Here is a 72,089-nt window from a genome sequence, read left to right as displayed (position 1 = left end):
GACATAAGAGTTGAGAAGTCCACAGTTTCTTGAACAGTTGAATGGTAAAGAATAGTAAAGAGGTTACTCTGAAGATAATTGATCAATGCACTGATCTATGAATAGAGTAGCAAAAAGCCATTAACCTAATTTCAGTTCTATGTCCATTCAGCAGAATAGCATTAGAGTCTCCCCTAGTGCCTGCAACCTGTCTAGCCTCAGAATTTTGCCCCCATTCACAATGCCAAGTATGGATTCCACCATATAAAACTGATCTCAGATCTAATCAGACAGTGTTTGGTTACACCCACAACATTAATATTACTATTGCAGCCATGTGCCTACTTGGTGAGGACAGACATCATTATCTTTCAGGGCTCACAGATGGGTGAGAATAACTTTTCTCTCTTCTGGTAGCCTGTATAGCACCTTCCAGCGTTATGAAAGCTAACCAGTAGAAATGAAGCTTCCATGTTAGGACCAGCTTGATTTCTCCAAGTCCGTTGATCAAGTACGTGTTATTTTCAGAGATAGGGTCTCACCACCAAGTTCTGGAAAGTAGCTAAGAACAACCACAATATTATTCAAGGGTTTATGTAACTCCAAATATTCAAAAACTGTAACCCATTTCTGGTCCTGGTGTTTTTAGTTGTTAGCCTGTGGTATCTTGTTAAGGTGTCGTCATCTCATTACAGGGGAACGCTATTAAAATTCTTTTTGTATATGTGTATATTTAGGAAGCTTCTACAGTAGGAGGCTTCCATATTGTTGTTTTTAAAAAGCCTTTGGAGTTAACTTTCCTTCCCCATAGCTTCTCTTATCCTGCTTTCTCATCTTCCACCTCATCTCCTCCTTTCTGTTCCATAATTTCCTTTCCCCTCATTATATCACTGTATTCTATGACCCATCACCTAAAAAAAATCCCTTCTCCCATACTATGCCTTTATAGTTTTTTCCATCTTTATTAAATTTACATTTCAAATGTTATTCCCTTTCCTGGTTTCCATGCCAATATCCCCCTCACCCCTACCCCTCCCATTCTATATAAGTGTTCCCCTCCCAATCCTCCCCCCATTACTGCTATTCCCACAAGAATCTCGTTCACTGGGGATCCAGCATTGGCAGGACCAAGGGCTTCCCCTACCACTGATGCCCTTACTAGGCTATTCATTGCTACCTATGCAGTTGGAGCCCAGGGTCAGTCCATGTATAGTCTTTGGGTAGTGGCTTAGTCCCTGAAAGCTCTGGTTGGTTGGCATTGTTGTTCATATGGGGTCTCAAGCCCCTTCAGCTCTTTCAGTCCTTTCTAATATTCCTTCAACGGGGGTCCCGATTCTCAGTTCAGTGGTTTGCTGCTGGCATTTGCCTATATATTTGCCATATTCTGGCTGTGTCTCTCAGGAGAGATCTATATCCGGTTCCTGTCAGCCTGCACTTCTTTGCCTCATCCATTTTATCTAGTTTGGTGGCTGTATATGTATGGGCCACATGTGGGGCAGGCTCTGAATGGGCATTCCTTCAGCCTCTGTTCTAAACTTTGCTTCCCAATCCCCTCCTAAGTGTATTCTTGTTATTCTTGTTATTCTTGCTATTGAAGGCCAGATTTAGCCCATGGTGGTCTGATAGGACGCATGGGATTATTTCTATCTTTCTGTATCTGTTGAGGCCTGTTTTGTGACCGATTATATGGTCGATTTTGGAGAAAGTACCATGAGGAGCTGAGAAGAAGGTATATCCTTTTGTTTTAGGATAGAATGTTCTACAAATATCTGTAAAGTGCATTTGGGTCGTGACTTCTGTTAGTCTGTCTATATCTATGTTTAATTTCTATTTCCATGATCTGTCCATTGATGAGAATTGGATGTTGAAATCTCCTACTATTATTGTGTGAGGCGCAAGGTGTGCTTTGATTAGTAAGGTTTCTTTTATGTATGTAGGTGCCCTTGTATTTGGAGCATAGATATTTAGGATTGAGAGTTCATCTTAGTATATTTTTCCTTTGATGAATATGAAATGTCCTTCCTTATCTTTTTTGATGTCTTTTGGTTGAAAATTGATTTTATTCGATATTAGAATGGCTACTCCAGCTTGCTTCTTCAGACCATTTGCTTGGAAAGTTGTTTTCCAGCCTTTTACTCTAAGGTAGTGTCTGTCTTTGTCACTGTAGGCAGCTGCTGGGTCCTCATTATGTATCCAGTTTGTTAATCTGTGTCTTTTTAATGGGGAATTGAGTCCATTGATGTTGACAGATAAAAGGAATAGTGATTGTTGTTTCCTGTTATCTTCGTATTTGAAGGTGAGATTATGTTTATGGGCTTGTCTTCTCTTTGTTTTGCAAAACCATTAATTTCTTGCTTTTTCTAGGGTGTAGCTTGCCTCCTTATGTTGGGCTTTACCATTTATTATCCTTTGTAGGGCTGGATTTGTAGAAAGATATTGTATAAATTTGGTTTTGTCATGGAATATCTTGGTTTCTCCATCTATGTTAGTTGAGAGTTTTGCTGGATACAGTAACCTGGGCTGGCATTTGTGTTCTCTTAGGGTCTGTATGACATCTGTCCAGGATCTTCTGGCTTTTATAGTCTCTGGTGAGAAGTCTGGTGTAATTCTGATAGGTCTGCCTTTATATGTTACTTGACCTTTTTCCCTTACTGCTTTTAATATTCTTTCTTTGTTTTGTGCATTTGGTGTTTTGACTATTATGTGACAGGAGTTTCTTTTCTGGTCCAATCAATTTGGAGTTCTGTAGGCTTCTTGTATGTTTATGGGTATCTCTTTCTTTAGGTTAGGGAAGTTTTCTTCTATGATTTTGTTGAAGACATTTAGTGGTCCTTTGATTTGGGAGTCTTCACTCTCTTCTATACCTATTATCCTTAGGTTTGATCTTCTCATTGTGTCCTGGATTTCCTGTATGTTTTGGACCAGTAGCTTTTTCCGTTTTACATTATCTTTGACTGTTGTGTCGATGATTTCTATGGAATCTTCTGCTCCTGAGATTCTCTCTTCTATCTCTTGTATTCTGTTGGTGATGCTTGTATCTATGGCTCCTTGTCTCTTCCTTTGGTTTTCTATATCCAGGGTTGTCTCCCTTTGTGCTTTCTTTATTGTTTCTATTTCCATTTTCAATTCCTTCACCTTCTTGATTGTGTTTTCCTGTAATTCTTTCAAGGATTTTTGTGTTTCCTCTCTAAGGGCTTCTGCTTGTTTACTTGTGTTTTCCTGCATTTCTCTAAGGGAGTTCTTTATGTCTTTCTTAAAGTCCTCCATCATCATGGTCAAATGTGATTTTAAATCTAGATCTTGCTTTCCTGGTGTGTTTTGATATTCAGTGTTTGCTTTTGTGGGAGAATTGGTCTCTGATGATGCCATGTAGTCTTGGTTTCTGTTGCTTGGGTTCCTGTGCTTGCCTCTAGCCGTTAGGTTGTCTCTGGCGTTACTTGTTTTGCTATTTCTGACAGTGGCTTGACCTTCCTATAGGCCTGTGTAGCAGGAGTGCTGTAGACCTGTTTTCCTTCAACCAGTTATGGGAACAGAGTGTTTTCAGGCTTTCAGGCATTTCATGTTTTTCATGCTTTCAGGCATGTGGTCGTTCCTGTCTACTACTTTCAGCTGTTCCTGTGGGCATGTGTCCTGAGTCCACCAGGCAGGTTACTTGAAGCAGAAAAGTTGGTCTTACCTCTGGTCTTGGGCCTGAAGTTGCTCCTCGGGCCTAGGTTTCAGCTCTCCGTGAGGGCAGCAACCAGAATGGCCTGCCCCTAGTTCTGGGTCCGTGTGAGCAGTGGGCCCAGATGGCACTAGGTGTTTTCCTCTAGAGTCAGAAATGTGGGCAGAGAGTAGTCTCCTCTGGTTCCCCAGTCATGTCTGCCCCTCTGAAGGCCTAGCTCTCCCTCCCACGGGATTTGGGTTCAGGGAGCTGTTTCACCAGGTCCCTTCAGATCCGGGCGCAGTCTGGACCAGAAGGCTCGTAAAGCTTGACTGCCCCTATCTTCCTGTGCCCAGAGGCCCTATACAGTTTCCTCTTGGGCCAGGGATGTGGGCAAAGGTGGGCAGGAATGGCGGTCCCTCCTGCCCTGCAGTCTCAGGAGTGCCCACATGTCTGGGCAATGAGCTCTCTCTCCCATGGGGTTTGGGAGCAGGAAGCTGTGGGCCAGGATCAGTGAGGTTCAGATGCCAGCTAGAAACCGTGCCTTTATAGTTTCTTAATCATCATAGTACTGCAAGTAAAATACACATATCTAAGAATTCCAAACTAACATTTGTGTTTCTCTTTTATGTCCTGAGTTAACTTGCTCAGAATGAGTGGGTTTTTTCCCCAGTTATTTAATAATTTCCATTTGATAGCTAAATAACAACCAATATTCTATTCTATAAATTTACCACATTTTCATTCCCATTTTTCAGTTGTCAGACATCTAGGCTGTTTCCGTTGTCAAGCTACTGTGACTAGAGCAGCAGTGAGCATGAAGGTGCATGTATCTTTGCAGTAAGATATGACATCCTCTGGATGTACACCAAAGAATGCCATAGCTACATCTGTTTCCAGCTTTGTAAGGAGTGGCCACACTGACTTCCATAGTGGTTTCACCTGTTTGTACTCCCGTCAGCATCCACCCCTTTCCCACAGCTGTACCAATGTTTGCTATCCTTGTTTGTAAATGTTGTCCATTCTGAATGGAATAAGTTGAAATCTCAAACTAGTTTTGATTGGCATATCCCTGGTAGCTAAGAAAATTTTTACAAAATATTTCCCAGTCATATGTATTTCACCTTTTGAGAACTTTAGTTTTGGTTCCATGCCCCAGTTTTAAACTGGATTATTTGATGTTTAACATTTTAGTACTTTGTATATTCCAAAACCTAAAGACCTGGTAAAAAAAATTTTTACCATTCTGTAGGCTGCCTCTTCAGTGGAAAACTGGGTGGGTTTTTTTTTTTGTTTATTTGTTTAGATTTTTTTCTTTTTTTGCTGTACATAAGCTTTTCCATGGGTACCATTTAGCAATGGTTAGTCTTAATCACTGCCATACTGGGCTCCATCAGAAAGTCCTTTCCCATACCCTTAAGTTCAACCATGTTTCTTACATTGTGCTCTATAAGATTCAAGGCATCATGTCTTATGTGGATGCCTTGATCTGTTTGTAGTTCAGTTTTGTGCAGGGTGAGAGATAAGGATCTAGTTTCATTCTTCCACATTCAGCTATGCAGCACCCCTTGTTGATAATGTATGTATTTATGGCATTTCTGTAAGAAAAAATAGGCATCTGTAGGTACGTGGATACATATTTGTATCTTGTCTGTCAGTTGCATTGTGCAGTGTGTGGAATCCACAGCCCAGTAACACTGCTGAAGCCTCCCTCCCTCCTCCCTTCCTCCTTCCCTCCCTTTTTTCTCTCCTCCCTTCCTCCTCTCCTCCCTCCTCCTCTCTTCTTCTCTTCTCTTCCTTTTCTTCCCTCCTCCCCAACAGTTCACTTATATCTCCTGGCACTGTGAAAGCTAGAAAGCAAGACATAGTCTTTTAGCTCAGTTCATTTGGTTTCTCTACGTCCTATAGCCAAAGCATGAAGCATCTTTGGCAATAGAATCTTACCATCTGGTTCTGGTGGGCAACCAATAGCAGCGGTAATAGGCAGTATAGTTATGGAAACCTCAGAGACCAGCAACTCCTACTAGGTACCCCATTTCTGGCAATAGGATTTTCACTGAATAACCTACGGCTTCTGGGATCACCATTATCCACTCACAGAGGGCACTTACTTTCCAATTCTTTTGTACTATGTATTTATAATCAGTTTACTAAGTTGTAGGTTTCATATGGATTCTTCATATGTCCTTAAGTTTGACTAACTCTTCCCCCCACTCTTCCTCTTCCCTATCCTTCTGCCCCCACCCCTACTTAAGGTTTTCTGTCTCCAGTATCCCCCCTGCCACTCTTATATATCACATGTGTTCTAATATCTCTCCTTCACCTTAATTCCTATAGCTCCCATATGGTCCTTCTCTGGGTTCCTGGCCTCTACAGACATTCCTTCCAGCTTAAATTCACAAATCTAAACATAAAACTTCCGTTGTGTATATATACATCCTTCACGCACCCATAGACTGTTCACCGTCATCTACATTGATATGACTTAGGTCTTCTAACCACCGACACTGATGAGTTAAGAACTCATGCAAAAGCTAATTAAGGGCTGAAGAGGTATTTACAGTTGAAGTAACTTGCAAATAAATGCAGATGCATTTGCTCTGCATCTATATCCATGGTGAAAAACATTGTAATCCTTAGCCTGGATTAACTTGATCACAAAGCAATTGAATTTCATGAAGCATCCATAAATGTGTTCCTATACAACTGAGATTAAATTATTTTATTTCAATAACTGTATTTATAGAACTTAGAATTACAGAATGTAAGGGAGTGTTTACTGTTCTTGGTACATGGGAAAGCACCACTGTGGATCCTACTTTTTAGCATGTTTCATGTGGTTTTTAAAAGTCCTCTATGCAAGCAGTTTTGTTTACCCATAAATAAACAAAAGGCATTCAGCTACAGCGCCTCTCATAATAGTTTAAGGTATAACTTCAACTACATAAAACTGAAAGTTTCAACTGATAAACTTTGGGGCCACACATAGATTGGTAGAATAAGGTCCCTGCATGCTTGCAGCTTCAATCATAGACTAAAGGGGAGATATGTAACAAAGGCATTAACCCGAGGGTTCAATTCACATGGATGCCTACTGTACTGAGAGCTAACTTTTATAATAGTCCTTATAGAAGAGCCATGCATAGCGCAGCTCTTTGCCAAATAACTCTTTGCCTAGAGTTGGAATGGGCCATGCCTTGAATAAAATGTTACATCTGTAAATTTACTGACCAGATAAACCTACTTACAAAACAAGAGAGGAGGTCTCATTTCCAAAAGATTCATTGCTAAGGTCACTTAAAAAAGCAAATACCTGTAGTGACATTAACATGGAATCAATTTTGCGAAATTCAATTTATGTTCAATTTTCCAAAGGTGACAGCCCATGAGATCAAAACCTAGAATGGTGATGGTTATAGAGTGAGCATTTTATAATAAGAAGACATTTTTCAAAAGTTGACATATTTGGTTGACATCGGCTCTTAAATGGACAGTACCTGATCATTCTAGCAAAGGCCAATGGCCTAGAGGAGACGCCCACGCTCTAGAAACTGGATTTCCACTCTACACACAAAATTGCTATATTGTAATTAAAATCGAAATACAGGTAAAAGCCCATTGCCTATTACGCTATTAATTTTAGATGAAAATAATTTGTAAAAGCCACCAAACAGCCACCAACTACGTGAAGGAGTCTCCACGAGTAATACTCGGAGGATTTGTTGTTGCTGCTGCTGTTAAGAAAGCAATGGTCTTGCCAAATTTTATAATTTGGGCATTAGAACTTTCCTGCTGTTCCAAAACAAAAATAAACAAGGACTTAAATTAGTGTTTGCAGAAATGTGTTAGATTTAATGCATGCAAGCAATTAAGCAGCGCTGACTTGATTCACTGCAGTGTCTAAACTGGCATTTTAAAAAATGAAAGTAGCTAAATTTGTCCCTGATAAAATATATAGCAGCAAAGGGCTAGGAATTTTGCAGTTTTGCCCAAAGAGTCCAATCAAACAACCCATATATTAGGTGGCCGTTAACCAGTTGGCAGCTGAATTTTTACATCAGTTTCCAAGGTTGCACAGTAATTACATCTACAGTGAGTCACTTTTGTGGCATATTTTATAAAACTTTTACAGGTTTTCTGGGAAAGGATTATTCAAAGTCACCTTTTATAGATTCTGCCATGAATATTAGACAATTCTTTGGAAATGTTAGTGTTTACTGCTAGCACCGCTCGGGCCTTAAGTGCAGACGGCAGTTGAGGCTTTCGTACAGTATATCAGGAAAGCATCTATTCCTTCCCAGACCTTCTGTTCCCAAGCATCGCTAGTTTATGTTCCCACCAAGCTGCTGCCAGAACAAAATAAATCCCGTTGCCTTTTGCTGCTCAAGGCCAGTCTGGGAACCGAGGAAAGAATTAGTTGCTCTGAGCATTGGCCCTAGACTAGCATTAAAGGGACTGACTGCAGTACCATGGCCAAGCCAGCCACCGAGGATTTACTCATTTGAGTGGCTAATTCATTTAGTCACAGCGTTTTGGTGGGCTCTCTTTAGATCCTGGTTCCTAGCAGTATCCAATTAGTCCTAGGGGAAGCATTTGAGATGGCTGTTAGGTGAACCACTTGCTGTAACTTTTAGAGTCCCTGCTTATTAAAGCACAACTCTGTCAATTCAGTGTATCAGAATGTTTTCCTTTCTGAATGAAAAGTCCTGACTTCCACCCATTTCCAGGTGACTTTCCATAGAATTCCTTATTCCAATCTGTTGAAATAAGTTTTCTCTCTTTTTATTCATGCTTTATATTGATCTGTTCAATGGCTTCTGTGTTGTTTACTATAACTTGATAACACTTTTTAATCACACTGAAAACTACATTTGTGCAGAAAATATCCTCCCCAGGCCTATGAAGTAAATGTATAAAAATTGAAAGAAAATTTTAAACATATCTCACAGATTTACGTGAAGGATGGCCTGTTATTTATTTGAGACTGTAGAGCAATTAGAAACTATGAGAAGAGGTTTCACTAGGGTTGGGGGAGTCCTGTGGTTAGGAGATGATTCCTGATCATACTCGGGCGGGGGGGGGGAATATCAGCATAAGAGTTAAGAATGGAGGAAGACAAACGCCATTCACTATTGGGCTCAGGGGTTAAACAGAGCACTCTGGCTGGGGGAGAACAGCCAGTCTCTTTTATCTGCTTCTCACCAAGAATCCAAAACATACGAAGTCAAGTCTTACATTCAGGTGGAAGAAAGGTTGACCACTCAATCAATAAATATAAGTACCATGGTTAAGAATGAACAGGACAATGGAGAAAGAAACAATAGATCATGACATATGAAAATGATCCAGAATGTCTTTTGTGAGGCGGAACATTTAAACAGAGACATAAATGATGTGAAAAAGTAAACCCTGGGAAATAATAATTTGTTTTTAAAGTCACTCATTTTTATCATACCTGGGCCCCACTCTCAGGACTTATTTCATCCTTATTACCTCTCCAAAGCCCTGTATCCAAAGGCGGTTACACTGAGGATCAAGGTTCCAATTTCTGGATTTGGGGTTGGAGAAGACAAAGCTTTCTGACATGGTGACATAGACACTTTGAGCCACCTTCTGGCTGTTCTTGCAGATGTTGACATGTCTGTCCATCACTTAAGTGACATGAACTGTCCTTCAAATACAGGAGTGCAGAGCTCAGGGCAAGACTTGGTCTAGTAATGATAGAAATTTGAAAATCATAAGCATATAGATTGGAAAACAATAACAAAGTGCCCAAGGAGCTAATGGGAAATAAACAGCATTAAGGGCACAGCATCTACTGAAAATGAAAGAGCTGGAAATGGAGACATCTAAGAGAGACCTCTGATTGAAAAGGACTACCATGGCAGGACATCTCCAAAATCTACGACAGGAGAATAAGATTTAAGAGAGATGATCTACTTCAATTTTGATTGGTCAAAAAGGATATGAGCTAAGAACAGACCATGCATTGAGCTGGAAGGAGAATGCCGGGAGTCTCACAAAAAAATGGTTTCTGTGCAACCAGGGAGACCACCTGTATGATGTGTATTGAGCAGAGAGGTCAATGTTGAGGTAGATGTGGAGAATCCAGACACAGACACACTTAAGGAATTTACTCTATGATAGAACAAAGAATTGAGACCAATATTAAGATGTGAGGGTCTAGATAAGACTTTATTTTAATCGAAGCTATAATGGCTTGTGTTTGTACTGACTGGAACCATCTTGTAAAAGAGTAGCAACTGAAGATATAAGAGAAAGTTGGGATTATTACAGGAGTTAATTTCTGAACTGATCCCAGGGAATGACAATCTACTATGAGAATAAAGGCACTGGCCTTACATTGAAACACACTTACCCAATGTTCTGGATTGTGTGTGAAATTGTTCCCACAATTCATATTTGAACAATTGGCCTCCAGCTGATGGCATTGTTTTGGAAGGTTGTGGAACCTTTAGGAGATGGAGAAAGTGGGTCACTGGAGTTGGGCCTTGAGGCTTTGTAGTCCTGCCCCACTTCCTGTTCCTGTGAACTTCCTGCTCACTCCTTGTTTTCTAGGACTAAATGCAATGTGGTCAAACATCCTTCTGCTCCTGGCGCCATGCCTTCCCTGCCCGCTGCCATAGTTTCCCCTCATGATGGACTATATCCCTTTGAAACTGTAAGCCACAATGTAGCCCCTTTCCTCCAGTGAATTTTGTCAGAACACTATATTACAGAACAGAAAAATCAAGTTAAGAAACCCAGTGTAAGGGAGCATAGGCAGAGTACATGAGATTAGATTTGGCAGTGAGATGTTTCTTTTCTGATTTCTCAGTCTTCTATTGAAATGAGAAGCAAAATCATTTGTGTGAGAGGAGGAGAGATGGGTGCGAGTTGGAGGAAAAGAGGGGGGTAACCTGCTAGCTTCTAAATTAAAAGTGACCATTTACACGTGTGGCTGAGGTTTATTTACATCCAGTCCCACAGACAAGGCTGCTGAGCACGCCTCTTTAACGTGAGTGTCTTCCACTTTGCTTTAGGGTGTGGGCAAGAAAAGGTGGGCAGTGAGTTTTAAAGAGTTGGCATTTTGTTATGTAAGGAAAAGATAAGAGCTTAGAGTAAAGAGAGATTTCTCATTCCTTTGTAAAAATTATCTTTCACCTTTCTTCTGATAAAACTAATTCCTCTAAGTAAAATCCATTGTGCATGCAAATCTGTAGGCGTGCAATTTTTCTTAGTCATGCCATAATGGAAAAGTTCAAAAGCTAGAAAATAGTATTTTCAGCATAAGTACTATAATTTAGTCTACCTCTCACCTACTTAGCTCAAGTTGAGAACTCTTTTTTCTCATTTTTACCATTTTTCCTTATGTAACACATAACGGCATAAGCCATAGAGCAATAATCATGGGCCTGTTATTAGCATTAGTACTTCTGAGTTTCAAAACAGCTTGTGACGAGACTGTTAAGAAAAACAAGCTATTCACACAAGGAGATTGACTTCGGTTGAGTCAGATTATAGGATATATTTAGAGGACGTATGGAGCCCCTCAATTACTGTTTGTCAATTAGCTATGTCATTCTATGATGCACATCTCCCTTACAGATGTTGATGTCAACAATGACTTCGTGCAAGCACGAAGCACCCACAAACTGGGTTTTCCTGTTCATGGTCTAGTGGAGTTCCCCTTCAAATATTTATGGGATAGATAGGGTATAAAAGAAAGAGAACTGTCAGCTCAAACAAAGCATTTCTCAAACAGCTTGAATGTGTTTGCAGTCCTTTGTCATTAGAGCCATATTTAGATTCCCCTCAAATCAGTGTGCCCCATCTTGGCAACCACACCCCCTAAAGACACATATATACAAACACACTTGAAACAGTGTTTGGAACAAATTTGATTTAAACTTCTGAGAAGCTTAATACTAGCCTTTTATCCTTAACTTACAAATAGCAGCATTATTAATATATTCTAAATGAGAATATTTAAATATGAATATTCCAGATGCTTAGGAGAGAAACATTTATTTTCTGCAGTGACCATCCAAGTATCAATTTGTATAGCTTTTAATTGTATTTAGAAAATATATCCACATACATTTTATATGTGTGTACGGTGTAATTATATAGAATACATAATACATGATAAAGTTCATATGTAATATAAAAATCTATAAAAGTTACTATAAAAAGAAAACCAACACTTTCAGAAATATAAATCTCATTAGATGCAAAAGATGTAGTTGCTCCAGTGTTACCGTGGAGGAGTCTTTAGTCACCTCATTTCCCCATTATCTCTGCAAACTACGTCTCTGTGTAATCCACCAACAGTCAAGATAAAACTTATTAAAGGTTGCAAACTATGTATACAATATATAAACGTGAAATCAGCTTATTTTTAGTGAAACAAACACAATGTGATTCAAAGTTAATGTCTCATAAAATAGATCCCTTCCCATGAATGAGCACATGATTCAAACAGGATTGAACTGCATCTGTAGTTACCTTTTTTCATGAATGTGACCCAGGCCCCCTCAAGCAGAGTGTCACTTTTACATGCACATCCAACATGATAAATGTCATCAGGGCATGCGTTTCATATAAAGACGGCCAAGCCTATAGCTAGTTCACTTCAAGGCCTGGAGGTTTGTTCATAGGCTGCCTTTGTCCATTGCCCTCTGCTCTTTACCCCTTTCTCCTAGAGGCTCGTGGACAAAGACAGTATCCTCCAGTGGAAAGAGCTAAACAAAGAGCTGGAATTTTTGTCTGAACTCTGATATATTCTATCCATGTGAACTTGGAAGAAATCTTTCTGGTTTCAATTTTAGTGTATTTCTTTCGAAATGGGGGTTGGGAGTAGAGATTTTTCCTGCTTGCAAAATTCAGAGATGTTAGACTCAAATGATGCAATGCAAGTGTGCATGCTGCAAAACTAACTACACACACACATACATACACAAACACACACAGACACACACACACACACACACACACACACACACGTGCAAGCACCCATGCCCATACACGCACACATTCATGCACAGACATACAAAAAGAAAAATTCAGTTTCAAACTTTTATGTTCTCCGCCCTTGTTTGAATTACGAGGAGTTTCATAAATCTGATCCTTTTTACGGTTAGCACTAATGCTTCATAATGACGAAAAAAGATGAAGAAGAAAGAAAAAAGAAAAAAAGGGGGGAGGGAAGGCTGGGAATTGTGTGCTATAATCAAACAGGGAAAGATTTGTTACTTTTTCTTTCCTTTCTCAATTAACCTCTGAGGAAGGTCATAGACAGGACAGAGATAAAGATTTGATTTCCTCTTTGAGTCTGTCAAGTCTTCAAATGTGGGGGGAAGGCAGTCGCAGAGTCCTTCATATTCTGAAAGGCTTGGGGGAAATAGAACTTTTTCAGCATGTAGCATTCTTTAGGACATGCACAGACTTTTCTCCTTCTGTCTCCTTTGTCTCTTTATCTCAATCAAACTCATGTCTCATTGTAATCATCAATGGACTGTGCTATTTCTGTGTAATGTCTTACAACAGTGCAAGGCCGATGTGTCTCCAGGGCCTCATAGGCTTGATAATGTTAAGGCTACTGTGAGTAAAAGGAACTTACAACTGTAATAATCTCAGCTCATAACAGCTCAGACAATTTGTCACATTTGCTGTCCATTCAGAACACTTTTCAGATCACAAACAGTCTTTCAGTCAGGTTAACGTTAGCTGTTGAGAGGTATTTTTTTTTCCTAATTATATTGTCAACACATACTCTTTGAATAACTATTATCTGCTTGACAGTATCTCTAAAATAATGAGATAGAAGTAACAGTAACGGGAAGATGTGGTGGACCATGCCTTTATTCCCAGCCCTCAGGAGTCAGAAACATGGATCTCTGTGAGTTTGAGGCCAGCTTAGTATACACAGTGAATTCCAGACCAGCCAGGGCTATAAGCTTAGCCATTGGTTAAGGTACACTAATATGATGGATACTGGATCCAGGCTTTATATAAATGTAGTTTTCACAGCAACAATAAGAAGTAGGTATTCTCGCCTCATCTACTAAAAAGGGAAACAGAACTTAACAAAGTTACTTGTATGTGTGTTACTTTTCTGTTGCTATGGGAAAACACAGGAGCAAAGAAAAACAACAGTAAGTGAAGTTGGGCTATGCACTCTCAAAGTCTACCTTCAGTGACAAGTTTCCTCCAGTTAGGCTACAACTCTTAAAGATTCCATAATCTCCTCAAACAAATGTACCAATGGGGAACCAAGTATTCAAGCACATGAGCCCATAGGGGGGATTTCTCATTCAAAACACCATATTAGATAATCTGCGGAAGCTCACCTTCGTTCAATATTTGTTGGTTATACACTATACATCAGCTACTCTCTCCTCCCTCTGGAGATCTACATAGGTAGACCTTAAACCTCTTAGTGATACAGCTTTGAAATCATAGTGCCTTTCTAAGCACTTGCTGCTAATTTCTTTGGATTCAAGCTGTGATTCATCCTAATTGTGAAACTCTGCTATTGCTAAATTCCTCCGATATGACAGCATTTATTCATGCCACTTATTGATGCTATTTTATGACTCTTGGAAAATTTTGGGAAATTTCCCTTGAAGGTTCTCGCCCATCTCTTCCTTCCTCTTTCCTCCTAATATTTTTCCTCCCTCCTTTTCCTCTTCTCCTTCCTCCTCTTATCTAATTTTATTCCTTTCTTTCATTCAGTTCTTCACAACATGCCTAGATGAATTCTGAATCTCTGAAGATCTACAAGTATTCCATTCTACATGCTCTAGGTTTCTCTGGATCTAACATGGGTCTTCACTTCCTAAAGTTCTATTGGGGTTTAAAATAATTAATTGAATACTTAAGTCTTTTCTTTTAGTTAGCAATATCACTAAACAATATAGAGGTCTTAATCTGATTCTTAGTCAAAAAATAGGTTGTGAGAAGAGAAATGTGCACGTTAAACCACACACTGCTTTCTGATATTATTATGAAAAGGGTTGTCAGATTCCTTCTGTGGCTGAATAGTGAATATTTTGTCCTCATGGGCCATGTAAAGTCTCTGTTATGACTCCCCATCATTTATTGGAATAGAGCAGCCAAAAATAGCATAAAACTGGGTAAATAGTAATGTGCTTCAATAAAACTTTACTTCTAAACATGAAAGTTTGAATTCTACATAACTTTTATGTCATGGAATATTATCCTTTTTTAGATTGTTTTCAATCAGTTAAAAAATAAAAATCATACTAATCACATGCAAAAGCTGGCAACAAGAATGAGCCACCTATATTTTCTTAAGTGTGTTCCCTTCTCGTTACATTCAAATGCCTTCTTCGGTTTTTTCCATTTTATTTATTTCTTTATTTTATTTATATGAGTACACTATAGCTGTCTTTGGAAACCAGAAGATGGGATTGTATCACATTACCAATGGTTGTGACCAACCATGTGACTGCTCATAATTGAACTTGGAACTCTGGAAGAGCATTAAGTGCTCCTAAACACTGAGCCATCTCTTCAGCCCTAACATGCCTTCTTTTATTTCTATTTGTTTGGTGAGGTTCAAAGATCAGAAAAGAGACAAGACAAATGTAAAGCAAAATTATGGAATATATAAGTGACTCCATATTTATACAGTCTTTAAAATCTTGTAGGAAAATCACTTTACCATAAATATAAACCAGGGAAAGGAAGTCACCAGGAGCACTGACACACTTGAGAGCAGAGGTAACACCACCACTTCTGCTCTGAGGAACTTACCTGGAGCCCTCAGGATACAGGAACCCAGGAGAAGTCTGGAACAGGATCCTTCTGGTTTCTGCTTGCACCCAGAGCTGACCTGGTCCCACAGTTCTCTGTACCCAAATCCCATGAAGGAGAGAGCTGGACTCTCAGAAGTCTCTTAGAAGAGAGCTCAGGGGAGACTGCCACTTATGCTCACATTACTAGCCCAAGAGGAACCTGTCTGGAGCCCTCTGGACACAGGAAACAAGGGACACCCTGGGAAAGGATCCTTCCAGTTTCCGCCTGCAACCAGAGATGACCCTGTGACACAGTTCTCTGTACCCAGATTCTGCTAAGAGAAAGCTGGTTTACAAGAGTGCTGATGCAAAGGCTTACACAAGGGTCAAGCCACCATAGCAGACAGCAAGACAAGCTAACACCAGAGACAACCTGATGGCGAGAGGCAAGCACAGGAGCCTAAGCAACAGAAACCAAGACTACTTAGCATCATCAGGGCCCAGTTCTCCCACCAAAGCAAATATTGAATATCCCAAGAAAAGCAAGATTTGGATTTAAAATCACATCTTATGATGATGACAGAGGACTTTAAAAAGGACATAAATAACTCCCTTAAATATATACAGGAAGACACAGGTAAACAAGTAGAAGCCCTTAAAGAAGAAACACAAAAATCCCTTAAGGAATTACAGGAAAACACACACACACACACACACACACACACACACACACACACACACACACACACAAAACAAACAAAAAAACAGGTGAAAAATTGAACAAAACCATCCAGGATCTAAAAATGGAAATAGAAATAATGAAGAAAGTAGAAAGAGAGACAACCCTGGAGATAGAAAACCTAAGGAAAAGATCAGGAGTCATGGATGCAAACATCACAAAAACAATACAAGAGATAAAAGAGAGAATTTCAGGGGCAGAAGATACCATAGAAAATATCAACACAACTGTCAAAGAAAATGTAAAATGCAAAAAGCTCCTAGCCCAAAATATCCAGGATACAATGAGAATATCAAACCTAAGGGTAATAGGTATAGAAGAGAGTGAACACTCTCAATGTAAAGGGCCAGTAAATATCTACAACAAAATTATAGAAGAAAACTTCGCTAACCTAAAGAAAGAGATGCCCATGAGTACACAAAAAGCATACAGAATTCCAAATAGATTGGACCAGAAAAGAAACTTGTTCTATCACATAATAATCAAAACGCCAAATACACAAAACAAAAAAATGTATATTAAAAGCAGTAAGGGAAAAAGGTCAAGTAACATATAAAGGCAGACCTATCAAAGTTACACAGAGACTTCTCCACAGAGACTATGAAGTCAGAAGATTCTGGGCAGATGTCATACAGACCCTAAGAGAAGACAAATGCCAGCCCAGGATATTATGTCCAGCAAAACTGTCAATAAACATAGATGGAGAAACCAAAATATTCTATGATAAAGCCAAATTTGCCCAATATCTTTCCACAAATCCAGCCCAACAAAGGATAATAGAAGGAAAACTCCAACTCAAGGAGGAAAGCTACACCCTAGAAAAAGCAAGAAAGTAATCTCCTTACAGCGAAACCAAAAGAAGAGAGACACACAAACACAATTCTACCTCTAAATACAAAAATAACAGGAAGCAACAATCACTATTCCTTAATATCTCATCAATGGACTCAATTCCCCAATAAAAAGACATAGACTAACAGACTGGATATGTAAAGAGGACCCAGCACTTTGCTGCAAACAGGAAAACACCTCAGTGACAAAGATAGACACTAACTCAGAGTAAAAGGCTGGAAAACAATTTTCCAAACAAATGCTTCCCAGAAACAAGCTGGAGTAGACATTCTAATATAGAATAAAATCAACTTTCAACCAAAAGCTATCAAAAAAAAAAAAAAAAAAAGGATGACACTTCATATACATCAAAGGAAAAATCCACCAAGGTGAATTCTCAAACCTAAATATCTATGCTCCAAATGAAAGGGCACCTACAGTCATAAAAGAAACCTTACTAAAGCTCAAAGCACACATTGCACCTCACACAATAAGAGTGGGAGACTTCCACACCCCACTCTCAGCAATGGACAGATCATGGAGACAGAAACTAAACAGAGGCACAAAGATACTAACAGAAGTTATGAAGCAAATGGATTCTATATATATAGAATATTTCATCCTAAAACAAAAGAATATACCTTCTCAGCTCCTGATGATAACTTCTCCAAAACTAACCATATAATCGGTCAAAAAACAGGTCTCAATATATATAAGAAGATTGAAATAGTCCCATGCATCCTATCAGACCACCACACACTAAGGCTGGTTTTCAATAATAACAAAAACAACAGAAAACCCACATACACATGGAAGATGAACAAAGCTCTACTCAAAGATAACTTGGTCAAGGAAGAAAGAAAGAAAGAAAGAAAGAAAGAAAGAAAGAAAGAAAGAAAGAAAGAAAGAAAGAAAGAAAGAAAGAAAGAAAGAACGAAAGAAAGAAAGAAAGAAAGAGAGAGAGAAAGAAAGAAGAGAGAGAGAGGAGAAAAAAGAAAGAAAGAAAGAAAGAAAGAAAGAAAGAAAGAAAGAAAGAAAGAAAGAAAGAAAGAAAGAAAGAAAGAGGGAGAGAAAGAAAGAGAGAGAAAGAAAGAAGAGAGGGAGGGAAGGAAAGGAAGAAAGAAAGGAAGGAAGGAAGAAAGGAAGAAAGAAAGAAAGAAAGAAAGACTTTTTAGAATTTAATGAAAATGAAGGCACAACATACCCAAACTTATGGAACACAATGAAAGCAGTGCTAAGAGAAAAACTCATAGCTCCGAATGCCTCCAAAAAGAAACTGGAGAGAGTATAACTAACAGCTTGACAGGACATCTAAAAGCTCTAGAACAAAAAGAATCAAATACACCCAAGAGGAGTAGACGGCAGAAAACAATCAAACTCAGGGCTGAAATCAACCAAGTAGAAACAAAAAGAACTATACAAAGAATCAACAAAAGCAGGAACTGGTTCTTTGAGAAAATCAACAAGATAGATAAACCCTTAGCCAGACTAACCAAAGGACAGAGAGAGAGAGAGAGAGAGAGAGAGAGAGAGAGAGAGAGAGAGAGAGACAGAGAGAGACAGAGAGAGACAGAGAGAGAGACAGAGAGACAGAGAGAGGGAGAGAGGAGGGAGGAGGAGGGAGGAGGGGAGAGAGAGAGAGAATCCTAATTAACAGGATCAGAAATGGAAAGGGAGACATAACAACATAATCTGAGGAAATTCAAAAGAATCATCAGAACCTACTACAAAACACTATATTCAATAAAACTGGAAAAACTGAATGAAATAGACAATTTTCTAGACTGATACCAGGTAACAAAGTTAAATCAGGATCAGATAAACCATTTAAATAGTCTGATAACTCCTAAAAAAAAATAGAAACAGTTATTAAAAGTCTCCCAACCAAAGACAGCCTAGGAACAGATAGTTTTAGTGCAGAATTCTATCAGACTTTCATAGAAGACCTAATACCAATACTATCCAAACTATTTCACAAAATAGAAACAGAACACTACCCAATTCTTTCTATGTAGCCACAATTACACTTATACCTAAACCACACAAAGACCCACCAAAAAAGAGAACTTCAGACCAATTTCCCTTATGAATATTGACACAAAATACTCAATAAAATTCTGACAGACTAAATCCAAGAACACATCAAAATGATCATCCATCATGATCAAGTAGGCTTCATCCCAGGAATGCAGGGATGGTTTAATATACAGAAACCCATCAACATAATGTACTATATAAATAAACACAAAGAAAAAACCACATGGCCATCTCATTAGATGTTGAGAAAGCATTTGACAAAATTCAATACCCCTTCATGATAACAATCTTGTAAAGCCAGGAATTCAAGGCCCACACTTAAACATAGTAAAAGAAATTTACAGAAAACCAATAGCCAACATCAAACTAAATGAAGAGAAACTTGAAGCAATCCCACTAAAATCAGGGACTAGACAAGGCTGCCCATTTTCTCCCTACTTATTCAATATAATTCTCAAAGTCCTAGCCAGAGCAATCAGACAACGAAAGGAAGTCAAAGGGATACAAATTGGAAAGAAGAAGTCAAAATATCACTATTTGCAGATCATACGATATATACTTAAGTGACCCCAAAAGTTCCACCAGAGAACTATTAAGCCTGATAAACAACTTCGGCAAAGTGGCTGGATGTAAAATTAACTCAAACAAATCAGTAGCCTTCCTCTACTCAAAGGATAACTAGGCTGAGAAAAAAAATTAGGGAAATGACATCCTTCATAATAGTCCCAAATATTATATACCTTCGGTGTGACTTTAACCAAGCAAGTGAAAGATCTGTATGACAAGAACTTCAAGTCTCTGAAGAAAGAAATCAAAGATCTCAGAAGATGGAAAGATCTCCTATGCTCATGGATTGGCAGAATTAATATTGTAAAAAATGGCCATCTTGCCAAAAGCAATCTACAGATGCAATGCAATCCCCATCAAAATTCCAACTCAATTCTTCATAGAGTTAGAAAGAGCAATTTGCAAATTCATTTGGAATAACAAAAAGCCCAGGATACCTAAAACTATCCTCAATATTAAAAGAACTTCCGGGGGAATCAACATGCCTGACCTCAAGCAGTATTACAGAGCAATAGTGATAAAAAAAACTATATGGTATTGGTACAGAGACAGGCAGGTAGACCAGTGGAATAGAATTGAAGACCAAGAAATGAACGCACACACCTTTCACTTGATATTTGAAATAGGAGCTGTAACTCTCCGGTGGAAAAAAGAGACCATTTCAACAAATGGAGCTGGTTCAACTGGAGGTTAGCATGTAGACCATGCAAATCGATCCATTCTCAACACCCTCTACAAAACTCAAGTCCAAATTGATCAAGTACCTCCACATCAAACCAGATACACTCAAACTAAATGAAGAAAGTGGGGGAAGAGTCTTGAACACATAGGCACAGGGGAAATTTTCCCGAACAGAACATCAATGGCTTATGCTCTAAGATCAAGAATCGACAAATGGGACCTCATAAAATTGCAAAGCTTCTGTAAGGCAAAGGACACTATCATTAGGGCAAATGGGTAACCAATAGATTGGTGCGGGGCAGCAGGCAGTGAAAAGCATCCTGATTCCTGGTCAAGAGTGGTTGAATCCCCAGGAGACTTTAAAAGGGACAGCAGGTGTATTCCTAGCCTCCCAGATCTGGACCTCACTAACTGCAGCCCCCAACAAACCCCTGTAGAGAGGTTTGAGACAGACCAGTCACATAGAGCAATGCCCCAAGCCCCACCTCCACAGGTGAGGATGTGACCACAAGTTACATAGGCCCAAAACAGATCAGTCACAGAGGGCAATGCCCCAAACCTCTCCTCCACAGGTAGGAAGTGACCACAGGTCATATAGGCTCAAGACAGATCAGTCACAGAGACAGGACCACGCCCCTGAATATGGATGTGTGCTCTTCCCAAGCTCTCAGGCCTAACCAATAGGAAGTACCTGCAGTCAGACACTAACCCATCCAAAAAACTATTTAACTGCTGTGTTCAGAATTAAAGGTGTGCAGGAATTATTTTATCATCTGAGAGCTTCTGTCATAAGAGCTGTAACATCACCACTTAGGGGAAGAGATCTGCTTTCCCCAAAATCACCACCAGAAGCTCCCCTACACCCCTCACTGTCGAGTCAGTTTCCTGCTAGCCCAGCCCATGAGTAACTGATGTGGTGCAAAGAATGACCTGCAGCTGGAGTGGTGAAAGCTGTTCTCCCTCCCTGCCTGAATTCTCTCCACCTTGCCCAAACCTGAGCACCTAGCCAGGTGAGAGATCACAGTGAAGAGCCCTACAGATTGGGGAAAGATCTTTACCAATCCTACATTCAATAGAGGGTAATATCCAATATACAAAGAACTCAAGAAGTTAGACTCCAGAGAGCCAAATAATCCTATTAAAAATGGGTACAGAAAAAAAAATGGGTACAGAGCTAAATAAAGAATTCTCAGCTGAAGAATATTGAATAGCTGAGAAATAACTAAGGAAATGTTCAACATCCTTAGTCATCAGGGTGATGCAAATCAAAATAACCCTCACACCAGTCAGAATGGCTAAAATAAAAAACTCAGGTGACAACAGTTTCTGGCGAGGATGTGGAGAAAGAGGAACACTCCTCCATTGTTGGTGGGATTGCAAGCTGGTACAACCACTCTGGAAATCAGTCTGGAGGTTCCTCAGAAAATTGGACATAATACTACCTGAGGACCCAGCTATACCTCTCTTGGGCATATACCCAAAAGATGCTTCAACATATAACAAAGACACGTGCTCCACTGTGTTCATAACAGCCTTATTTATAATAGCCAGAAGCTGGAAAGAACCCAGATGCCCTTCAACAGAGGAATGGATACAGAAAATGTGGTACATCTACACAATGGAGTACTATTCAGCTATTAAGAACAATGACCTCATGAAATTCATAGGCAAATGGAAGGAACTAGAAAATATCATCCTGAATGAGGTAACCCATCACACACACAAAAAACACATGTTATGCACTCATTGATAAAGTGATATTAGACCAAAAGCTTGAACTACCCAAGATAAAAGTCACAGACCACATGAAGTTCAAGGAGAACCAAAGTGCAGATGACTCAGTCCTTCTTAGAAGGGGGAGCAAAAAACTCATAGGAGGAGATATGGAGACAAAGTATGGAGCACAGACAGAAGGAATGGCCATTCAGAGCCTGCCCCACCAGGGGATACAGCCTATATACATACAGCCACCAAACCCAGACAATATTGCTGATGCTAAGAAGTGCATGCTGACAGGAGCCTGATATAGCTGTCTCCTGAGAGGCTCAGTCAGAGCATGGCAAATACAGCGGCAAATGGTAGCAGCAAACCATTGAACTGAGAACTGGGTCCCCATTGGAGGAGATAGAGTAAGGATTGATGTAGCTGAAGGGGTTTGTAACCCCATAAGAACAACAATACCAACCAACCAGAGCTCCCAGGAACTAAACCACCATCCAAAGAGTACACATGGACAGCCCATGGCTCCAGCTTCATATGTAGCAGAGGATGACCTTGTTGGGCACCAATGGGAGGAGAAGTCCTTGGTCCTGCCAGGGATGGACCCCCATAGTAGTGGAATGTCGGGGCAGGGAGGCAGGAAGGGGTGGGTGGTCCGGTGGGTAAAGGTGATAACATTCGAAATATAAATAAAAATATCCAATAAAAATTATTTAACATAAAAAATGTAAACCAGGAAATTGTGTGTGTTTTCATCTTAGATACATACATTACAGTAATTCTTAGATAAAAGTCTTCATGCTTTTTCACCCCAAGTTTTAATATTATGGTGATAGAAACAGCTAAGCGTGACTTGCATTGAGTAGATTTCTGAGTCTTGATTATCAAAATTCATTAAAAGAATCTCTGTATTCCAGAAATACACTTGTTTGACTCCTCCATTATCTGTGACCACACCAATTCTTGTCTTTATAACTGTTGTGGAATTGTTTTGCTCTTCTTGATTGGCAGATATCTTTTGGAATACAAGTTAGGTTCTTTAGTGGGTTCACATAACCTAGCCCTGGGTACCACAAGTTCAGATGACTAAGAAACATCTGTACCACAAGCCTCGATGCTCCTTTATTGTTGCTGTTATTAAACCGCATCACCTGATAGGAAAAAGCTTTTGGTTCTTGTTTTCTCGTCTGTAGTCACATCTCTTTTCTCTCCTCCCTCCCCTATTCCATTTTTTCTGCCCTCTCTCCCTCCAAAAGAATTCTTTGATTGTAAAATGTGCACATAAGACACAGTTGAAAACTACCTTTACCACATCCTTATTTGCAAGTCTTTCCACTTTTAAAAGAATCGAAACTCTAGGATTAAAAAGCAACAAGAACCTCAGTGGTCCAGATCTCCATTCTCCTTAAGAGAAAGCCAGTATGAGATTTTGGAATCAAAGAGATGTGTGGGCCATAAAACAGAATGCACATCTGGGCTACATGCATAGTTTACATAGATGGATGTATATAATAAAAAGCACCTCTGTTCTCACTGAACTGTGCTGCAGAGAACACCCTAACTCAGCCGTGATTCTCTGAAGCAACTTCTGGGCATTGACAGAATGTGATCACTTGACCTTGTTGTGGTCTGCAGCAGAATACTACTAAAGATAACCTTTCCTATTCACTCGCCTTGGTATTCAAGACTCATACTAGTAAATTCATCTTCTCAATCTAAGTTTCCATAAAACCGATACTTTTGGATATTTGATCAAACTAAAATAAACTATAATAAGACATTCTGCTCAGTATAAGTTAATGAGTCCAAATAGAACTCAAATTCTTGAAGGACTGACACATGATCCATGTCTTCGAACTGGGACTTAATCAGCTCAGTTCATTACTTCTTTCTTTCAAATTTTGCTGCTACTAATCAAATATTTTTTACTGATCCAATCCAATAGCTGTTCCTTTTGAATCTCTCAATTATATTGTATCTTTCTTGATGCAAACAGAATAATGCACTTCCTTATATTGTGCTTATATCCAGAGGAAAACAGTAGTAATGACTATGTCTTATTGCTATTTAAATATTCAATAAATTATCTGTAGAGTTCTAAATTTATGACTGGCATATGGTATACACAATAGGACTGGTTAGATGCTCCCTTGTTACTATGTGCAACATTTAGAAGGCTTTCCAGAAAAGGTAATTATGTGGTAATTATGTGAGAAATTTTATGGGTCAATGTTTTAAGGCTTTTCCCTTTTTTAAAACTGTACATAATTGATTGGCAAAAATATATGTACTTGTTGCTGGAATTATGGCTCAGCAGTTAAGAAAAATATCTATCAACCTTTTCTGGCATCCATAGGTAGACATTTGTGCAGGCAAAATAAATACATATAAAAAATTAGATAAAAAGTAGATAGATAGATAGATAGATAGATAGATAGATAGATAGATGATAGACAGACAGATGATAGATAGATGATAGTTGAAATTACATAGTATAATGACTGATTTGACATATGTTCATATTATATTCTGATTACCAAAGTAAAAATAATAAATTCATCACTATATACATTCAAGCGTGTGTACACAAGTGGTCAGGACACTTAAAATATACATCAAATTAAGTGGCTATTAGCCCAAATGCTTGAATTACCCTAGATGCATAGAACACATGAAACTCAAGACGGATGATCAAAATGTGAATGCTTCACTTCTTCTTTAAAAGGGGAACAAGAATACCCTTGGCAGGGAATAGAGAGGCAAAAGATTAAAAACAGAGGCAGAAGGAACACCCATTCAGAGCCTGCCCACATGTGGCCCATACATATACAGCCACCCAATTAGACAAGATGGATGAAGCAAAGAAGTGCAGGCCGACAGGAACCGGATGTAGATCTCTCCTGAGAGACACAGCCAGAATACAGCTTAATACAGAGGCGAATGCCAGCAGCAAACCACTGAACTGAGAACGGGACCCCAGTTGAAGGAATCAGAGAAAGGACTGGGAAGAGCTTGAAGGGGCTCGAGACCCCATATGAACAACAATGCCAACCAACCAGAGCTTCCAGGGACTAAGCCACTACCCAAAGACTATACATGGACTGACCCTGGGCTCCAACCTCATAGGTAGCAATGAATAGCCTAGTAAGATCACCAGTGGAAGGGGAAGCCCTTGGTCCTGCTAAGACTGAACCCCCAGTGAACGTGATTGTTAGGGGAGGGCAGCAATGGGGGGGAGGATGGGGAGGGGAACACCCATATAGAAGGGGAGGGGAGGGGTTAGGGGGATGTTGGCCGGGAAATTGGGAAAGGGAATAACATTCAAAATGTAAATAAGAAATACTCAAGTTAGTTAAAAAAAATACATCAAACTCCATGTAACTGTTACACTACGTTTAACTATAGTCGTCATGCAAAGCATCAGAGATCCAGAATTTATCCACGGTGGTGCAGAGATTTCTTTGAAATGTCCTTCTTCAATAAGGAGAGATTCAGTTACCTGCATGGATAAAGATTTGGAGTGAAGTTAGAGATGATGTTAATGTAGGAGAGTAGCAGTGTACTTTCCCCTCCAAGTTTCATGTCCTCACCAGCCATAGGTAAGTAGATAGATTACACCACCATCATGAATTCCTTCCCATGGGGCAGGCCTACAGTTTAATTAGACTGGAGTTGGTTATCCCCAAGGTAACAGACTACCTGTGTACCCTTAGGTTCTTTTGGAGCTATTTTGCCTTTCCAGTTGTCGTGCTTCCAAGGCATCACTGCTGGTAGAACTGTTGACTGCTTTTCTCCCTTGGCAGCTTGCATAACACCTCCTAATACTAAGAAAGCAGTCCTCATGGAGGAGTCTGCCCTGTGAGATAGCTTGATTTTCCAAGTCCTGGGTCATAAATGGCTGATGTCTTCGGCAATGGACACTGACCTCTAACTGTGGGAGACATCCAAGGACAATAGCAATAGTCTATCCTGGGTTTTGTTTTGGAGGGGAGTGTCTCTTGGACTCCCTTGGCCAACAAATCAAAAGTAGATTTTTAAAATTATTTGTCTTTCGTCTTCCCATTTAATAACTATTTTCTTCAGTTGTATCTTCCAACTGTATATTTGTATAGATAAAATCTTCCTACTATACATATTAGTATAACAATCACTTTTTCTTAAACCATCTTACTGTATGCAATACTTTTTGGTTGATTTTCTTGAGTTTTCTGAGTACAAAATCATATAATCTATAAATGTCTTATCTCTTCATTTTATTTATCTTTAATCATAGTCTCTTATATAAGTGTGCTGGCTAGTATCACAGGTCATTGTTTAACACCAGTATGATGGTGGATTTCATTGCCCTGGTGCCAACGTTTTCCTCCATTAGCATAGACATTACCTTTGAGACTGAGGTGTATTTATTTTATTATAGTAATTAATTGGTATTACCTTTTATTTTAAAAAAAGGTATTCAATTTTGTCTTGAGTATTTTCAGGGCCATGGAAAATGATCTCATGACTTTTGCCCTTAGATTTATAACATAATGGATTATTTTAGCTTGTTGCTTAATATTAAAACATTTTAATTTATTATGTAAATCACCATAGTCATTTTAATGAATAATAAATGTTTTGTTAATATTTATGTATATATAAACGTGTATGGAGGTCAGAGGTCAATGTCATCACTCCCCACTTTATTTCTTGAGACAGGGTCTGTCACTGAACCTGAGCTCACCAATTCAGCTTGGCCAGCTAAGTAGCCAACCCCAACACGTTCTTTTCTTCACTTCCTCAGCACTTAGACTATAGGCCAGCTTCATGCGACTTTAGTTGTTGGTTCTAATGAACCAGGCTTAGGTTCTCATGATTTTGCTGCAAAAACTCTACTGACAGAGCCACCTTCTCAGCCCCTATTTACTAATATTTTTGGAGTTTTTATAGTAGTACTTGTAAGTAAGCTTGTTTTGTATATTCACTTGTATCTTCACCTTGATCTACCATGCCATAAATGATTTGCAAAACAGTAATATGATGCTACTTTTTAGTTTATATTCATTGACTATGTGAAATACTTGTATGGGAGGAGGCCTTCATTCATCAAATATTTGATGACACTCAGGGAGCTGGAACTGGAAGGCAAGTTACATGTTTTACTATTTTTGAGATTAATGAACTGGTTTCCTGTATTCTCCAAAGACAACCAATGTGGTTTGTAGATTTCCTTCCAGACAGACTCATGGATATATCATGTGGTTTATTTTTAATGTCATTCCATTGTTGGTGTTATTCTGATCATTTCTCAAACTATCCTTTTTTGACCAGTATTTGAAGATGTCTCTATCTTTCTGTGTATCAAGATTTTCATATTCATCTCACACAGGTTACCCCAAGGGCCCAAGCAACCATACCTTCTAACACTTCTAATTCCCTATTGGATTAGGTCCTACAAAAGACTTGGCCCTGAGGTATGGAAGTTTGGTTAAAACCAACACTCCAGAGTGCAAAGTTGGAAGCTCTGTGTACACTCACCACATCTGAGTCAGTCCCTCCTGCAAAGAGATGAAGTTGAAGCATCATCCTATTTGTCGTGCCTAGAGATGACTAATCAGATCAGTGAGACTACCAAGAGAATGTCTAGCATTTAACCAACATTTACTGTGTTTTCAACAACTCTGAAGAGGGAAGCAGAAAAGAAGCTCACAGTACAAGTTGTGAATATCCCAGAGATAGAAAGAAAGCCAGGAAAGCATTCTGTTGCAGAAGTCTGTAGCTTTCCATTTTCTCAACCATTGTTTTCCTATATGCTTAAAACAAAGTTGGCAGCCAAGATGGCGGCCAAGTCAGAAACTGTAGACTCTGAGGAGTATGAGATATGCAGGCAATAAGCAAAGCCCTGTAGAGTGCTGTTTTAAGCATTCTGACTAAAGAAACTCTTCATGGTATCTAGAAGCAGAACAAGATAAATTTACTAGTTTAGTCTAAGGGTTTTTTAAAGTTGACTTTAAAAAAATCAATACTTGCTTTGTTTATTCTTATGTGAGAAATATGAAGATGTTTATAGACAGCAAGGAAAGGGCAAGAAATCAGGAGGGGAAGCAAGAAAGGATTGTAATGCCATTTTCCTGGGGAGGTAATGACAGGAATATCCTTAGCTTGAGTCCAGAACATGACCTGGTGGACATTCAGTGAGGTTCTTCACTACAATCAGAGTCATGGCTGCAGAGCCAGCTCTCATAGCTGAAAGTGAATAATTTGCACACATTATCAAGGATTGTGATTCGCACACTTTTCCTCTAATAGTTGCAACAAGCTATGGGTCATTTGTTCTATTTTTATTTACTGCAAAAATGGAGGTCAGAATTATAAGAAATCTCTCATTCTCAATGTCTTATCCATCAGAGAGATGACCGAACCAAAAATCATAACACTAGAATTAACTTTCAGCCAGAATACACATGCCCCTGGGTCTGAGAAATCATGAGACTTCATGAACTAAACACATTAATGAGTCAAGAGGGATGACCAAGATAACATACAGATTAGCTGTGAAAGGGAGAAAGCAAAGAATACAGGTTCTCTCAATTTGAACAACTAAGAAGGTAGAAAATAATGATTCCAGTCACATATCGATTAAACAAATTTTGTGAAATGTGTTAATGTTAAGTAACTGATGTTTTCTACAAACAAGAAATTTAAAGAATAAACTACAATTAGATATAATTGGGGTCAGGGAACAAAATATAGTTTATACAGAATGTAAGATAAGGGGAAGAAAAATCCAATCACTTCTTAACTTGCAAGAGATGGCAGAGATAAATGTATGGGGATTTTAGCAATGTAAAATGTCCCATATTCTTATTTATCCTGGGGTGCCATTGGCCATGTTATTTAACTTGCCCATTATTCCTTCTGAAACAATTGCATTACAGTAAGAACAGATAAATAGAACCCTGGAGTACACTAGATCACTAAAGTGTTGGTTGCTTTAAACAAAGAGAAGTATCAAATCAAGGCCGTTCCTCGATGCTGTTCTCCTGGGCACAGGCTCATTGTTCAGAGCTGTCAAAGGGTGTTGTCACTCCCAAGCTTCTGTGACATGCAGGACTAATTGTTTGCAGCCCAAGGCGTTACATGTCCCACTTTTAAAGGCACTGAGACAGCATCTTCTGAATTATCCGCTCACCCTAATTCTTCTGTTTATGGCACAATGATAGCAGGTTTGAATCCCTTTGTTTTGTATTAGGGAGTCTTACTCACCTGCTGAGGGTTAATCAAGTGCTGGCTATGCCCACAGATGATTCAAATTATTTCAGACCATCTGTCTGAGTCAGTTTGAGATGCGTTTTTAAGCCATTCATATTTCAGATGACTACTACAGAGCATAAAACGCACTTGATCTTTGGGCCAAATGTCTCAAAAAATCAAGACATGTGAACTCTTTCCAAATCTTCTCTGCTACTAAGACCATGGTACATTACAATTTCTAGAGATCTCAACCGAATGACTTTTATTCCAGAATCTGCAGCCTGATGTTGTTTACAATCTTATACTACTCTTCTATTTCCATGTTAGGGATTCTGAGAGGAGAAACTGTCTCATACGTGTTTTCATATTCCCTGTCTACAAGACAATATGCTCTATACATAGAAAAGTGACCAGGGATACTTAGGCAATATAGTAAATGTGGGCCATGCTGTGACTAAGAGGAAGGGCCAATGCAGGTAAGCTGCTTGGTTTCAAACCCCAGCCTTGTGGTTTGAGTTGTATGACTTTGACAAGTTCCTGACCGTCCTCATTCTCAGTTTTCTTATCAGTATCATTAACCCATATCTGGTAACACTGTGCCCATTCTTAGCTTTGCTAGAGGAGTAAATTAGATTAAGATAGGTTAAGAGTTTAGATCATCCTCTTGTGGTACAGGAAGTTCCACATACTTCCTCAAGGACGGAAATGAACTCTGCTTGGCATGTTAGAGCATTTATTTGTTAAATGTGACACCACTATATTTGCTGTATATTATTCTTCTGGGGGGGGGGAGAGTTTTAGTCCCATTTTGATTTTTCTACAGTTTTTTGGACTGTTCTTAAACATAGATTAAAAGGCAGACAGTAACAGCAGAGTGTTGGGCAGCCTGAAGAGCCACCATCTAAAGAACGAACAAGAGTGAGACACAATTATGTTCCCTGTGGTCAGATAGCAACTAAAATCTTAGCCTCATAATCCCTAAAATCTACATTTGTACAAAGCAAGCAAAAGGCAAGCTAAAATTTACTGGACATCATTATTACAATTCCTTAGTATTTTCAAAGATGTAAATAATTTTTAACCAGGCTAATAAATCATTTTTCAGACTCTTGGTTTATTAATGTGGTGTACCCAACATAGATAAATAACTGTGAAACTGTTTTATTTATCACCGAAGGTTTAAAATAAACCAACTTGATATTTGAGAATAAAAAGCAGAGAGGGAAATCTATAAAAACCTGAAATATATAAAATGAATTATATAAAATACTAAATGTTGTGGGAAATAAGGAATAGTAATTTTTGGAGAAAATATACCAAAATAATAAAATAATCATTATAATTAAACTGAGACCAAGGTATTATAAAGGTATTTCTAACCTAACACATACATTAGGAACTGACGCTAACAGACAGTTGTGAGCCTCTCTGTGGGTACTGGGAACTGAACCTGATCCTCTGCAAGAGCCTCCAGTTCTAAGAGCTGAGCTATCTTTCCACTCCCATCTGTTCCTCTCACACAGAGAAATCAAGAGGCCCTGCACTTCTCAACAAATACTATCATAAAGATTGGAATCTGAATCACAAGTGAAATACACAACTGTTGTTCTGCACATCCTCATGTGGACCTGATCAGCACTGAAAAATGCAGGAAAGAACTGAACGGTTCTAAACTTGCTATAAAACCTAATCTGGAATCCATCTTAAGGCTTCAAGCTTTGCTTCCTGATGTCCACCATGTGTTCTGTGTGCCCTCTAGAGTTGTGCCTGAAGCCAGTTTCTGCACCGATGAGAGATGACCAACCTTGAACATCTGAAAACCAGGCAAACTGTGTCAATGCTTGTCCTAGTCCCTGGGCCAGGACACGTGAGGTCTGATGACCCCTGTGAGGATGGCCACCTGAAGGAGGGACCCCCACCGAGCTACAGCATCTAATTTGCTCCCCATCCTGGTTTCCAAGAGCTTTTCCACATCTCTCTGTGTGGCTCGGTCTCTCTAACCTCACACTGGCACTTACAAAACTGTCATATCTTTATAACACTTAAAATGCAGAGTTTTGGAGGAGTTTTTCTGAGTATATTGAAATAGCTGTTTATCTTTATCTGGTAATAAATAACACTAGAGGGAAAAGGCAGGCTTAAGATAGATAGTCCGCAAAACTCCAGAATTATTGCAAAATCACAGTTTTATCTATCATTTTTAGAGCCCATTTGATTTATCCCAGCTTGGCATATTAGAGTAGACACGGGAGATACAAACAAGCCGATAGTTAAAATTTTGTCTGCATATGAATCTCCTCTGGCCTCCTTCTCTGCCAGGAAAATTTTTCCTGTTGTCAGTCAAATGATCCTAATATCCTCTTGGAACAGAGCAATGATTTTAAAGTGCAAAGTCAAAGTCCTCCCCCAGCCCTAGGGAGAAAACTTGTTTTTTCCTTGAGCTGTTGATGTGTTTAAGAGAAATGACTTTCGTTTATTATGTCAGATGATAGAGGACACAGTTAATTCTGTAAAAAGGAACATGTTTATGAAGACAATAATCTGAATCTCAAACTACATAAGGGCCAAATTCCTTGGCATCCACCAGAGAAAGGGACTTTTAGGGTTGAAATATTTTCAGTTTTGCTCTTTGAAAGTTCCTTCCATATCAATATGAATGCCTTCCGTATTAATTTGTATTATTAATCTTGAAAGAAGCCTAGGCCTCCTGACCATGGCTTGCTTTGCCTTTAATTATCTGGCTATTTCCAAAGCTTTTCTAGGGTTTCAATCAGAAATTCTGCTTCGAATCTAAACAAAATACAAACACAACTTTATCCTAAATATTATTAATAGATCTCAGTTTACAGTAGGCAAAGCAAGGCTTAGGGTAGCCTTGATCCAGCATCATTGGAGCTTATTTTAACAACAGTTACAGCCATTGTGTTTTAATATCATTGGTTAAAGCAAGATTGAAAAATAACCATCCACGGACACACTTAAAAACTAGAAGACAATGGTGATTGTCACAAAAGATTTAGACAGAGTCAGAAGGCCCCGGGAGATGGCTTAGCCAGAAAAGCACTTGTCTCACAAGCACAAGGACCAGAACTCGAGTTCTCAGAACTCACATGAAAAGGCTAGACATGGTAGACATGAGATAGACTGTCTATAAACCTATTTGTAATCCCAAAGCAGAGTAGGCTAAGACAGATGACTCCTCAGGCTTTGGCCAGACAGACTAGTTTACTTGACAGATTTCATGTCAATAGAAATAGAAAGCAAGTTGGACTGCCCCTAAGAAGCAACATCCAAGGATGTTACATGACCTTCACATGCAAGCACACACATGAAAGACACACACACACACACACACACACACACACACACACACACACACACACACAAAACATGCCCACCTTGAGTTAGAATGTCTATAAGATTTACTGGGTATTTAGAAAAATAAAGCTTACACAAAAATAATTCAGAAACCACAAAATGGTAGAATCTTGATAGAAAAAGAAACCCAAGGAAGAGAAAGAGGAAGCCAGAGAGAGACACAGAGACACAAAGAGAGATAGAGAGAGAGAGACAAAGACAGTGAAAGAGACAGACACACACAGAGAGACAGAGATAGGGCAAGACAGAGATAACCAGAGAGACAGACAGAGAGTCACAGAGAGAGAGGGGAGGAGGAGATCGCGTTACAGCAGGCTAAGCCTCCGGTGCCAGCTACCACTGCAGTTCAGAGACGCAGTCCTCGTGGAGACCTGCACATGGGACTCTCCAGCAATACTGATGTCTCCGTTCTGTTTTGAGACAGCATGTCTTCCTCCTACAGCTCAGAGCACTGACAGAATGTGTCCTAGCCACATTTTGGAAGGGAACATGCTTAGTGAGTTTACTGGGTACAAGTGTTAATCATATTTAAAATGCTTTACATCGGCTGTCTTTGACCAAACAACCGAGCATCCTCGTCTAGCCAAGTGGAAACACGAAGTTGGCCCTCACAGAAGCCTTACAGGTTCCCCTGGCTCTTGCCCAGCTGGGCTTCCATAGTATTTATGAAAAACGAATTTCTGAAGACAATCGTTTTAAGTAAATGTGGAATTGTACACATACTTCTTAAATTTTTATCTTTTGATGTGTGCTTTTAGGTTAAAGTTTGTGCCATGTGTGCAGTCGTTCCCCCCACCATTCTCTGTCTCTCTGTCTCTGTGTCCATCTTCCTATCTATCCATCTATTATCTATCTATCTATCTATCTATCTATCTATCTATCTATCTATTTATCCATCTATCTCTGAGACAGCGTCTCACTACATAGCTCAGAACAGCCTGTAAATTGTTCTGTAACACAAGCTGGCATGGAGCCTGAAACCCCCTAGCCTCAGCCTCCTGAGCTCTGAGATACAAGGTCTTTTCCATCATACCTGGTCCTAATACTTTCAAAAGAAGTAAATGCTGCTAAGGAATTTCTCCTGCAACTTCCCAGAGAATATAATCCGTGCCTGTCAAGCACCTTCTCTCATCGACCTCCAATGAAAGTATTTAGAACTTCACTTCAGATGCCAAGTCATACGGCTTGTGTCAGAGAGAGGGATGGCTTCACAGGTAGCCCGCCAGAATACAGAGCATTCGTCATCTCAGCTGTTGCCCCTTTGTCCTTTGTTTCAATACTAGTCAGATAGAAATATAGAATATAAGGAATGTTATTCAAATCATTTCTGTTGGTTTTCACAATGACTCCTGATAAATTTTAATTGTTTTGGGTTTCTTTATTTTATTTTTGTTTTTTGCCTATGTTTGTAGAGTGGGTCATTCCTTTGGTTGGATGATTGGTTTGTTTTTGGACTCTGATTAAATACATTATTTATAAAGATGAGGGAAGGAAAAGAACCTATGAATATAAATGGGAATTTAAAGAATGATTTGAAAGAATGATCATAGATTTTAATTGGTTTTTCTTGAAAGAACAATATCTCCATCAGTATAAATAATATCACCAGTTTTTTGTAGAAGCCCTGCTTTCTTCCCCAAATATTTGCTTTTCTTGTTAAACTTGGATCATAAATAGCATATAACACAAAGCCTATAGGAAAAATCACAGTGTATACATTAAAGTATACTAGATTCTCTAGCTTGAAATTTAAGAACTAGAGATAAGCAGGAAAATACAATGGTGCCAAGAGACAAGGACCTGGTTTCAATAACATAAGCAATTGTTAGCATAGTAAAAGTAGTAATTTCAGTAATCTGTTTGACTTTTGCTAGCATGGATTCAAATCTCATTTACCGTTATTAGACACACCCCTACCATAGCTGAAGCCTGACAAATTAAACCACACCTTTCTATGTTTATACATAGTCCTTCTACCTAAAAATGACCCAAAGAAATGTCTATCTATAAGGATAGGGATAATTCAGTTGTTTCTATAAAATTTGGCACACATTTGACAGCTTAAAATAACACAAATTTATTCTCTGCCATTTCTGTAGACCTAAAAACCAAAGTTTGTTTCCTTGAGCTGGAATCAGTGTGGGTGGAGTAGCGTTCATTAGTGGGCTAGAGGAGATGTCTTATCTTCACCTTTTCCAACTCCTGTAAGGTTTCACATTCTTTGACTTAGGGCTCACCCTCCATCTTTAGGACACAGAACCAAGTAGTACCTTTATTGTCACCGGTCTTGTCACCTCTACTATTCTTTCTCTTCAATCTCCCAGGTACACACACAAGGACTCGTGTGCTTGGTATACTCTGATCTGGAGCCTAGGGAGCCCCTTGTATCCTAAAGGCACTCGATTAGCAACTTTGATGCCACTTATAACCTTAGATTTTACTGATCACATAGTTTACTATGTCTACAAGTTCCAGTATAGGATATGTACATCATTACAGAAATATTATTCCATCCTACAAATAATTCTTTAAAATTTTTTCACATTATTTGATGAAATTCCTTGAGAGGAATAATTATATATTTTAATTGAAATACAGTACATGTTTTCCATTTTGCCTGTCCCTCCTACAGCGTCTTCCAGCTACCTTCCCTTGACCCTTCCCATGATCCCCTACTCCCAGATTGATAGCCTCTTTTTTTGACTAGCAGGTTGTAGTTATATACATCTGTGCATACATGGTATATATTATATACATATACATATATCCACATAATGATAATTAATTAATAATTCCCAAAAGTAGGTGATGAACAGATTATTCCTTTTGCTGGTGTATGCATTTTTATAAATTAATCCCTGCACAGTAAGAGATAAGGCAATAAATTTAGGGCTGTATATAACCCCAAACTGTGTCTTGAAGAGAAAAATCATTATTATGTCAAACTCAATTACAACCTTACTAGAATTTAGCGTCTTGGGAAATGTTTACATTCATTTTCATTGAGATCTTTAAAAGGAGATACAAATAATGCAGATTCTAGCTTAGAAAAGCATTGGCATGTATTTGGCCCCTAACAAAATGCCTCTCAGATTGTGTGTCATAAATTGAGTGCAAAATAAATGTTCCACAGAGTCATTGGTGATTGTTAAAGGTTTTAGGGTGGAGAACTTTCCCCTTTCAGCCTGTTCCAACTCCTCTCTGACACACGTCCTCCTGAAAAATGCCAAGGGATGAATTATCTCTTGGGAGGGGATTAGAGGCCATGCCCTCTGAGACAGTCTTTTCTGTCTTTCGGTAGCCATGACTGTGTAGTTTTTGTTGCGCATGTGTGGCTTTGGAAGACAAGTGCAATAGTGCTCTGCATAACAGTCCACGAAACATTTGAAATTGGTTCATATGTCACCCTGAGGCTAAATACCTTTAGTTCCTCCAGACATTGGTGGAAACCTGAAAGTGATGAAAAATAAGGACCGTACCCCTGTGGAGCATTCTATTGGAGATAAATTTGTCAGTTTAAATGAAATTTTCTAACAGACTCATTTATCTAATAAATTGAGTCACAGTACATTGGGGAAATCTAGTCACAACTTTACCTATGGTTGTATACGAGGTGACAGTTGGCAGACTTTCCAGGATACCGACCTTCCTTATAAGGAAGTATTTTAGCAGGTGGTAAAGGACCTTGTGGTCTTCTGACACTGGCAGACATAGCTATCCTGCCCACACATTGGGCATAAATGACTGGACTAAGAAGGCGAATGGAGCGCAGTGTAGAACTGAAGAGGCAAACACAACCAAGGTCATGCTCACTCTCTCAGTTCAGTAAGAAAAAGACAAGTCTTTGCCTCTGTAACTTGAGGGTGATCCCTTCTGGTGTGTAGGGGATTTTTCAAACACCTTTACCAAAATAAAATATTAAATATTAAAAAATATAAAAATCTTTCAGCAATGACAGGACCCAATTTTTACTTTCCAAGTGCGTACTTTGACGAGATTTCCCAAGTAACACTACAAATGCCCAGTGAAAATGCGCTTATGGCTGTGTAAAATTTAAAATCTTTCAAAGCTTAATATGTTTTGTTAACTCAGAAAATACTGGTAAGAGTAAAATCCATGAGCAGGCTAGAGTCTCAGAACCATGTCCCTAGATTTCATTATGACGAATCGTATTCTGCTCCTTAAGTTTTATTCTAATGGCCTCTAATGTCTTCTTCACATGAATGTATGTATCTTTCACAGTATATTGCTAAAGTTTGGGTGACAAGGCCTTCAAGATACAGGGAAAACCTCTGAACATTTTAGATAGATGGAAGTATATGTTGGGGATGGGGAGAACTAAGGGGACCAACTGGTGAGTAGGCAACCATTCTTCCCACCTTTCGCATAGTTTACCTGTCTTAACATGTATGGATCGGGGCTTCATCCTATATTGTCGACTGAAAATACATACCAGGAAAGGTCTAGCAGTGATGTTGTTGCCCTCAGAGCTATTCCATGGCTATTTTAACTGTTATCTCTCCTTTTAATGGGTTGTTAGAAAGTCACTGACTGCGGGCACGGTGCCTTCAGGTAGGAATCTGTCACATTCCACTTTCAAGAGGGCTCACCTTCTACTGCCCCGAACCACAGAGTTCCTAGAGCACTTTATAGTTCAACTGAATCGCACACAGCTCCATCCCTAGCCAATCATTAGCCTTTGCTACTCAGACAGCCTCCGCACGAAGACTGGTAGCCTTTAGACCTGACCGTGCAGCTTCTCTACACTCCCTTGGTTTTTAAGACTCCATTGACAAAGCTCCCGGGAGCATTTCTAGATTATGTGCAGCTTTTATTAACTTTTGCCTCTGTACCCTGGGATTGGTTATGTTCTGAGAAACATGAACTCAACATAGAGCGTTTTCTCCATTACTCTGTAGAGGGAAAAATCAGATTACTGACGCTACAGTTTACCACAGGTTGGAAGAATCTTTTAATATAGCAATAGAGTTGTTCTTAGACTACATTCTAACTCCTTTTTTTGTGAGCTTGCTACTAAATTATCGTCTATCCGAGCAAAATGGGGGCGCCAGCCCAAAGCATTGGACAAGGGAGGGAATCACTCTAACTACAAAGCTTCATCCCCAGACCCATTAATTAATCTTACGCAGACACCTGCATATACTTAATTAAAACTCCCTTAATAATAGAGACTCTTTGTTTGTGACAATTTGCGTCTTACAAACTTACAGTAGCCTGAACAGGCTACCCCCTCCACCCCCGCAAGCTAATCACTGCCAAAAGGAAGGGCTACACATCAGACTTTTAACAACCCAAGCTAATGCATTTGCTAGGTAATTATGTCTTTTAATTGCTTTAAAAATAACAAGGCGACCCATTGGTTAACTTATTTAGAGGCACGTAGATTCCTTAAGCCTTCCTAGAAACCTCCAGGCAATAGAGCTATTAAAATAGGCATCAGCTGAGTGATTTATTAGGAGTGTGTCTGGCTAACAGGAGGACCTGATTGCATCTCCTTTACATTATTTTTCATTTAAAATTTCATCAGCTGTGGTATAAGAACTAAAACAAAAAGACTTCTATCACCCGGCTGTTCATGATTAAGATGACCAGCTATAGAAAGATGTAAACTATCTCCAAGATCTGCCGAGAGTCAAAGATGTCTTCTCCCATGACCTCAGTCCTAACCCAATTTCATTTTCTTCTTACCTCTTTTCTTCTTTCAACCTTACTTTTACTCAATCTGTGTAAAATTTTGCAAGGTGCTTAAAATTCTTCACATAACATACATTCGACAGAGGAATGATAAACAAAGAAAAGACACATTTTCCTTCAAATGATGCAATTGAATGTTTTGTAAGCCCTTCATGGGGTTCTAGCCTCGCTGCACCTTTCGGATCCCAATACATCAAAGTACACACAACTTAGCAAGCACACAGTACATCAGTGGCAAGGAGTCACTAACCGACTGGAACTCACTCTCTTTGGAAAATAAGAACCAGTAGCCTCTGTGAGAATAGTCATACGATAAACACATTTAAGTGTGAAAAACTCTTAATATGGTCCCAGCCACATAAGAATGTCCTAGGTAATATTTCTAGTGTGGTTTTTAGAACAAAGGTAATCATGCATGTTGTATATATTTTCTTCAGTTCCAAATACTGCTCTATCCACATAACAAATTTCTATTCATTTTTCCAGGGAGACCCTTGTAGAGCAACAGTGTCTCTACACCTTCAAACATGTCACAGATTTTCTTCTACTCTGCTGTATTCTACATTGTATCCAGATGTTGCCTAAGGTCCCCGTGTCTTGTCTTCCATATACACTGTTAAAGCTAGGGGTGCAATCTTCTTAAAGAAACCCTTAATACCTGGCACAGAAAAGATGGAAATAGCGAGGGAGAGGGATTGTGTGAAAGGGAGAGGAAAGTAAACAAATGCATCCATCATTTCGCTACTCTCGTGGTCTCCATCACTCCCAGAAGAGCCCAACAATGAAGCACTGATCTCATCTACAAACTCTAACAGTGACCCGATTAACAGTTCTCAAGTTTATCACATAGGCACAAATAACAAGATATTAATTCACTCAGAGTTGGCTAATCTGTTTCCCATTTGATGATAATGTGAACTATTGATGTTCCACCATCACTTGTGTAAAAAAAAAAAAATAAGATACATATATTCTAAAAGAAAGAGCGGCACCTCAGGAAGAGGTCAAAAACTGCAGTTCCTTAGACAAAGATGTCTTCCAGTGCATCTTTGGCTTGTTCCCTGCCTCAGCCTCCTAAGGGCTGGACGGCCAGTGTGCCCGGCCACACCTCACTGTTGCTATGGTCTGCACACTCTCAGTTTTTACTTCCACTGTGTTTGATTTTGTTTCCTAGCTTTGTGGGCGGTTGGGCGTGCTTTTTTCTGACTAATCTCTCATCTGCTACCCTTCTCCCCACTCTCAGTCCCACAATCATCCTATAGATTTGCAGTTTCTACCTCCTCCAGTCCATCAACGTTCCCTGTTCTGCTGTGATTTAGGAAAAAGACAGATTTATCTGAATTGATTTTGAGGAACCACGCTGTTTGTGATGTGCATACTCACAGAGGCAAGAGGCTCTGGACGCTTAGAGCTGGAGTCATAGGCTTGTGAGCCACCCAAAACGGATGCTGGGAATTGAACTTGGGTACTCAGCAAGAACAGTAGCCATTCTTAACTGCTACAACCCACAGAATGGGTTTCCTGTGCTACCATAAAAGAGTACATTTCTTAATCTCTTATCGTTGGCCTTCTGCAGGTGACTCAGCCTTATCACAGGCTATTTGTACTTTCAATTACCAGCCCTTTATCCAAATCTATATCCCTCCAATGTTTAAATCAGCAGAGGAGACACCTGGCACAGCATGTATGCAAGCTAAAAATTTAGGAATTACCACAGAATCCCCTGGCCACTGCATTCAGTCTATCACCTACCCCACTTGAGACTGTGTCCACAATACCTACATCATATGTCTATCTCTGGCCACTGATTCCACTGCTTGCCCAAACTATTCCTCATGGAACCACCGTAAGAGCTCCTCCATGGTCTCTCCTGGCCTGTCTACAATTGACTCTCTACACAGGTATCGGGAAGAGCTCATGAAGGCACAAACCAGCTCATATTCCTCATGGCTTAAAACCCTCCAGGAACATTGTGCTCCCTCCTGTGACGCCTGGCCATGTGGCTTCCTCGAGCTCAGGTTTCTCCATTCCATCACCTCTCACCATGTGTCAGCCACGCTGACTCTTACTGTCTCCTTCTCACACACGATTCTATAGACACGTGGGCAGAACGACGGTGTTCTTTCAATTCAGTTTTGCCTGACCGCTGCCTCTGTCACTCAGCTCCTGGCTGTGAATGGCTTCCAGTTCACTGTGGAGCACAACAGAGCTAGAAGATCACTCTTGCAGCATTCCACATAGCACTTTCATCCTGTATGTCAGTTTGGTCTTCATTTGTATGACTGCTTTCTCGCCTGTTCATTCTATCATAACTGCATACCTAAAACTGGATTGCAAGAAGTAACTCAAGGCATAAACGGGTGAGTGGATGTCATGATTTAATGTCTGCGATGCCTTGTTTGACAACAGTTTGCAAGGCTAAGTAACAACAAAAGGTGGCAGATTAGACCCCCTCAGAATATGCAGTATGGATTGTACCCAACATTAAAACTTAGTTTCTTATGCCTTTCCTGAGACCTACTATGTCATCTAAGACTAAGACCAAGGATCAGGAAATCAACCTTTGTGTTTCTTACAAACGCACTAAAGTTTGACAGCGGCTACTGTAGATGCACAATGGTATAAGTACTAAAGTGGAACGTGTAGTTGAGAAAGCTCAAGAAACTGACAACATTTTATGAAATATAGGAATGGTCAAAATGATTAGATTCCCACTTGGCAGACAGAGGGGAGGGTGGCACCGTGGATAGAGTACAGACAGTGCGAGCATTCGTATGGGAAGGACTTCCCACTGACGTTGACGTCTTTGGGGAAGACAATGCAAACGCACTGAGGAAAAATAAGAAGGTAAAATAAAACTATGCTAAAAAAAAATTGTGTGCCTTTGAAGCCAGAGAAGGTATCGCACACTGTAATAAATAGCAAAGGTTTTTATCATGGCACTCCACAGCACAGGGAGAAAAGACAAATTTTTCTCATTTCTTATTGTCAAAACCTATATTAAAGGCAGGCTGCTCCTGTTTATTTCATGGTGAAAGCACCACATTCGCCTTAGCAAATAGTTCTTCATGCACTGGAGTCTTGAACTCGGCAACATTCCAGCCAGGAAAGAGATATGGCACCCAAGCAGTGCTAGGAAGCAAACAAGGAAGGAGAGCCAGGGATCTAATTTGGGGAAAGATCTGAATGCAAATGCCTCTGTTAAGTAGTCACATTTTTTGAAAGTTGTTTGGGTTCCCATAGTTCAGATTTATTTATAATTTGTGGGCTTTAAAATAGAGAATCTATACTTAGAACCAGGTTTCTCTGTGTGTAAAGATGGGCTGAGGCCAGTAAATGCTACTCGGGAGAAGAAGCCTTTAGACATGGAACTATTTTTGGCCTAGAAGAGTCTCTGTGGTTTTGTGTTGTGGAAAACCTGTTATTTGAAATACCCTTAAATTGGATACTTAAAAGTAAATCATCCCTCCTAAGAAAAAATAGATAAAATATGCTTGGTGTATATGTATACAATCTTTATCATTAAATGTCAAATTCTACTTGTCCTTTTCCAATCAGTTACTACCCCATGATCAAAGAAATGAAGGTGAGCATTAATAGCAGAAAGAACTGGAACATGGCTGCCTGCTCCTGACACTGCCTTTGGAGGCTCCAGACTTCTGAGTCTGACAGAGTTGAAATCGGTGTGGGAAGAGAGGGCTTCGGGAGTTGTTCTGTAGTCTAGTGTGTTTGGATTCTAAAATGTACAAGAATAATGTTGACATAATGCTTATAAAAGTGAAAAAATAAACAGTAAGAATAAATTACTAACTGAAAATTTAATGCCACTTTTAAAGCTTACTTTTTTTGAGTGGTCAGATATGAGCCTTAACATCCAATTTCTTTGGAGCTTCTGTCTGGGAAGCTGAGACTGTCATCAATACAGACAAATAATAGGTAAATAAATATGGCAGAATACTTGGCAGCACCACTCTCTTAGCTGTGCCCCTACCCATGTCTAAAAAATCAGCACATGTCAACGACAAAAATGTATTCACCCATTAAAGATGAACAGGATTGCTTCACTGATAACTCTTCCCAGAAAACTTTCCGGATAGGTCAAAAAAGACACCTGATAAAGGAGCCAGCTGGACCCTATAAAGCAAGTTGACAGTCACCCCTGGGTAAATCTTACTCCATAAGTAGCTGGAACCAGCTTCATATCCAGCATCGCATAACAGTAATGCCAACTATTGGAGCTGTGCTAGATTCAAACAAGAAATGGTTGGTTTTATGCCACTTTGACCAAATGGGAGGGGGATCCCCTGGCTCATATATGTCTTCAGAGAGTTCGGTCCAAGTCACTGGCTCTGTGTGTCTGGCCTGTGGCAGGCAGCACATCACGATGATGGGAGCAGAGACTGTTCATCATGAGACTGCCCAGAAACAAAGATAGACAGATAGGGAAGGGCATGGGACAAGATGTGGCTCCTAGAGGCATCTATCCAAGTCATCTACTTCCTCCAAATAAACTCTAATTCCAAAGTTTCCCAAAAGCTCTTCAAATAGCCCAGCTACTAGGGAACCGAGCCTTCCATACATAGATCAGGGAGCGTTTCATAACTGCACTGTAACAGAAACAGACTAACGCCTCTCCAAGAATTCCTAAGATTCTCTCAGCTTCCTGGACTAGTAACTTACTGCCCTTAGATGCTACAGCTTGATCCATCTAGTACCACGCTGTCTGGGTCATGTCCAGAGTGCAGGCAGAGGAGGAAAGGAAGGAATCCTCCCTGAAGGTTCAGAGAACATGAATGTTGAGTCTTGAGACCAGAAGAGAAGGAGATTTCTGTGTCCTTGGCTTACGTGAAATGGCTGACTTTAAAAATGTGGCAATTCTCTGCCTTCACCTCAACACCTTGCTCCTTCTGTCATTTTTATCACTTTCTCCCATGTGGATAAAGATCTAGTCACACACTAAAAGGAAAACGTGTTTGCTTTCTGAAAGACTTATAGTTTTGTGCTTTCCTACATGTCAAAGGCTACTGCGATCAGAAGGCAAAAATTAGATTTAGAGTCCAAATTTAAACAAGACTAAATAGTGATATTTTATTTCAATCAAGTTTAGCCTTAAATCCAAATGACTTGGTTCTAAAGGTATATTTTATTTTTAAATGCAAGATTTGTAGATCTTTGTTGAATAATAGATCATAAATCTAGGTATATGTCAATCTTTTAGCAATAACCAACTACATATCATCATTAACATTTCTTTAAAACTTTAATATTTAACTCTCTTTATTCTGTATTATTTTTATATTATTGACCAAAGTAGTTACGGTCTGGTTACTTGGGGGAAAAAATCAATCTTAACTAACTTTGTCATGTATGTAGTCCTTAATGATCCATATATTTAGACTGCAAAAATTAAAAAGCAATCTTCATTTTATACCGTTAACCTCCCTAAAGTATTTGCCTGCAGATTATTGAAGTGCCTTTTAGAAGGTATTTTTAAATGTACTGTTAGAAACACAAATATGAAAGGAGAGCACTTTTAAGTATCTAGTTTAAAAACAATTCACCCAGGGTTATTTCTCCAATCCAGTCTTCTGTAAGGAAACATGAGTGATTTAGAGAATCAGAGTATTTCTTGCTAAACATGTCCAAACAGGGATGACTTCCAGCTCTAAGAACAAATTCTCTAATCAAGTTCAGATACCCCCAAGCTATCATTCTGCCACTTGCAAACATCAAAACCTTATGAGGACCAAAATACACAGCATACCTGCTCACCCATCTACAATAGACCTAAAGGCAGGGAGCAGACAGTTGGGGAAACTTTCAACTGTAGAAACTTTTCCCTCCTTCCCTTCCTTCTTCCTCTCTTCCTTTATGTTTCTTCCTTGCCTTGATTATGCATCTGTGTGTTCATGAAGTATGTTCCTGAGGCATAGTCACGTGTGTCCAGGTAGGTAGGAGTGGAAACAGTTGACAGTCTGTATTCCCCATCACCCCCATCCTATCTACTGAGGCAGAACTGTCATTTGAACCTAGAGCGCACTGAGTTGAGCTATCCAGTTGTCCTGGGATCTCTTATGTCTCCCTGCTTCTCTAGTACTGGGATTGCAAGTGGACACCACACCTGCCCCATTTCTTGCTTAGTCCAAGCCTCTGCTTACAAGGCAGGTACTAGATCCAAGGAGTCATCTAGTCATTCACCTCAGCAGACAGCCTGCCATTCTCCTCTCCCCTCCCCAACCTTTATTTTCTTTTGTTGGGAGTGGAGTTCAGATCACACAAGACAGCTGCACTACCGCTGAGCTACATAGCAACCCCTAGTTCTATTCTAACTTGCTGGATCCTGTGTATTACTAAAGTTCCACATACAGGAAGATTTAAAGAAATGATGAAACAAGGTCACAAAATGTGTAGCAAACTTTAACCACTCAGTCTTGACTTTGAATCTTAACTACAAAGTGGATAACCCTAGTTGAAGGTAATTCAAGCTTAAATCCTAGACCATTCGCAAGGACACACACAGACTAAATGGCTCTTCTGACTCCCTCTACAGTGAACTCCACTACTTGCTGTCCTTTCCCATGACCCTGCCCTAACCAGTTTTCTGTAATTAATTATTTCTCCTGTGCCATCTTCCCCTGCAGCTGAAGTGACTCTCTAAAACGCCTTTTGGTCATGCTCTTCCTGTGACAAACCCTGCCTCAGCCTTGCAGTTTTCTGTAGAGGACAGAGGCATGGCAGGCAGTTCCCTGTTAAAATCACAGAGGTGGTCACCGTCCTCTGAGTTTCCATGTCCCGCAGCACTCAACTCAGAGTCGAACTGGTTCACACCATTCCTCGGACCTGAACTTTTCTCACTCTCTCCACCTCCTACAAAATACCTGTTTCCTTGTCCAGCCTCATGACTCTGGCCTCCTTCCCTCACGTGTGGGCTTAGCTTCTGTCACAGTCTCTGTAATGACTGCTGCCTCTTCCTACAGGAGTTTATTGGGAGATCGTTGCTGTTTTGGTTTTGTTTTGTTTCCCTGTGTTTTCATCTGCGTTCCAATTCTCAACACCTAGAGCAAAAGGAGACTTGATTACTATGTTGAAGCATAGTTGTATCTTTATTTAGTTCACACAAGTTTTCATAACTTCTTACCAAATCACTTTTGCACTCTAAAAACTCATCACCTTAAAAAACAAATCACCTTAACTTTGGCCGATGAGCATTAAAATAGCGTCATTAACAGTTTAACCTTTAATAAATTAGATTGTGCTCTAAAGGAAAATTGCCTACTTTTTTTTTAAAAAAAATCATCCCTTTGGGGCCTTGAGAGGCTAAAAGTGCCTTTCTAATCTTGCAGAAAAACTCCAGACGGCTTCCCAGGATCCACACTGTGCATCAGAAAACCACCTAAAATTCCAATGGTAACCCTTTCTTCTGGAACCTTGGCCACCTGCAGGCACCTTTATGGAAACACACACACACGCACACACACACACACACACACACACACACACACACATACACACACATGCACACACACACACACACACACACACTGCACTGCCCACATACAAACCCACACGTATGTTTTAAATTCTTTGTGAATGTAAACATCTCCCTGACAACTTCTGTACTGCCCTTCTGCTCTTATCCATGACTCCCTTTCTCTTTCAGTGCAGAGACTAAAGCTTTGAGCCCTTAATTGTTATTATTTCTCCCTTTGTTTTTCATATCTGCACTATTTTTCCACCCTCCTTGTTCATTTCAAACACATAAATGTTCCTCCTGCATTGCAGATAGAGAGCCTACATTAAAATGACTTTTGTGGGCTGGCCTGCCAACCCCAGCATCATCCATAAATTTTCTGGCTAAAAATACATTTTAAGTTGCAATCTGCCTCAAAATGATTTGGGAACTAAGCGTGTCGGGGGAGGGGTTGTAGATTCTCTACCAGACTAGAAAACTGCTATGTTCACATCTAAGTTCTTCGTTGGGCATTTATTAAATAACAACACTTACCTGGAACTTCTCCAAGGTTATTATAATGGAGTGTGAGGTGAATTGATTCCTTGCCTTCAAGAGGCTTACAATCTTTGCAGCTATTTTGTTAGATGGCAGTCTGTCTGTCTGTGTGTCCATCCATCTGCCTGTCTTTCCCATATTGCCTCTGGTGAAAACACAATCCATTTATGACTTTAACGGCACAGAAATTGGTTTTGACGAGAATACAAATTAACTTGTACCTCTCTGAGAAACACTTCACAGACAAACGGAATATTTCTTAATTTTGTTTCCTTAAATAGTCATTCATATTGAATCCTGTAATAATCTCTTTGTGATGAGCCTCCCCTATCCTCAAAAGGGCCCACGGTGATCTGTCATTTCATAACCTCGACGCTGATCCTTGAACAGCTCCCAAGAACTATTTCTCAGATAATGCACTAATTTTATGTCCTTTTATTTTTCCAGCCTAGCTAAAAGAAGAGCCATCTACAATCTAGGGTCTCATTTAGTGTCTTCCATTAAGGGAATGGTGATAATGGTCCTGGAAATGCATGGGCTCTAACAGTGCTCAGCCCTAACCATTTAATATTTGAATGTCTTCCTGACTGGTTATCATTTAATCTGATCAGAATTATTCTTGGCCACCAATGGCAACCAATCTTTAAGATGGAATTTGTCCAGTAGTGACAAAAAAATGATTCTAAAGATCTTTTAACATGAGATAAATAAAGTAATAAATCAAAAGAAGACAGTGATGTTTTCTAATAATCACTTGAAAAGAGCTATGTCAAATCATCATTACCTGCTCAAGAATGGTGTGAGGGATTCTACAGCTGTAAGAATCACTCACAGCATGACAAGACCGTCCTGCTATCTTCTAAGATTAAAAGTGGAAACATTCTTTAAAGGAAAATCAAGGCTTCCTTTCCTCCGGTAAAACTTTAAATTAATAAAAATACATTTCTATGCTGAATTTTTACTCATTTTTTCCAAGACTAATGTTTCTCAAACCTGTCACAAAGGAAAAGTTGACGAAATAATGGATTCCTTTTTGGTTTGTACAAACACCTTTCTCTTATGGAACATACCTACCCTCTCCTGAAAACCTTACTGCTTTAATGCTGTCATTCCAGCCGTTAGTGTTTTATTTATTGTTGTTTTATTCCATTTTGTTGCTTGTCTGACAGCAGAGCCTCCATCTATTCCAATCAGGAATGGAAACAAAAACAGCTTTTGAAGATTCCCAAGGAATCTTAAGTTGGCACCTACTCTTTGTTTCCAAAACACAGGGATGCGAAAGGTTATCTTGTTTGCTGACTGATTTGTGTCTACTCTTTCCCGTTTACCTAGAATTAACGGAACATCTACTCTGACTAGACACTCTGCCAGGAAGGTGAAGTAAAGTAAACAGCTCACCACACAAGGAAAACTTCTGTGCAGCACGGAATGGAACCCTGGAGCTGTATCTACAGTGTGTCGGGAGCATGAAAATAAAAAAAATCACAAACATCTACAACACGATGTCAGTTTCAACAAACAGTGCTTAACCCTCTGAATACTTTCCACTCTTCCTAAGAGTTCGTTGGTTCTCTTACCAGGAAATGTATCGGTTGCATAAATCTGCCAAAAGATGGTGTTGAGAAGCTACACTATACATTGTTCTATTTTCTTTCTGCCTTACACCTAGCCTGATCATTTCTGGCCACAAAGACCCTCTAGTTTGCATCTTGGTGATATGATTCTTTGCTTGGCCAGCAACAGATGTTGCTTTTGCACATTTAACTCTGATAATCTTTGGGTAATATTTCTACATGTCAAATGCATGATATGTATTCTATATTTAAAATCATATTGTTGTATTAGTCAGAGTTTTCTAGAGGAACAGAAGTTGTAATATATATAATATGATTTTATTAGAATGGCTTATGGGTATAGTCCAGCTAGTCCAACAATGGCTATCTACCCTCAAAACTTTCAAGAATCCAGTGGCTGTCCAGCCCTAAGGCTGGATGTCTCTGTTGGTTTTCACTATGTGCTAGAGTCCTGAATTTACAGGCTCTAGAGCCAAGGAGGGAATGACCGTGCCAGCGAAAGTAAAAGCAAACAGGAAAGAGTAAGCTTCTTTCTTTCACGCTCTCTATACCAGCTGCAACCAGAAGGTTTGGCCCAGATTTAAGGTGGATCTTTTCACCTCAAAAGACTCAGAGGTGAGTCGGCACACCTTCAGTGAATTAATTAGGAAAAAAAAATCTTGGTAAGCATACCCAGCCACTAGGGTTTTAGTTAATTCCAGATATTGTCATGTTGATAACCGAAAATAGCCACCATAATTGCATTAATGGGTCAGATGATATTTTTAGAACTTTACAAACTTAAATCCCTACAGATAGCTATTTGTATTTTTTTCAGAAGCAAGGTTTGCAATATACCTAAAAAAATCTTCAATGAAAAAAAAATCAGGGGAAATATTTCTGCAATGAACATCTAGAGTCATACAAAGTATCCATTAACCATCAACACATGAACAGGGAAGCAATCTCCATAGAGTTTTATTCAGTCAAATCATATCACTTGTTGGAAAATGGGCAGAACTGGAGATCATAAGTCATCTCAGTAAAATATCACATTTTTTCATCTATGTAAATTATTTACATGGATTCTATGAAGCAGAGGGAGACTAGGGAAAAGAATGAGCCTAAGAAAGCAGGAGAGGGGAGGCAGTAAGAGGAGTATAGGGGACAGAATATGGTCAAGGGTGTGACATATTGGAAAGAAATTTTCTATATGAATCTCAAAACTGTGTACAGTGACTATATGCCGATTAAAACAAAAGATCATATTGACCTCTGAGTATTCTCATATCAGCACCTACACCATTTTTAATAATTGCTCATTTTCGGGTTTAAAAACTTGCTTGTAATAGTAACTGTAATGAATATTTAGGAAAAAATAACTCAAAAAGCAAGGAGATCACTAGAGCTGCTAATAGGAAGTGAAGGGAGCAAAGATATCTAGAGCAATAATATTTCAAATCCTGAAAAAAAATTAGTTTCCAGAAGAGAAGTACGGGCATTTTTTTTTTTTTTTTGTGTGTTGCTGATGATTTTCTTTTTTTTTTTTTTTTTTTTTTTTGTGTGTTTTTTTTTTTTTTTTTTTTTATTAACTTGAGTATTTCTTATATACATTTCGAGTGTTATTCCCTTTCCCGGTTTCCGGGCAAACATCTCCTTCCCTCCCCCCCTTCCTTATGGGTGTTCCCCTCCCCACCCTCCCCCTCAGGCCCTTCCATGTCCAATTTTCTTAAAAACCTCCAGACTTATTTTCAGAATGGTTTTACCAGTCTGCAACCAAGTACGGGCATTTTTAAGACAGTGGTGAGTTCAATGGAGAGCATGAACGAGTTCACAGAACCTTCTACAAGAAGCAAGAAGAAAAAGAAACATTCCCGATAAAAGCTTATCCAGCAGTCGTACGTGGTGGAGAAGGTAACGCAGTGGATGCTGGAAGTGTCTTAAGTGGGTGTACAGGGTGTGTGGCGGAAAGAACTATCAAAGGAAAGTGACCTGCGTGCTCACACGGCATCTGCCTTTGTGTGTGTCCTGCAGGCTCGCTCAGCTTCAGAGTGTCACAATGTTTTCCCTCCTTAGACTGAAGACTTCATTCCAGGTATTTCCACACTGGTATTTCATGCATCACAAATGGGTACTGGGCTATTCACCCATTCCAGCTGCCATGAATAACTCAGTTATAAACACGTTCCTGTACATATCCCGGCGTTCAGGTCTTGTGATTATGTGCCCTAAAATGGGTTTGTGACACATGTGGCAATGTTATGTTTAATTTTTTTGAGAAATCATCAGACCTCAGTATGATGTCTTCATAGGACTGCTGTAGTTGGTATAATGGCAGCATAGCTTAAGTGTAAATAAACAGTACCCCAAAGTCTTAAGGCTGGTTTTAGCAAAACAGTTGGAGCAAAACCCATACCCAGGTCACACCTAATAGACTTTGTGTGTCTATTGCCTAATTGAAATTCTTAGGCAAATGGATGGAACTACAAAATATCATTCTGAGGTAACCAAGTCACAAAAGAACAAACATGGTATACACTCACTGGTAAGTGGATATTAGCCCAAAAGCTCAGAACACCCAAGATACAATTCACAGACCACATGAAACTCAAGAAAAAGGAAGACCAAAACATGGATGCTTCAGACTTTCTTAGAAGGGTGAACAAAATACTCAAGGAAGGAAAAATGGAGACAAAGTGTGGAGCAGAGACTGAAAGGCCATCCAGAGACTGCCCCAGCTGGAGATCCGTCCCATATACAGATACCAAACCCAGAAACTATTGCGGATGCCAAGACGTGCTTGCTGACAGGAGCCTGATATAGCTGTCTCTTGAGAGGCTCTGCCAGAGCCTGACAAATACAGGGGTGGACACTCACAGCCAACCACTGGACTGAGCACGGGGTCCCCATTGGAGGAGTTAGAGAAAGGACTGAAGGAACTGAAGGGGTTTGTAACCCATAGGAAGAACAACAGTATCAACCCCCAGAGATCCCAGGGACTAAACCACCAACCAAAGAGTACACATGGAAGGACCCATGGCTCCAGATGCATATGTAGCAGAGGATGACCTTGTCAAACATCAGTGTGAGGAGAAACCCTTGGTCTGTAAAGGCTGGATACCCCAGTGTAGGGGAATGCCAGAGGGGAGAAGAGGGAGGGAGTGGGTAGGTGGGGAAGCACCCTCATAGAAGCAGAGGGAGAGAAGATGGGATAGGGGGTTTCCAGAGGGGAAACCCGGAAAGGGGATAACATTTGAAATGTAAAAAATAAAATATCCAATAAAAAATAAGTTAATTAGTTAATTAATTAATTAATTTAAAAAATGTCTTCCATGCATCCCATTGTTTCCAGACCAGGATGTGAGAGCCGAGTTTGCTATTCTCTTTGCCTGAACACTGCAAGGGATGTAACCAGAGCCTCTAACTCAGAAGTGCTCACTCTTACGTCAATGACAGACGCCTGTAGCAGATCATCAACTGTGTAATCCGCTCAGAAGAATTCCCTTCATCATCCTTCTTTTCTCACACAAGCCAACAGTAATGGTAGTTACAATCGTGCTCTGGAAACTTGATCCGGACGTGTGTTTTGTAGTACTTTTCTGTAGTACTTTTCCACTCACATTTCTAAGGGAACATTGAACTTAGGTTGTCGGAAAACTTTCATCCTTCAAGTAGGGGATTGTCTATGACATTTTCAGTCATTTTCTTGAGTGTTTTTATGAAAAGTAAAAATTCTTTGTATTTATGAGTCTTTTTTCCTAAACCCTTTTTATATCAAAAGCTTAACTTAAGTATTCAAAATCTATTATGGTTAAACTTTTATAAGAATGACTTTGGCCCTCAGTGTGATAATGAGCTTTTTTGTACATTCCATTAATTCAATGATAGAAAAATAAGAAGTTGTACAAAACCCTAGTGAAAATCGTCTCTAGTTTATTTGCTCATTAAACTGAAGTTCAATCATGATGATATTTTCGTGCTCTGTGTTTAATTTACCTAATTCAGAAAAACACATAGCATTGTGGATTTTTTATAGAGCGCTAACTTTAAGAATAATATTCTCAAACTCGAGTCACGATGGTACATTGTTCCAAATCTGAAATTTACAAAGAGTAACTCGGCTTGGTCTTCAACTCTGTAAGTTCATGTGTTTGGATCGAATTTAAACTTTCTTTTAGGGAGGCTCACTAATAAAAATCCATATCAGAAATCTCGGAGTTGGGATAATGGGTTTGTCATTTTAATGAGTGTAGAGAAAAAGGTACTAGCACGCCAATAAGCTTTCCTATCAAACACACCGAGGCAGAGTGTTCCTGACAAAGCCAGAACATTCTAAAATAGTTGAAAATGTTCCTAATGCCTTTGAAAAACACTAAAGCCGTAACTGGTGCTACTTTAAAATCTAATGATCTTATTCCCTGGTTGTGGCATGGTTTTGCTAACTAGCCATATTTCTTTGACTTTGAGAATGTAAATTTATTAATATAGCTACGAAACTACACAAGTAAAATAAGTGCAACATATAAAATACAACCCAAAATCCAATATTTGTAATAAATGAAGACTAGAACTTAATGTGTGTTCTTTAATTATGTGCCTATGTGTACATAGGTATGTAGGCGTATGCATGAGTGTGGAGCCTAAAGAGGCCAGAAGAGGCCAAGGGAGTCCCTGGAACTGGAGTTAGACGTGTGGTGAGTCACCCAATATGGTTATTGGGAACTGAACTCCAGACCTATTAAAAGCAGTGTGTGCTTTTCACCACTGAGCCTCTCTCCAGCCTAAGGCTGTGATTTAAAAGATGAATTAGCAGTCCCCAGCTCCGAAAAAAAAAAAGAAAAGAAAAGAAAAAGAAAAGATGAATTAGACTATAGAAATATAATTGTTACAACAGAAGCAGGACTTGAACTCAGGAAATAAAAAAATTTACCTAATGCTGTTAGTTGATTGTCGGTGGGGGAATCAGCAGTAATTAGAAATGTAGAAATAGTACACTTTGGGGGCCACTCAGACCCTCAAATTAAAATAAGGCTCTGTTTTCTGACAATGATTCCTGGTAGGCTCACACAAAACCTTTCTATGCACTGAACTTTTTTCTATGCATTGAATTCCTTTTAAATTGTTGTTGTTGTTGTTGTTGTTGTTGTTGTTGTTGTTGTTGTTGTTGTATCTATGTCCAAGTAGACATGTTGTGATCAGATTGGAGAGTTGGCTCTCTCTCTCCAGTGTGGGCTGGCAGTAAGCTCCTTCACTCAGTGAGACATCGGTACAGCCCCATTTCACCTCATGTTGGCAGTCTGGTCTACTCTGACATTTGAAATGCTGATGGATAAAATCAGAGAATAAATGGTCTTCAAAGAACTGTGGTAATTAGCTAGTCTGCCCTCTGTCAGGAGGATATACAGTCCATTCAAGTCTAAATATCAATTCCCTAATTTTGAAAATCTCAAGAAAATTGCTGCTATAATTCTTCTAAAGGTGACTTAGTAGGCGTACAAGTTTTTGCTTGGTGCTCCCCTGAATTCAGAGCACAAACTATGATTTTCATTAATTTCGCTTGGTTAGAAACTTTATTTCCATAACTTTCATTTTTCTTTTTTTCCCAAAACTGCTAAGCTGATTTTAGTATTTTTAATTGACTCGTATTGAATTTTTTCATACAATAATTTTGATCATATTCTTTCCCTGTCACTCCTCCCATACTTTCTCCTCCCCCAGTTCCAGCCCATAACACCTATGCTACAACTCTGCACAACTGCAAGCCCAGGCAAAATTTTCTGATCCAGTGTGGAGTTCGCAAAATGAAAGGGAAGGAGGCTTGTTTAGCACTGTGTGTGTGTGTGTGTGTGTGTGTGTGTGTGTGTGTGTGTGTGTGTGTGTGTTTGCATGCACGCACAAGGACGGACTCCATTTTCCTCTTGATTTGAACATCCAAAATGCTTTGTTTCTGTAATCTGGTCCAAATGTATTTCCTACTCTGGACTTAAGTAAAACTCAACAGAAGGGAATGAAAGTGTGTTGCTCTTGCACACTTTATGTCTGCACTAGCATAGCAGAAATTGCACCACTGAAGCCAGTACAGAGCTCAGATTGAGATCTACCCAGACGCCTATCATTGTTCACATGTGGATGTATTCAACAATTATGCCTCTATGGATTTACTTGATAAATTAATATCAATTTCACTTTCAAAAGTGCACGTGAACTGCTGTTTTTGATTCTTTAGCAGACAACTTGCAAAGCATATTAAATATATAACACAGGCTTTTTTAAACCATATCTACAATTTGCCTATCCAGTGGTTTGCTCATGTGGCTATCAGTAACATGCAGACTTGATCTAATAATGGCTAATTATGCAGTTGTTTATCAGCTCATTTGAAACATTTTGAGATTCAGTCTAGCTCAGCAAATTACTGTGCTTAAGGCAGTTCTACATTCTAGAAAATTATAACATCCCCAGAAGGCAAAGAATTAATAATAAAAATCCTCTTTTGTAAAAGATTATCATTGCAGAGCAAATGGAGCGGAGTTTCCTTTTCCTGCTGCATTTAATATCCTCATTCTCCCCCGGCAACTTTGATGGAAAGGCAATGAGAAAGTCTCTGTTTTATTAACTTATTAAGAGGAACTCGTGCCCTATATTGATTCTTAAAGCTGCTGCCTCTAAGAGCCAATAATCACAGGAGAGCAAGATGGTTCAATTTGTTATCCCAGAATGTTTCGCAAGTGCAGTAGAGCCCAAATTTTCACCTAACACGGAAAGTCTGCTTATTTAAATGATCTAAGCCTCGGGTTATTCATCTGTAAAATGGGGATAATGAAAGGAAGCCTTTGCAAGAATTTAGTATAAAAGGAGATAAGGAATATAACATACCTAGCAGGAAGACTAGAAATGTTAATTAAATAATGTCCGTTTGGCTTCTTCTTTTGGTTATTCTAATGATCATTACTTCTTGTGGTTCAGAAACCAGAGAAGTATGATCATTTCAATTAACCATTTGCCTATCTAATTATATCACATCTCAGTAGAACCTTTCTCATATCAGGTAGAAATTTAGAATGCACTATTTCAACATTTTTATGCAGTTACAGTGTTGCCAGATTGCTTTGCAAAGATAGCAGAGGGCTGAACAGGATAGGTGGCCTACTACCATACGAAATAAATTACCCACACTCAGTTTGGAATGGATGCACCCTCATAACATCTGGGCTTGTATTTTCAAAAGCACTTGGTGCTTATTTTGTTGAACTGTGCCAGAGTCTGAACAGTTTCTCCGTGATTCAGATTTTGCCATAGATTTTATCACTTTTCCTACCTCCTCCACATTAGACAGTTGCACAATATTTTAAGATGAATACATATTAAACTCTCCAGCTGCCTCAGCTGGAGCATATGAGAGCATGATGTGCTCTGTGGTACGGTTTGCACAGAATATATGCACCACTCCATTTATGTTGTCAGCCAGGCCCACCTTTTAACTTCCAGGTAAAATTTAGTGACCGACTTTTAGTTTATTCACATGGCCAAAGCTTTCAGTTTTTAAGCGAGCTACATTGTTCTCTATTTATTCAAAGAATTTACGTGCTGTATTTTTCTCAAACATGCTTTGACCTAGACTGTAGAACTGGCAGTGGCTCTGTCCTTCTCTTATAGTTCATGGGGTTTATTTTCCTCCCTCACTCTCCATTTTTCTTTTCAGTTTTTATTCAGGAAAACAACTTATGCCCCAAGATGTTTCAGTACAACCCATGACAGACTGACGGCGTAGGCTCAGTGATTCTCAACTGTGGGTCATGACCCCTTTAGGGTCGAACTACACTTTCACAGGGGTTGCCTAGGATCATCCAACAATACAGATATTTACATTATGACTCATAACAGTAGCGAAACTACAGTCATGAAGTAGCAGCAAAAGTAATTTTACGGTTGGAGGTCACCACAACACGAGGAACTGTGTTAAAAGGTGGCAGCCTCAGGAAGGTTGAGGACCACTGCTTTAGCTCAAGAAGTAACAACAGACACAATAGGGACTGACTGTCAATACTAGCAACACTTTGTTCTACTCCATGCCCAGTGCCTGACATGTTTCTATCTTTAAAATGTGCAATTGGCATTTCTCTAATTTAAAAACGGAAAGAGGAACCTGTGAGATGACTCAGTGGGTGATGGCGCTCATGCAGACCTGAGTTCAAAGCCTGTCTGCAAGAAGAATTAGCCGCCGTCTGAAGAATGCGGCTGTGTGCCCATGTTCACAGACACGCAGATAGGCAATTACAATTTAAAAGAAAGAATTAAACAAGGGCAAATAGTCAGGTGTCCTTTGCTGTTTCTTGGGTCTTCTGAGGGAAAAGGAAGTCCATTTCAGGGGTGGCATATGTAGAAGAATAAAATGGAAATGGTAAAAATTAAAGTCTCAGAGAGCAGAAACTAACCATGACAAAAGTAGAGGGCAGCTAAGGAAGCAATGATTCCAGAGTGGGGTCTTCCTGTATGGACCAATAGGACTTGCGATGCTGAAGGAGAAACGTTTGAGTGCCGCCTATCACTGGAAACTGTAAAAATGGGTTACTAGTGTTCTATGTACTACAGAGGTAGTTTATAAAACGCTAACCCAGATGGAGTGATGTTTCCCACCAAGGGCTTCCAGAATCCCGTTCAACCCATGACCACAGGCGCCACCTCTCCATCACTACCACTGCAGCTGTGTCTGTGCTCTTGCTTAATTTCTGTGTTCTCGCTGCCCTGGTCACTGTAATTCACCCTAATGCTATGTGATTAGCAGTCCCTGTCGTGGCGAGAATTAACCATCACTCCCATTGCATCTATGGCCCTTTCAGACTTCACGAGATCTTCCAGGACAGCACTGGCTGGGAGATAACATGTAGATACACACATAGAACTACAGGTTCTCTCTCAGGCTGGGGGATAAATGGAAAATTCCACCATCAAACTGTGTTCGCCCCTCAGCAGCCATATTATGAAAGTTCAATCCCTCTGCCTTCCTCGAAAAGCTAATTTATTTCTATCCGGGGAAGACTTATAAAGAACTTTGTGAAGCATTACTGCATCTTGTAAATATAGATGGTGAAGTGACATTGTTAATAGAAAGATAACAGCTCTTAAATTTCATTTGCAACCTCATCAGAGCATTAACCGCATAACCGAGACATAAAGAAGAGGTGTGGGGAATTTGATGGGTCTTTGTCATATACTGAAGTCAATAAAAATGTGACAAGACCGCTGAATGACAGGATTTGGCAAGAACGAACAAATAACAGATAACTCTTTATCTAAAGGAATGCACTTCCTCCCGTCTAGTGCCCTGCATACTGGGGAGTGCTGTTAATCATAAACACTATAGAAAGCTGTTGCTTTAACTTCACAGACCTCTCAGATCACAGCGCAATTAGTAACAATTAAAAAATGTACTTCCTGACAACTAATATGTCAGGATGAAAAGTGACAAACGGTAGATTTAAAAATACATGGAAAATAGGCGTTCATAGGAAGTCGCTGCTCATCATTCTTAACATTTTTTGATGAGACTGACAACGCGTAGCCCGGTGAGTTACAACTTCTGCAGCGTGCAAAATCTGGGCAGTTTCTCTAATTACTACTTTGTAAAAGTCCATGCAAAGAGGAATGCACACACACACACTCGCTTCAGCTCTGTTTCCACAGCTTGATAGGCATGGGTATCAAGATTATTTGTAAGATGTAACTTCATGAAAGGAAAATCGTGCACAATACAGGAACTGTTGGGTCTGAATCTCAGTCGCATTTGCATTGTGCAGCCCACTTTTATTCTATATAAGATGATGCCTATGGAGGGACTGGATGCCCACAGAGAGTTCAGCTGAGGCACCCTGATAGCATCTGTCGTAGGTAAGAAAGCTGAAGACGTTTTTATGATGTCTTCAGAACTTGAAGATTGAATTACAGTTTTAGTAATCATCCGTTCCCCTTCTCAGTGTCACTTTCTGGTAATATATTACATAGAAAAGACTTATGGTACCCATTTTATAAGCTCGCAATAAAAATATAACAACTGTTGTATTAAATTATTTAAGTTGTAAACCATTGTGAAAAAAAGAGGAAGAATTTTATCGACTTGCAGAATGAAAAACTGATTATGATGGAGAGAAAAATGTATTGTGCTGATTACTCCCAAGGTTTTCCCAGGTTTAGCATATTGTAAATCTTTCTGATCTCTTTCACACCGAGGTCTGAGTACATGCGGTTCTCCTATTGATTGAATATTTAGATCTGACCAATTGAAAAAGAAAAATGGAATCCAGGTAGGTCGTTCAAACTGACGATTTATATTAAGAGTATAAATAAACAAAAATGTAATGGAAATTTAGGATTAAGTGAATGATACTACCTGTGAGAATCTAATCAGCAGAAAATGACTCCATTGCTCTGGAAATATTAGATGCTAGAGACAGTCTGGTTTTTCTATTTTTCCCTTATATTGGATTATGGGACCTCATTATCTCTACTTTTTAACAAGCTATTTTGCTGCTGGGTAGAAAACACTCTAGGATATTTTGTCTCCTTGGAATTCCTATCTTCAATCCAGTAGAAGTACCACGCTTTCGATACCGACCTTTAAAAGCTCTGGGTCCCTCTCTTGCATTCTGGCCTGATCTGGGAATGTAGATTCTCATTCTAGCTTGGTCGGAATCACAACATTTCAGGCTCACACATCCCACTCAGGCTCACACATCCCGCTCCGGCTCACACATCCCACTCAGGCTCACACATCCCACTCAGGCTCACACATCCCACTCCGGCTCACACATCCCACTCCGGCTCACACATCCCACTCAGGCTCACACACATCAGGCTCACACATCCCCGGCTCACACATCCCACTCAGGCTCACACATCCCACTCAGGCTCACACATCCCACTCAGGCTCACACATCCCACTCAGGCTCACACATCCCACTCAGGCTCACACATCCCACTCAGGCTCACACATCCCGCTCAGGCTCACACATCCCGCTCCGGCTCACACATCCCACTCAGGCTCAACTTCCCTCTCAGGCTCACACATCCCACCCCGGCTCACACATCCCACTCAGGCTCACACATCCCGCTCAGGCTCACACATCCCGCTCAGGCTCACACATCCCGCTCAGGCTCACACATCCCACTCAGGCTCACACATCCCGCTCAGGCTCACACATCCCGCTCCGGCTCACACATCCCACTCAGGCTCACACATCCCATTCAGGCTCACACATCCCACTCCGCTCACACATCCCCTGGCCCACACATCCCGCCTGCTCACACATCCCGCCCAGGCTCACACATCCCACTCAGACTCACATATCCCACTCAGGCTCACACATCCCACAGGCTCACACACTCAGGCTCACACATCCCACTCAGGCTCACACATTCCACTCAGGCTCACACATTCCATCCCGCTCAGGCTCACACATCCCACTCAGGCTCACACATCCCACTCAGGCTCACACATCCCACTCAGGCTCACACATCCCACTCAGGCTCACACATCCCACTCAGGCTCACACATCCCACTCAGGCTCACACATCCCACTCAGGCTCACACATCCCACTCAGGCTCACACATCCCACTCAGGCTCACACATCCCACTCAGGCTCACACATCCCACTCAGGCTCACACATCCCACTCAGGCTCACACATCCCACTCAGGCTCACACATCCCACTCAGGCTCACACATCCCACATAGGCTCACACATCCCACATAGACTCACACATCCCACTCAGGCTCACACATCCCACTCAGGCTCACACATCCCACTCAGACTCACACATCCCACTCAGGCTCACACATCCCACTCAGGCTCACACATCCCACTCATGCTCACACATCCCACTCAGGCTCACACATCCCACTCAGGCTCACACATCCCACTCAGGCTCACACATCCCACTCAGGCTCACACATCCCACTCAGGCTCACACATCCCACTCCAGGCTCACACATTCCACCAGGCTCACACATCCCGCCCAGGCTCACACATCCCACCCAGGCTCACACATCCCACCAGGCTCACACATCTCACTCAGGCTCACACATCCCACTCAGGCTCACACATCCCACTCAGGCTCACACATCCCACTCAGGCTCACACATCCCACTCAGGCTCACACATCCCACTCAGGCTCACACATCCCACTCAGGCTCACACATCCCGCTCCGGCTCACACATTCCACTCAGGCTCACACATTCCACTTTTTCTACATCCACAGTTACTGGGCGCTAAACTGTCCAGAAGCCCAGACATAAGAATCCCCTCAACTCTAAAATCTGATTTTGTTTTTCCCAAAATAACAGAATAAGAAAACCACTTATTTCCAGCTATTAAACCAAGTCACTCAGAGAACATGTAATAACCATGGAGTAACCAACTCTTTACTATTGTCCAAATAATATCTCTGGCATATGTGTTTGCTACCACAAGTGTGTTCTCTCTTTCTTAGACTCAGTAGTAACAAGGCGGCTATATTCTACTTTGATGTAATGGTTGTACTAATAATGTAACTTATGGGGCTGGAAAGATGGCTCAGCAGCTAAAAGCATTTACTGTTCTTCCGGAGGGCCCGAGTTTGATTCTCCGCATCTACATCAGGTAACTCACCTGTAACTTCACCTCCAGAAGGTCAGATACTCTCTTCTAGAATCTTAGGGCCGCTATGCATACACACATTTTTAAAATAATAATAATAAGTATTTAAAAAGAAATATAACCAATAATACCAGAAAGCATTTGTTATTTAATCTTCATGGCATCTATATTAAATATCATTCTGATTTTATACAGAGACACGAAAGTTGTTCAATGTCATGTAACTTGAAGTTATGAGACCTGATATTCAATGTATACATATGGCATTCGGTACTTAACAATTATGATATTTCGTAATACGAATGATTCAGTCTCTAAAACATCTTCATCAGAAGTAAAGAATGGGATATGAAGAAAGTACAAGATGGGTCAAATCCTCTTTGGTTTCACACCTCTGTGCCATATATTTCTTGCAGGTAATATGCTAGACTCTATCCTTCATTTATAAATATGAGAGTATATAGTGGCTGACTTTATTATCCATTGGAAAGCAAAGGCAATAAAAAGCTGGTGTTCAGAATGATGCTGTAATTGAAACGTGCACAGGGCACTTAGGGAGCAACTCCGTGTTCTCACTCAGCGATGGCCTGTCTCACAGAGAGGAGCAGGTTCTCTGGAGATTTCACGCAGCTTCATCCTCAACAAAGATGGGCTGTGAAGTAACTGTGTCTCCAATACTGAGGAGAAAAACCACTTAGCCGAGCCAATGTCATCCATTTCCCCCAATATCAAAGGTTCTTCCTCTCTTCTTCTGCACCTCTAGATTTATGGCCAGGCAACACTAAGATCAGTTTGAAGCCATCTGGTCCAGCAATCTGTAACTGGAAGATAACTCTCTTGAGCTATTTTCCTGACTTGTGGGATGTAGGAAATCAAATTGTTTTATTTGGTGCTTCCTGAACCTTCACTTTTGATCTTATAGCAACAGGACATGAGATTAAATAGTCATACATATAGAAAGAGCTAATACCAATTTTCTTGGTTACTCAAAGCACATGACTTCTGTGTTGTGTTCTGTGGTGTTGGGGTTTGAATTTGGGGACTAAACACTGCCATGGATCATTGATCTAGCTTCATTTTATGATATGGGACAGTGGTAGAGAACCATACTGTATCCTAAGCAACATTCAAAGATGGCAATGCCTCCCACTGAGATCAGACCACAGTGAGTCCAGAGCTTGTGGTCATAGTATATCGGTCCCTCAAGGTACCAGTCATCATTTCAAGCTTCAAGAAGGGCCCAAAGGAGGATGCTTGATTCTCACTCTTAAAGGGAAATAAAATAGACATTGAAAATGGATGGAGAGAAGGAACTGGGTGGGAGGAGGCCTGGGGAGGGGACTAAGGGTGAGGATCATGTATGGGGAGATCACAGATAGGGGTGAGAGGGCTGGGAGAGAGAAGGGAAATCAATGAGGGGGATCTCTAGGACAAACCAGAGACCAGGCATGGGGGAGGCTCCTGGGAGGGTATGAGGGTGACCCTAGCTGAGACTCCTAGCAGTTGGGGATATGGAGACTGACATGGCTACCTCCTATAGCCCAGCAGGACTTCCAGTGGAGAGAGGTGACAACAAACCAACTACAACACCTTTGACCCAAAATTTTCCCTGCCTACAAAACATGCAAGGATAAAGATGGAGCAGAGGTTGAAGGAACGGCCCACCCATGACTGCCCCAACTTGAGACCCACTCCATAGCAGAGAGCCAGCCCTGCTATGCTTGCAGACCGGAACCTAGAGCAACTGTCATCTGAGAAGCTTCATCCAGCAAATGATGGAAACAGATGGAGAGAGCCAACACCAGAGTTGGGGGGTGTCTTGTAGAAGAGTCGGGGAGAGGATTGAGGGAGCCAGAGAGGTGAAGGACACCACAAGAAGACCTATAGAGCCAACTAATCTGGGACCATGGGGCCTCCCAGAGACTGAACCATCAACCAAAGCGCATGGATGAACTGGACCTAGGCACCCTACACATATGTAGCAGATGTGCAGCTTTGCCTTCATGTGGGTCCACCAGCAATTAAAGCAGAGACTGTCTCTAACTCAGACTCCACTGCCTGCCCTTGGATGCCTTTACCCAAGATGGACTGCCTTGTCTGGACTCAGAGGGAGAGGGTGTACCTAGTCCTGAGGAGACTTGATGTGCTAGGATGGGTTGGTACCCAAGAAGAGGGCCTCCCCTCTCTAAGGAGAAGAGGGAATAGGAGAAAATGGGTAGGATAAAGACTGGGAGTAGAGGAGGGAGGGGGCAGAGATCAGGATGTAAAGTGAGTAGATAAATAATGAAAAATAATAAGCTTAACCTGAAAATATTGGCTTCGCAGAGCTTCAACAGATACGAGCTGAAGGATTTCTTTGACCTGGGATGATAAGACTGTGTACCCAGAGTAGGGCACAGGCATCATTAGGTCAGTTACTGGGGTTCCCAAGGCTGATGGAAGAGCCACTTAAAGACTGTGATCAAGTGAAGGATAATCCTCCAGCTTGGGAAGCACCATGAGCAGTATCTCTCCAGGGAACTCATGTGATAGGTAAGGACACTGAGCCGGAGTTCTCACATAATTAAACTAGCTTTCAATACTATAGCTTACAGTTTAGAAAGTTCAGAGACCAGGAAAGAATGTTTATAAAGTTCTTCTCCCAGAGGAATTATATGTAATAGTATAGGGGACCCTATAAGAAATCTACTAGTTTAGATTGCAAGGAAACATCATGCAGATGAAAGATTCTGTAACTAGACAGCCACTGTTGCTACTTACCACAGGGCTTTATCAATATAGACATGTCTATGAATAATAAATAGGACCACTGATAGTAAATAAACCTTCTGATAATGCTGTAAGTTTTCACCTTGTATATCCACTCAGCAAGTGGAAATTTTTTTAATATGAAAGGTAACCAGTCCATGCTAGGTACTCACTAGAACACACTGTCTTGTTTCATATCAATTGTCATATAGCCTTGGAAAGTTCTTAAAGTGTTGCAAACATTGGCCAGATGGTAAAAAGGCTCCTAGCCCAGAAATTGATCCCATGAGGCATCCTGACTTCAGTCCCTGACCATCGTGATTAATCCATGCTGACAAACTAGATTTGAAGCAGTAGAAATTATCTGTAACAAGAAACTAATTGTATATTTAGTTAAGTTTGGCAAGATTTTAGGGAGAAGACCCTATTGACTTTTGAAATAAAAATTTATATTACTTTGGGGGTAATATGGCCTTGGGTTATAATAAATTGTGGCTGTCTGCCTTCTCTCTTGGGTAATATATAGTCTAAAGTCTTCTAATCTGTTTACCCTTAGACTATGATCATTTTTAATTATTACTTACAGAGACTCTAAATCTATTTACAAAGTGTAAAAATAACACAGAACATGTAACTATGCTATTTTCATATACTATCCCCTTTTAAATGAAGCAGCAAATCAGAGCCAATTTCAAGGTACGTTACAAGCTCAGCTCAAATTATGCAGAGGCTGAGAATAGTGGAAAGATGTCCCTAAAGTTGCATCATCTGCAGGATGCAGGATAACTCCAGTGTTAAAGAGATGCAGAGAGGCAAAGTAGGTGAACCAATGAACCATCATTGAATTTATATTGTACTTTTCACACGGGAAGATTATCTAGGCCTTTAGTACACCTACACCGGAATTCATGTGTGACATCTAACTCCTTTTACTTAATTTCCTTATGGACTATTTTTCTGGAAAGGAAGATGGAAATTTTCAGCTAGCCACAAATGGGCTGAGACCCACCAATCTCATTTTGCATTGAGCAAGTGTCCCAGACAGGGCTTGAAACCAAGCTATATCAAAGGAAGAAAGGAAGGAAGGGGGAGACAGAAAGAAGGGAAAGGAGGGAGAGAGAGAGAAAGAGAGAAGAGGAGGAGAAGGAGGAGGAGGAAAAGGAAGAAGAAGAGGAGGAAGAGCCTTTAGGAGGAAGAGGAGGAGGGGAAGAAGAAGGAGGAGAAGGAGAAGGAGAAGGAGAAGAGAAGGAGAAGGAGAAGAAGAAGAAGAAGAAGAAGAAGAAGAAGAAGAAGAAGAAGAAGAAGAAGAAGAAGAAGAAGAAGAAGAAGAAGAAGAAGAAGAAGAAGAAGAAGAAGAAGAAGAAGAAGAAGAAGAAGAAGAGATAACAGATGGTCCAGCATGGGAGTTTATGTAACCTTTTTCCAGTGGTTTTGTCTTGGTAACCTGGAGCAAGACTTGCCTCATAAATTTTTGCAATTCCATATTATTAAAATCTTCTTTTTGAAAAAAATTTAAAAACCCTCTTTTTGGCAAAACTGATAACATAGCTGATAGAAGGACCTCACTAATCATTTTGCTCTCAAGGAAGAAAAGGGTGTAAAGGCCAGGGCTTGAGGTCTCAGGTCTAGGAGGGAATGGTCCAATGTCTGTATTTCATCAAATGCAGAAAGCACAATAAGGCTTCACCTCTTAACCAGGCTGTTCTGTTTGTGACCCCAAAATAGAATTTCTCAGGCAATTCTCTGCTTTAAATGAATAAAACCCTGTTGAATATTCACTAGCATCCTATGCGTGGCTGCATTAGTTATACTAAAGATTTTTAGCAGGGACCATGTAGGGCAATCAGTGAAAGGATAGAGTCCTTATTTAATAGAATTCACTGGTCTGTGAGTCTAAATTGTTCAGCTGCCTCATAGAATTTTTATAAAGCTTAAATATCCATAAACATACACAGGAGAACAAAAAAAAAGGCTGCTTGCTTTTTTTCTTTAAAAGGTCACACATTTTTCCATGACATAACAGTAAATAGCATGATAAATGTGTCTGTTATACCATAAATACTAGGAAATAACCATTGACTTTTCAGGATAGTTTAAAATATAAATACTTTGGGATTGAAGTTATAGATGCTTTTCAAACCTGAGCAAGAAATATCGTCAAACTCTTAAGTGTCAATAAATCAGAATGTGATAGAAATTTAAAACTTAAAATGGCATTAGCCATGCTTAGAAATATGTATGGTCTTAGAATCATACAGTTTACTCATAACGTACATCAGGTTGAAATTTCACAAATCTGAAAACAATTCACAGTGGGTCCTGAACTGTTATGAAAATATCTGAAACCTGCTTGATCTTTCTCTAAATGATATTGATTCCCTGGCTCAGTGAGCCACCTCATAGATGCACAAAATCCCTCAGACTCTAAAGAGCCCTAATTACGTTTAGAATTTAACATCGGTAATATTTAAAAGAAAAACTACTGCAGAAACTACTTAAGAATACTCAGCACTGATTTCGTGCTTCATCTTGCAGAATGTCAATCCTTCAGTCTGATTCTCCAGCCACATGACATAAAAGTCCCTTCTATGCGTATATCAGCAGTGTATCCTCAGCCGAGTTCCTCTCAGTACTTCACCCATCACAAACCAGGGCTAGGCAATCTATGTCCCACAGCCTTATCTACTCAGCCAAAATCTTGTGTACGTAAAAATTCTATTGAGACTCAACTATATCAATATTTACACATCACCAGTATCTTTTTGCATGGAATGAGTAATAGCAACACACACCCTTTATTTCCCCAAGGCCCAAATTTTCACCTATCTGGCCATTATCAAAAAATTAATTATCAACCAATTATATACTTAAAAACCCAAGAACTAACCCCCTCCTTCCAAAAAAAATGGGCCTGTTTTTCATTTTTACTAATGCACTGTCCTAATTTGGTTTCAGTCCTTGTAATAAACACAATGACCAAAAGCAACATGGGAGAGGAAAGATTTTATATGGCTTACAGGTTAAATTCATCAGTAAGGGAATGTGAGGGAGAAACTTGAAATTATAGCCATGGAGAAATGCTGCTTATTGGCTTGTTCTGAAGTTCATGTCCACCTACATTTCTTATACATCCCTGATCTACCAGCCTAGGGATCAGCCTAGATCCTGCCCACAGTGGGCTGGGCCCTCTTAAATTAATTAGCAATCAAGAATATGCCACTACAAACATGTCTGCAGGAGAGTCTGTGGAAAGCAGTTCTCCAATTCCGGGTCTCTCTTCCCAGGATAACAAGTTGACAACTGAGATTAACTATCACACACAATCCACCATGGGTGTTTATTACTGTCTTAATTAGGGTTTTACAGTTGTGAATAGACGCGATGACCAAGGCAAATCATATAAGGACAACATTTATTCGGGGCTGGCTTACAGGTCCACAGGTTCAGTCCATTATCATCAAGGACGGAGCACAGCAACTTCCAGGCAACCATGATGCAGGAGGAGCTGAGAGTTCTACACCTTCATCTGAAGGCCACTAAGAGAAGACTGGCTTCCAGGCAGCTAGGACAAGGATCCTAAAGCTCACACCCACAGTGACACGCTTCCTCCAACAAGACCATGCCTACTCCAACAAGGCCACACTTCCAAATAGTGCTAATCCCAGGGTCAAGCATATTCAAACCACACAATTACTGTACACTAAGATCATTGTATAGACTCCATTATAGCTGGAACAACCTAAACCTAAAAATGTAGCAAGTAATCTAACCCCTAGTGAATTTAAACCATCGCTTTTACATAGTATCTCATAGTTCATGTACCATAGTCATTAACACTGACTAGCTAAGCAATTCGTACACTCCGTCTGACATTGACTAGGGTCATCCACTGGAATTCATCGAGTAGCTGGTCTTTTCTTAAAGGATCAAGGTAGCTTCCCATATCTGGTGTTGGTGTTGAGTGAGAGCTCAGCCCTTGATTACAGCAATGCCCTTCTGCCTATGTAATCGTCAAGGCCCTTCCAGATAACCTTGTCAATAGGATGCTTGGGCTTCATATGTGGGAACTGAAGGTGCCAAAATGAAATTTGCCAAGCCTCTTAGGAGCGTGTCACAGATCTGGCAATTATTCCCACCTCCTAACTGGTTACCCTACATTAAATCCATTTCTTCAGCTCAGGCCATATATTATTAAAGTTAGAATTTCATTTTAAATTTCCTCTTACCAAAGAGAAAAAAAACATATATTTATATATACATTTAATTTAAACTTCTCTCCCCAGGATTCAAACCCTCTTTCGAATAGGTTCCTGCTGTAACAATCTTACCTTATTTCCTTTGAGTTGCTCTGCTTATCCTTGGCAACATGGGGCCATCACTCAGGGAGCAGTCAGTAAATTCTATCTTGATGAATAGACTTAAGAACGAGAGTCCTTGCATCATACAAGAGCTTTCATGTTCAATTCACTTACACTGGATTTCAGGATTAAGATAACAACTGCTCCTGAATAATATCCTAAGTGAATTCAGGGATGCTTTTTGGCTTTTCTATTTTTAACTTCCACACATATAACTGAAAATGGACACAAGAGAGATATCATTTTGTGTGGTTATGAGAAAGGAGAAGACACAGGATATAACTCAATGCACATGAAGTAGATAACCAATTAATATTAAATGAAGAAGAAAGGCTATAATTGATAACTGTGTAGAGAAGCTTGTGATTGAGACGGAACATGTCACAATACTTTAAATGTTTCTATAAAGAACAATTAATTTTAGTATTAAAAACATATTTAGTTTAATTAATGTTTTAATTAGATAGTAATAAATAAGAGGACATAGATTTCAAAGAAATATATATTGCTAGCTAATTTAACATTCACTCAAAATTTTAACTGCATCTTATATTTCATGTGCACCGTGTCCACATTTTTGTTTGTTTCATTTCAGTGGAAACACCAAGAGAATTCACGGAATAATTTAATTGCCTAAAAGTGTGCCCTTCATATGCAATTATTCTATGTGCTATAAGGCCAAATTAAATATATAATATTTCTGCCATCAAGCTGCAAAATTGTCTTACTGGATCATGTTAGGCAAAATTGTCCAATTTGGATTTATGCTTTATACAATAAATTAATAATAGCAAGTCGCATGAAGTATTTCTTCCTTTTAGGAATAATTTAAAGTGTGTATTTTGGACCAAAGCACCATCCAGTTTGGTCCTTAAAATCTTGTGTGATCTAACTCAGCTTCTGGTTTTCCAAGATAACATCATAGGAATCCCTCGATTTTTTTTTCTTCCCGAATAATGTAAGGGCTGGCTAATTTTGAAAATAATGTCTTCCTGCTGCTGTTCTTAATGGCAGACAGCGACAGTCATCTGAAAGCTTTACCAAAAGGGCCTCGAGCCTCGTCATGTTTCACCTTTATCACCGCACTGCCGATCATTTAGAGGCCTGACTTGTTCCAGACAGCTTTAATTAAACTGTTGCAAAGATGCAGATAGATGTCAATGGAAATGATCTATAACATAAGGCAAAGTGTGTGTTTAGCAGTGTTCTGTCCAGTTTAATCACCTCCTTGCATTTCAGTGGCTCTGTGTCCATGTATCAAAGACTGAATGTAGGTATGTATTTTTAAAAATCCATCCCATTAGTGGCCATCTGCTTGATCTTCTGTGGATGTAAGAATCATCTACAATCTGCCAGGGATTTAGGGACATCAATAATTTGTGAATAGTCATGTTGGTACTGGTCGAAGGGTTAAGTGCTCTGCACATCAGGGGCAGCTCTTTGGGGATTTGAACTCTTAGTTGACTGTGAGGAACCTCATCCCCTGTGTGTATTCCCACTACATGCTGCTCATCAGACACAGCCAGATGTAGCTGGGAAGCATTATTAGCTCTGGGATTTGAAAGTCGTGTTAAGAACTGGTAGAATGGTATATTGGCGTTAAAACACAGGGAGAGGATTTTGTGACAACTTCAAGGTTTTTGCTACACCTTAGCATGGGTTCTTTCTTTTTGCCCTTTGTTTGTATGTTCTTTGTTAAAGGGTTATGTGGCATACAGTTGAAAAATGATATGTTAAACAGTTCTCCCTGTAATTCACTGATAAATTTTGTTTCAACCGAAGCTGAACAATGAACTACTGAGTGCAAAGGGCATTTTGACCTCAACCGCTTCCTTTGTCATTCATCTCCTCAGAGCTGAAGACAGACAACGAGAATGATTTTTGAAGTTTAACTCATGTGCTGGTCTTTCATTACGATTTCTCAAATATTGCTGTTCTAAGGCAGACAACAAACACCACAGCAAGGGTTTAGCTTGTGTGGTAAGCTGTAACTTCATGTTTGCTTAAGCCCCGCCTGTCATAGTCTCTAGTTTGGTCCCTGAATTGGCACAGTGCCTAGTAGATAGTACTTAGCCTGCAGAGTGAATGGATGAATTGGAGGACGAGAAGACAGGAGGGAGAAAGTGGAAAAAATAGGAGAAAAGATGAATCAGTCTGACCTACATTCAAGCAGTTGCTTTCAGTAACGTTTTCCAGAAGTTGTTTTGGATCTGGGGATAGACACTTAGCAATACAATGTTTGAACAGTTTTCATGGGTATAAATCATAGCTGTAACTCCTGTTATTATGACCTGTGGGTAATAGTGCATTTACTTTTCTTGTTGGGTAAGTGATAGAAATAATTATGGTGTGATAACAGGTTTTCGAGAGATTCTTTTCCACTTCATATCTCGATGCGACTTTGTTTTAATATGACTGAACTCTCTCCCCTAGCATCAACTGCGGTTCTGTTGAGAAAGGGAATGATTCTGAAGCAGAGCATTTTAGTCCTTTCTCTCCTGGCACAGTTACCTGATGTGAAAGATAAAGATAGTATGTCTGCTTTGCAGTTGATTTGAATGTGTGTTTGTTTCCAGTAATTTCAGCTTTCTTACCCCGGAGTAGTTTTACCCATCACATAATTGTCCCTAGCTGATGTCTAGAAGGTCTTTTTAAACTCCTTAACTGCACAATGAGGCCTCAGTGGACACCTAGATTGTGTCTGCTTGGGAAAATGCCAAACACTAATGAGTATTTTGCTTAATGGGATGGAAACAGAAAGTGCATGCCTTTTCCCTGACTGATCAATGCCCACTTCTGTTGTTCGAGTGTATCTAGACATTCTAAACTCAAGAACAAAGGCTGTAGGAGGCAGAGCGCTTAGTGTCTGCCCAGAGAAGGATTTACAGATTCAGAACTTCTTTTGAGTTGGGCCTTGAACTGAAAAAAGAGAGAACCAGAGCCCTTCTGAGCTAAAGTTCTTATAGTTTCAGACATTTTTGCATGTTAGTTTGCAGAAAAGGATAAGGGAATGAATCATGTTTAAATCTAAGCAGCACTTACTTTAATAACTACCTGTTTAATATGTTATCTTTATTTCATTATAAAATAATTAATGTTATATTTACTTTGACTTTTGAAGTTCAAAGCATAATATTTTCAATGCAAATTTTAAAATAACTAATTAAAACACTACCTTCAAGGAGAAAAAGGAAAAGGAAAACATTCCTTTAAGTAATTCAGTAAGCCAACATTATCAAGTATGCTTGAGTGAAGAATGGTTTCTGTGGGGTGAAAATGTCCCACACAAGACTGCATGGAAAGTGTAGCATGTGTCTCATTGGACTGTATCTGGTCATATTGATACAGCACTCCCTTTGGCAATGTTTATAATTTACAGATTCCATGAAGATGTTAGATAATTTTCAGCAGAAAACTTTCTAAGGTATTTACATTTTCAGTTGAAGTTCACAGCTTGCCCAAAGGTTTTGGGGTTTGGAGATGATGATAAAAGATGAATGTTGCGTCTAGATAATGCAGACAGTCTGATGTCTGAACTCCGAGTTTACAAACACACTTTTCCTTTGTCACCTATTGTCAACTCACCTTTATGCTTCATGACACTATTTCATGTCTTTGGAGACTCTTGAAAGATACAAGCTTCTAAATTAGAGTTTATAATAGAAACCTTGCCTGACCCTTAATAATTGTTACTTTACTGAAACATTCTAATGCCTGAACTAAGTTGCTTATTATACCAAACATGAAGTCTTTTGACCCTCAAGGTTCAATATTGATTAGTCCTGCTCTTGTCAATATTTACCTCTAGTGTCAACAATGTTCAGTCTGGAATAAATTCAAGGGTACATAGTCTTCTTAATCCACACAAATTCAAAATGTTCAATTCCTACAAATTATCATTTTATTTAGTGGAATACTTTTCTTCTTCTACACTCATAATTAATGATTAGATATTGGGCAACAAATGTCATCAGAGTGAGTCAGGTATAAATTAACACTACACTGGAGACAGAATTCATTAAAGGGAAAACTTTCACTGATAAAAATCACTCTCAGTCTAAAGGTTAGGTAAAGAAGGCCTCCCTTTTATATTCAACAAAAGGGTCTCAGCTATCTTTTAATCCAAGACCATGGAGGGAATGTTTTTAAAGGGAATGCTGATGTGCTTTCTTTGCTCTTGGATAACGCAATAGAAGATTCTAGATTTTTTTTAAGCTGTGGTATTTTTCATGCTATCAACTATATATTAAAGAGGTATTCTCTTCATAAACTACATGTTTTTCACTCAATTTCTTGACATTCAAAATTTAACTACAAATAACATCCAAATAACTACAGTGGAAACACCACAGTGGCCTTGGTTACAAATAAATTCTCAGGAAAGAGAAGAAATAAGTAAGCTTTTATTGTGCTTAGAAGATGGAAGCTCTCGTGAGGATTTCCTTCCCTTCACGTGCCTTTATAATTTATTGATAAAATATATATTTCCCATTTCTACAACCCCA

Source organism: Rattus rattus, chromosome 5, assembly GCF_011064425.1.
Source record: "Rattus rattus isolate New Zealand chromosome 5, Rrattus_CSIRO_v1, whole genome shotgun sequence".
Classification (NCBI taxonomy): domain Eukaryota; kingdom Metazoa; phylum Chordata; class Mammalia; order Rodentia; family Muridae; genus Rattus; species Rattus rattus.
This window is presented reverse-complemented; position numbering follows the sequence as displayed.